Source organism: Phyllostomus discolor, chromosome 2 (genome assembly GCF_004126475.2).
Source record: "Phyllostomus discolor isolate MPI-MPIP mPhyDis1 chromosome 2, mPhyDis1.pri.v3, whole genome shotgun sequence".
Lineage (NCBI taxonomy): Eukaryota > Metazoa > Chordata > Mammalia > Chiroptera > Phyllostomidae > Phyllostomus > Phyllostomus discolor.
The window spans coordinates 209,349,999-209,401,603 of NC_040904.2; the positions used below are offsets into that span (position 1 = coordinate 209,349,999).

The following is a 51,605-nucleotide window of genomic DNA, read 5'->3' on the forward strand; positions in this document are numbered from 1 at the left end:
TCTTGGCCTTTCTCTGTACCCCTTCAGCGGCCACCTCAGCCACTCAAGGCTCCTGTCCCTGTCCCCAGGTCTGCCGGAGACGCCCCTCACCCCCCCCCAGGTGCCCACTGGCCCCTTGAGCTCAGCAGTCTTCCCCACCCCCATCCCAGTGCAACACAGCCATCCCTCTCCCCAAAACTGGGACCTAGACAGCAAACATTTCTCTAAGTTTCTTTGGTATATTTTAATATTTTCAGTTATTAACTTTGAATGAGTAATGTATTCACATGGCCCAGAATTCAAGTCATACAGAAAAGCCTGTCACAGTGAGTCGACCTTCCAGCCCAGCTGTCAGCTCGCCTGTCCCCTCCTGGGGGCCGCCTCTTTTGCCGGTGGCCCGAGTGTCCTAGTGTGTCCTTCCAGAGACGCTCCAGCAGGCACAAAGCTCTCCTTGTTCACTCTCTCTCTCCCCGAGAGGGAGCACAGACGCCCGGTGCGCGGACCCGCACACTGGGGACTGAGCCTGCCCCATTTCCCTTGGGGTTTGTTCTGTGCGCGCCCACAAAGAACTTCCTCATTCATAGTGCCGCGGAGCGGAGTTCCATTGTTTGGGCGTTCCAGGGTTCACTTGATTCATTCCTGGGGAAGAAAAGGTTAGGGTGCCCCGACCTTTGGCTCCTCCACCCGAGCATCTGTGTGAGACGGGGCACACCCTGGTCTGCCGAGGGGCGGGCATCTGAAGGCTGCCCCCCTCTGGTAGGGTCCTGGGGACAGAGTGTGTCATTTGGGCCAAACGCCCTCCCTGGGGTGGTGGGGGCCGCGCCCACTCACCCTCCCACCAGCAATGCAGGAAACCTCAGTTCCCCCACCTTCTCACCTACGCAGCCTTTGAGATAACTTTCTTATTTTTGATCCTCCAGTAGGCCAAAAAAAAAAAAAAAAAGAAAGAAAGAAAGAAAAGAAAAGAAAGGTACAGCCACGGAGACTTAATTTGCATTTCGTTTGGTACGAGTGAGCATTTTTTCAGAGGCTCAAAAGCCATCTGTATTTCCCTTTCCCGTGAACTGGGATTTCATACCCATGGCCCCTTTTCTTATGTGGTGCTTTTCACTGATTTCCATATCAGGCAAATTAGCGCGCTGCGTCCCGCACACGTTGTAACCATCTTCCCCAGGACATCGCTGGCTTCGCCGACAGCGGCTGGAGCCCCGCCCAGCCCTTCCTGGTCACGCCGCTTACCGCATCGGTCTCTCCTCCCGCGGCTTCTGGGTGTCTGTGGTCCTTAGGCCTCCGCCACGCTGCAAGGACATTCTTCAAGTGCCCTTCTCTGGTGTCTCCTTGCAATGTTATGGCTTTTTTTTTTTCTGTTTGGTTATTTGACACCTCTCATCTTACTCCCTTGCAGAAGCTCAGGTGTGGATCCTATTTCATTTGTTTCCAGGTGGCTGCCCAGTGACCAACCATGTTCATGCTAACAGTGTACTTGCTCCCCCGACCTCGAAGCCACCTCTGTCTCCTACTGAATTTGCACACGTCCCGGAGGTGACACCCAGGCCGGGCAGCACGCCCAGCCCCTTCTCTCCTCTGCTGGCCCAGGCCCCTTCAGGGCCCTGCGGTTCCTCTGTCCTGTTCGTTCTCAGGTTTGTCTCATCCTGTCACTCTCCACCTCTCAGCTTTGGCTCCGAGCTCAATGCTTCTCCCCGAGGGCGGCCAGACACGGAGGTGTCGGCGCTGGGGCAGGAGGGAGGGCTGTGAGCTCTCCCGAATGTCCGTGGGGTCCGGGTCTCCCTCCGCGGAGGCTCTCATTCAGGCAGAAGGCTCTCCCCACTTGTCCCCACCCACCCTCCCCACTGCTCCCTCTCTTGCTCCCCTCTGTCACTGCCAGGCCAGAGCCCCGGAAGGGCCTCAAACCCCACCTTCCACGTGACCTCGCACCTGTCATTGCCCCACACAGGAGTCTCCATCCTCCCCGTCCTTGCCCAACCACATCCTGTTTCTTCTCCAAGACTCCTTAGCCCGGCCCCTGTCCTTATCACGGAGGGGCGGGAGCAGAGACCCCAGCCCCAGCCTGCTCTCCCGCCTCAGGCGTGAACAGGGACTGCACAGAGCAAGCCGAACCGCACAGAACTGGCCAGACAGAGGCGAGGAGCCTCTGGGCATCATCTCCACTCGGTCCAGGGCACCCCCACCTCCTCCAACGGACGAGTCTTGGGCTTCGACCCTCAACCTCCATGGCCTCCTCCAGGGACTGCCCCCCTCGGCCATGTCACCCCTTCAGTCCTGCCCTTCTCCTTGGGCCCTGGGCATGGCTGTCAGTCCTCTGGCTCTGCCCACTCTGACGTGGGATGGGCGAGGGGCTTCTGATGCCAATGGCCCAGGGCGTGGGGGGGGGACAGACTCCTGCCTGCCCCATCAGGCTGACGGTTCGTCATTTAACTCCTGTTTAAGAAGCTCGTCCTGGGCGCCAGGGAAGCAACAGCCGACCAAGTCCCTGGCCCCAGAGCGCTCCCATCCATCCCAACAGGAACACAGACAATAAACAAAACAATGAACAGAAGGGTGATACAGGTGGAGAAAAGCGCCTTGAAGAAATAACAAAGGAGGCTGCAGAGAAGAGAAGGGAGAGGGGAAGTGGCAAACCAGACTGAGCTCTGCAAAGATCAGGGGAGGACACCATGGGGGAAGCACCTGCCAGGGCTACGGTGGAAAGGAGCCTGGAGTGTTTGCAGGAGCAGCAAGAAGGCCGTGGGGCTTGAATGAAGTGCCCAAGGCAGAGTGGCTAGGAGGGCCTGGAGATCCTAGTACAGACTTTGCACTCTTTCTGTGAACAGGAAACCGGGAGATCCAAATCTAGAAGGTGCCCTCTGGTGGCCATGTGGGGGATAGACCGTACTGGGACAGGGGCAGAAACCAGATTGCTGTGGCTGAGGTACCCAGGCTTGACCAAGGAGGTGACAGTAGAGGGCATGAGAAGTCACCAGACCCAAGATATGTATTGTAGAGTCTGCGGGAGCTGATGGAGTCAAAGATGGTGCCAGTTTCATTCTTAGCAACTTGGCGGATGGAAGTTCTATTTAACCAGGAAGGGAGTGACTATGGGAGGAGAGGGTTCGCAGGGTCGGGGATCGAAGTTTCCACCCTGGACATGATGGACATGGGGAGGTCAGGGGTGAGGCTGGGTGATAAGTGCAAGGGGAAGGACCCAGGCCGGAGACTCGCATGGAGTTGTCTGAATGTAGATAGTACATAAAGCAGCAGAGGGTCACCCAGGAAGGATGAGGTTGTTTGTTGTTGTTGTTGTTTAGATTTTACTTATTTATTTTTCGAGACGGGAAGGAAGGGAGAAAGACAGTGAGAGAAACATAAATGGGCAGTTGCCTCTCGAGCGCCCCCCTACTGGGGACCCGGCCCTCAGCCCAGGCTTTTGTCCAGACTGGGAATCAAACCAGCAACCCCTTGGTTCACAAGCCAGCACTCAGTCCACTGCACCACGCCAGCCAGGGATGGGCCAGGTCCTTAGAGGGCGCCTATAGAGGTGGAACTCCAGAACTGATGGCCACTCACGACAGGCAGGACGGAGCCCGGGGCCCTGCAGCCTCCAGCGGGCTGCCTCCGGCTCTGCCTTGAGCAAACGAGCAGCACCTCCACTGGCGGCCCCACTGTACCAGCCGGGAGGAACTGGGAGGGCACCGAGGGTGGGAAAACCCCTTCTTACTGTGTGTCTTGGGGCATATCTCTTCCCCCTCCAGGATTTCCCCGGCCTTGCCTCCAGCCCCACCCCAGCTTCCTTGCACTTGCTTTGGCCGCATGCTCAGCCCTGCCCCACCCCCCGCAGCTCAATCTTAGATCACTCTTCCTGCACAAGTGACCCGAAATTCCTTTAATCCCTTCCTTCATGGGGGCCGACACCTCCAGACCTGCCCCATCTGCCCTCCTGGCTCCACCTCCCCTTCGGCAAGGCAGTTGTTCTCCGCCATCCCCTTGCCGACGCCTAGAGGGCGCTGTTTCACACACACGCTTTCCCCCAGCCATTCCGTTCTGGAACCGCCAGCCCTGTCCTTCGGGAGATGACCTCGGCTTCCACTCCACCCGAACCTGTCCGGAGATGGCCCAGGTCCTCCGCCAGCTTCCTTCCTTCCCACTCAGGGCACAGGGGACAGTGTGGGCAGCAAGAGTGACGTGAGGGACGCACCCGGGCCGTGACTGGCGCGCTGCAAACGCTTCGGTAACGTCTGGGCTACGGTGGCCGCGGGGCCTGCCTTGCCCTCCCCACCTTCGGCCCCGCTCCGGTTCTCCAGTGCGCTGTCTTCTCAGGTGTCGGCTTTCTCACACCGCCTCCTGCCCGCGTCCAGTCTCTCCCATCTCAGAAAGAAACGGTGCCCGGCTTGGTCTCTACCCCCAGGGCCCCCCACCCATCCTGCCGACCCAGCCCCGCCTCCCCGGACACCCCTCGCCCGCCGCAGTCTGGTTTCCTTCGTGGCACAACCAGAGCCAGACTCGAACACACACAGATGCAGGTGCAGAGATCGGACCAAAAAGGGCCCGGGACCAGGGACCCCGGAGAGCCGGGGCCACTGAGAGCTAAATCCGCATGTCCCAGGCCTCGGCCTCTTCCGTGGACTAGGCCATGTTCTCGGAGGGCACCAATCGGGCTCCGTAACTCGTGGCCCTCGCCACTGCTCCACTGAAACCTCTTCCCCAAAGGTCACCTGTGACTTCTGGACTCCTGAGTCCCAGGGCCACATGTTGATCCCGTGTCAGGCTTGTTCCAGCGCGGGAACTGACAGCCGCTCTGGGAATCTCAAGCAGGAAGGCATTTAACGCAGGGACTCGGGTGCTGACAAAACCCTAGGACATGTGCTCTGAGTGACGGGGCCCCCAGGACACCGCAGAACTGACCGAGGGGGGCTGCCGCCAAGGCCACGTGCAGGACAGTGGAGAGCCAGAGGCCGCCCCCGGAGGCCTCACTGTGGCTGCTGCTGGGGCTCAGGAAGCTACTGCCCCTTCCACCCCCCCGCCCCGCTCCTGTCTCTCACCCCTCAGGACGCAGGTGACAGGACACCAGCACAGAGTCCAGCCACTGCCTCCTCAACCCCCACACCTGCCAGGAGCGGCAAGAAGACAGGCTCCAAAGCCCGAGGAGGCACAGGGGAGGGAGGGGAGGGTGGAAGGTGAGAGAGCCACCCCGGCTCCATCACAGGCCCATTCTCCCAGCCCCTGCGCATCGCTCGCCTCGGGGCCACACTCCCCACTTGTCGGGACTCTTTAAACCCTCCCTGGCACCTGGCTCTGGGCGTCGGTCGGTGGACTCCATCCCACTGCAGGCAAGAGAAACCCCGTCACTGGTCCCTGAACATGCAGGGGCCATCGCCCTGTCCGGCCAGGTGTCAGGGGGAGGCAGCCCAGGCCAGACCTCACTTCACCCGGAGGAGAGGCGGCAGCCCAGGAAGGTGGACATGGCTGGCCTTGGGCTCCGTCTCGTGGGGTGTCACACCCCTGTCATTCTCAGACCCCAGGACCCCAGACAAGACACTCAACTCTCTGGGCCTCTGTTTCCCGTATGTATATGACTAAATGTGTGGCGATTAGAGAGCAACAGATATGTATTAGAAAGCAATACATGTTTTTAAACACTATATTTAAATATTATGTAGATAAATGTAACTGTCACACTGTAGCAAATGGAAAGTGTGGGTATTGAATGGATGTCACAGGTTGCCCAGGAGGGAGAGCCAGGGTGCAAACTGCAGGCTCTTAACACTATGGGCAGATGGATGGATAGACAGGTGGCGGACCAAGGGACAGAAGCATGGATGGGGGAGCTGGAGGGAGGCTGGGTGGGCAGGCTCACTGGTCGGAGACAGGAGGACGCCAGGAGAGGCATTCCCTGACTCCCTACTGACTCCCCAAAACAGGCTGCACCTTGGGTGCAGAATCTAAGGGGAAGCTAAAATTCACCAATCGAGACAAGTTACACTTTATGTGATATCTTTGTGAATACATATTCATGCAAAAAATCATGCTGAACAAAATATCAAAATAAATATGTACACACATAAATAAAGTTATTTCTTCACATTTAAGTACAGATTAAATCTAATCCCGCACTTGCCCAACCTCATCCACCTCACCCTGGTCCAGGCCCTACCCACCACCCCAGCACCTCCTACCTCCGCCCACCCGGCACCCCAACCCTCTTCATCACCCCTCCACGCCCACCCCAAGGCCAGCAATGGAGAGTCAGGGAGGACTCCCTGAAGGACAAAGAGAAGTCAGGGAGACAGAGCCACCACGCTCTGCCCAGCACCCAGCCCTGCCCCCCTCCCTACAGTCCCCGGCGGCAGACTCCTGGGCACCTGGGGGAAGAACCCTGTGAGGTTCTTCCCACACATAGAGCCCAAGCTATGGCTTCTGAGTGGCATACCTGAGGCCACCACAGGGGGGAGCCCATGGGCTGGATTTTGGTCTCAGGAAAGAGAAACCCGGGTGAGGAAAGGGGCCAGAACCCCAGGGCTGCCATGTGTGTCCAGGACCCAGACTTCGAACTCCGCCCCCAGGGGTCCTGAGCCGTGGCCATGGCTGCAGTCTGTGACAGCTGACTTATGTGGCTTCTGTCAGGAAATCCCTCACACATCCCCTCTGGGAGGGGCCCTCATGATCCTGTTTTTGCAGAAAAAGCAACCGAGGTCCAGAGAGGGAGAGTCCCTTTGGGCAGCAGCTGGCGGTGAGGGGAAGGGCCTCTCTGACCGCCTGCACTTGCGCCCAGTGGGTGGCCGGTGCCCCTGCACCCCTGCGCCGCTCTCCACAGCCCCAGGGGCTGGCAGAGAGCATTCTGAACAGGCGCAGGAATAAATGAGCCAACTGTCCCCTTTTGCAGAGTTGGAGACCAAGACCCAGAATGGCTGAGCACTTCAGCTCCCGCCAGACAGCTGGGGAGGCAGAGGCACTGGGGGAAGCCTGGGTCTGCCCCAGCTCAAGCCCTGGGCGAGCTGTGCCTTCCGGCCGTCCTCCCACCCAGCACGGCCCAGGCCCGTGGCCTGGTCTGCAGATCAATGGGGCCCAGCTGGGGACTCTAGCAGGGAGGAGGCAGGAGTCCTCTGTCCCTCCGCCTTGGTGCTGACTTGGGGCACGTTGCACCCACCTGTGCTTGGGGTCAGGTGGAGGACTGGCACTGGAGGACCAGCTCACTGACAGCCTGGTCTGGGAAGAACGTGCTGAATGAGCCTTTCAGGACAGGAAGAGAGAGGGGAGTGTGCGGAGGAGACTGAGAGGCAGTCAGGAGGCCGGAGGGGATCAGAGAGTGTGAGGGAGTGTCCCAGGGCGCACAGCAGCCAAAAACTTTAAGTCTGGTCTCCCCTAACCACTGCACTCATATTTTGCCTGAGATCTTTTTCCTTCCTCCCTCTCTCCCTCCCTTCCTTACTTCCTTCTTTTTATTTTGAGAATTTGTATCTCCCAGCCCATCACATGCACACACTGAAAGCTAGACATGAAGGTGGGAAATCAAAACCAAGGAGAAAAGAAATTAACTATGCCAAATGATGGGTTGCAATAGCTGAGTTTCAAATTTGCCTGAGTTTCCTGGCAGCTGGAGTGAAAAGGGAAACGGGCAAGTTATTCAGTTCTCCTTACTAGAAAAAGGGAAATGTGTCAGCTCCCCGAGAGTCAGGCTCTCCTGCCGCCACCCTAGAAGAGGGCTCCCGTGCGCTCCTGATATAAGGGGGACTGAGTGACCTCATGCCTCCGACAGCGAGCACAGACGTAATTCCCTTACTGCTCGTAGTGACTTGTCTGCTAAAGGCTGATCCCTGAGCTCTTAGGCCCAGAGGGAATCCTGACATTGTCACAGAGAGAAGGAGGTCACCAGCGTCTGAGGACACGTTGAAACTAATGACTTTAAGCTCCTCCTCCGGAGAACGGTCTCAGGAGTCGGAGGCCTGGTGGCTGGGCTCGTACCCGTCACGCTGGGCCACGTGGGTGCACGGCCAGGGCTGGGGTCTCCTGCATATGATCGGCTTTCCTGAATTTCAGGGAAACAGCCAACAAGGCAAGTCCCTCCTGATCACCAGGCCCTGGGGCACTTGGACAACCTGACAGGCAGTGCAGGGTCTGGTGAGGGAGGGGTGGCCCTTTCTGGGCCAGACGCTGTGCTGCTACACTCTCTGACCATCCTGGGCCGGAGGGACACAGCAGAGTGTCTCCTGTTACAGGACCTGAGCCTGGAGGGCGCTGCCTCGGCTCGTGGGTGGAGGCCCTGGGGCTCGAAGCCAGGGCGGCCCAGCGGGGCCCAGGGAGTTCACAGGCTGACCCAGAGAAGAGGCCAGTGCTCCCAGCTGTGACACACATCAGCCCATCTCGAAACACAGCCTGTGCTACACAGGTGACAGAGTGGCACTCACTCCTTCAAGAAGCATGTATTGAGCACCAACTGTGTGCCGAGTCTCTTCCAGGTGCCTGGGATGCCACAGGGACCCACGCCAACCACCCACTATATGTAACTGTATACTAACTGGATTTCCTTGCTTTCTGTATTCTCCATGCTCAGGCATCTGGAGCCTTGCTGCCAGGGAGCAACGGCCCCTCCGAGGGGCGGCTTCTTTCTAGAGGAGGTCGGTGGCGATGGTGGGCCTGCCAACAAGCCGTTCATATGCAAATGACCCGATCCTGAGTCCATACACCCAACTTGCCTCCTCTGTCTGGCCTCCCACCCCAGGAGGCAATATCGCTCTGCCCTAATGACCCCAGGGCCACACGCCAGGCAACTGGAGACAGGGCAGCAGCCCAGAGCCCCCCCAATGGTTCCAAAGAGCCAATCCTGAGCCTGCTCAGCTGCACACCCTGCCGCGCCTCTCTCTTTCCTGGAAAACCACAGAAAAGACTCTTGTCCACACTCTCCCCTCACTCTCGTCCCTGCTGGCCGACCCTGGGCTTCCCGTGTGGCCTCCGTAGGCTGCCACACCCCCATTCTCTGGGGACTGTGAGTGACGGCTGTGAGTGACACTCTCTCTTTGACCGCAGTGCTCTGTTCTGCTGGCCCCTCAATGCCTGAATGAAATGTCCCAGGGGACATTTTCAAACACCCAGCCCTGTCCTCTTAGTCCACAGAAATGGTTCTGGCCAACTAACTTTCCAAACAGGGGGTCCCAGGGAGCCCCCCGGCATGACCCAGGTGGTCAGTGTGATCCTAGGTGACGTGGCAACACTAGCGCGCAGAGCTGGGCGGCCTCACCATCCCGAGTGCCGCCCGGCCCGTGGACTCGGACACAGGGGCTGAGGAGACGGGAGCGCAAGGACAGAAACCGGGAGGGGATCCAAGAGAGAACCTGGGAAAGGTCACTCTGTTCAGGCTCTGGAACTGCACTCTTGAGCAAAAAACTGAGAGTCCACAGACACCCAAAGCTAACACAAGTTTGAATACTGAAGTATCAGATGTCAGTCCTTTGAAGGGCTGCCAAAACTCTGGAGGAGTGGCCTCCAGAAGGACTGGGACCGATGTCGCATAAGGATGACTCAACCTAACCACGAGAATGCAAAAGTCAAGGCCAGGCTCCAGGCCAGAGTCCCTGCCTGCTGGCTGCACCTGGGAGCACCCCCCCTCCCCCGGGCAGCCCGCCCCCAGCCTCCGTTTCCTGCTCTCTGAAGTGAGGAGGGGAGATGCCCTTGGGCCTTTCCCCTGGCAGCCAGCCCCCGGCCCTCCTCCCCTCCTGCCAGGGACCCTCTCCACTCACCAGCGCCCTGGGTCTCCCATGCTGCAACTCCAGCGGCTCCCTTGTTAAAACACCCTCCTGGGACCTCCCCCTCCGCTCCAGCTTCTGGTTCTCAGCACCTCTTCCTCTTGTTGCCTCCACTCCCTCAGCTCCCCGCCTGCCTGCTGCCCAGCCTCCCCACTTCCCACCCTGGCCGCCCATTAGAGAACACACTGGATGCTCAGAGACCTTCACCTGCCCCCACACAGCGGACTCTGCTGATCGCTTTTTGGAGGGGCCTTGTCTTGGGGTCTCTGGCCACACCTGGGTTTCCTCCTGTATCTCTGGCTGCCCCCCACTGGTCCCTGTGGTGGCATCTCCCTTCAGGGCCCCACAGACTGCGCCTTGGTTCCCATCAGCAGCCCCTGCATCCCACCTTCCTGGCTGGGGGAGCCTGCTTCCCACCCAGACGGTGCAAACGTCAGGTGCGCTGTTTCCCAGGATCCTTTGCATCCCGGCGTGAGCAAAGACCTTGGACGAATGAGGTGCACTGGGCCCTCGTGGGCACGGTCGAGTACGAGACTCCCGGAACTGCGCAGATACCTGGTGACCACGAGGGAGGTGTGACACAGCGAGCCATTGCCTCTGGCTTGTCTCAGCCTCAACCCTGTAGTACCCCATGCCCCTGCCACGTGGTCCCTCCAGGCCCCTGCCCCAGTGAGCTCGGGAGGAGGGTAGAGCCCGGGGCCGCCTCCGTCCTGCACGTGATGCGCACACGTGCACTGGGTGGGTAAGAGTGTGTTTCTGTCGCAGCAGAAACTGCCGGGCTAGAAAAGGGAAGTGGGAGTCAGGGAGCAGCCGAGTGGAGGGGTGGGGCTCAGGAAGAGGAGGTGGGGGAGGGGAGGGGAAGACCCGAGACAGAACTAGACCCAGGCCTGCATTTACCCCAAGTCCCACCCTCGTTCTACCTTGTGGAGGGCAGGACTGAACTAAGATAGCGCCAGTCCTGTCAACAAAGAAGCCGTGTTTAGAGCACGCGCAGTAGAGTGACGACTCAGAGGGTGGAGCAGCCCCCCCCCCCGAGCATGCGCAGTACAGCGTGGTGGACACCGTGTGCTTATCTGACCGGAAGCGCCGCCCTCTCAGAGGATGCGCTGCTGAGCGACAATCGACAGGTGCCTATCGAGGGGGCACAAAACAGCATGTATTGATACTGATCGAAGGCTGATGCAATATTGCATCACACAAGGGCATGAAAGCCAGAGCCTTCCAGTGGACCGCCGAGACGGCAGAGGGGAGCTGAGACGACCGAGGGCCGCTCCGCAGCCCCGATCGCCCCGCTCCGGCTGACTGTGAAGACGCCGTGGACGCCGCCCTGCGAGACGCCGCCCCGCTGCCTCCTGGACCCAGACCTGCTCTGGACTCGTGGGACTCGGGTTCGTTTTCCCCCAGTTCTCTCGTGTGATGTTGGTGTTGAGGTCTCTGGGTGATTGTTACTGTATTGGGTTATGAGAGATTTGGATTGAACCCGCATTAATAAAAACTGAGTGAGTAGAATGGTCCCGTGTCGGCTGGCTGTTGTTCCTCGGCGCCGGTGTTGCCTGCAGGGCTCGTGGCCATCAGCTGGCCTGGTGCTTCCAGCCCATTATGAGGGCTGGGGGCTGGCTGATTGCAAAGACTGGAGTGCAGACACTGGTAGGTTAGAGTATTTATTGCTCGAAACACATCACCTCTGAGCCTTTTCTCGAACGTGGAGCGCCCTCCCCCTCCCCTTCTGCAAAGCACAAACTCCTGCTTGAACTTCCTTAGGATTCTTGCCTTCCCTGTACAAACATACAAGGCCCCAGACAGTCCGTGCACTCCATGAAGCCCTCGCTGAATGCGTTGAGAACCCTTCCCGCCCAGGCTTATCACTGAGTGCTGTTGGTGGCTGCTCAGCTTTCTGTCCCCAGCAGCCTGCTCCGGACGCAGTTTGCACTTGGGAGCTCCTGGCCACCTATGCAGACTGAAATGATGGCTATCACCCAACATCTGCCCTCCGCTTGACAGTCCACCACGCCAGGCCCGCACCCGGAGACCATGCGCGTTTCCAGCACAGGAGCGCCAGGCTCTCGGGTGTCTGGGCTGGGCGGCGCACCTGCGATCTGTATGCTGGGCTACGGTATTCGCTGGTTTGCTCGTGTTCCTCACCCACGGAGGAGAGAGGGAGGCATTCCTGTCTCCCTTTTGCAGGTACGGGGAGGCTCACAGCGTAAAGTCACGTGCCCCAGGCCGTACAGGTGGAGCTGGGATTTGAGCCCAACTCCAGGGCCCCTCAGGTGAGAGAGGAGCTTACCTGCATGAGCCACCTTTGTTGAGAGTGCAGCTTTGGCCCCACCATGCTCAGCCCCTGCTCAGGGTCAAGGCCGGGCTCCACTGGCAGGGGGACCCTGACTTCCGGCGCCGCCCCCATCACAGCCATCCGGCTGTCATCCTCTCTACCAGCTCCTTCACGTGCCACCCGCCCCCCCCCCCCACCGGTTTCTTGCCGCTCCTGCTGCCTCTGCTGTTGTGGAGGCTGAGTAAGACATTCAAAATACACAGAAAACACAAAGAAAGTTCAAGTCCCCTTCAATCCCGAGACGATGTCTGTTGGCATTTCGGTGACCATTCTTCCATCCTGCATTTACATCAGGGGCATCAGATGGGTGAGCCAGGAGGCGCATCCACTCATTGTGTTGGCTTTTACCTTGTTCTCCAGCTCAGTATTTTGCAATTTTTTTAAAAAAACTAAGTGATTATTAATATCACACAAAAATCGATAAACTTACCTATTCTTGGAACACAGAGCTCCCATGTCTTCGTGGAAACAGTCAGAACTGATGACCAGCCATCCACTTCATATGGGACAAGCCACTTCATTTTGCCACAGTCCCCACCATTCCCTATTGTGTCCCCAAGTACATCCATTTCCCTCATTTACTCACCTGCCTGACCCCCACGGGAATTCAGGTTAGCAACCCCTGCTCTAGGTAGGCATTTGTAATAGTTAACATTTATCAAAAACCTGCTCATGCCCACCACCATTCAAACATGCCTGGCGTGGGTCGACTGGTTTTGTTCTCACGTAATGATATGAGGTGGGCACTATGATTATGTTCATTTTACAGAGGAGGAAACTGAAGCTCAGGGCGGTTAGGTCAGTAGACCAAGAACAGGGTGAGAAAGTGGCAATGTTGGGATTTGAACCCGAGTACTCTGGCTCCAGAGTCATCCTCTAACCCCACTGTTATAGACACATACACTCGGCTACATGTTGAGAATAATTTTCTAGGATCACTTGTATAACAAAAACAAAAGATAAAAGTTTATCTCAGAATAGCATGTGTTGTTTTTATCTACCCGGTTTTCCCTTGTTTGAGGAACTGTCCATCTCCTGGGCATCCTGGCGGGGCTGTCCATCCCCTTACTGCCCTTCTGACTGGTCATGTGACCCAGGCCTGACCAATCATGGTCTTCCTCCCACACTGCTGCCATGATTGGCCCAGACACGGGTACATGAACCGGGCCTAGCCAATCAGTGTCTTTCCCTGAGATTTTTTTTTTGATAGGCTCTCTTTCTGAAGTCAAAGGTGTGAGCCTGGAGCTGTCTGTGGCCAGGCTGACTGCCCTATGGGGAAAACCCATCTAAAGCCAGAGAAAGAAACAACTAAAACAGATGAAGAGAATGGGAGAGGGAGGTGGGGGCGGAAGGGAGGGAGGGAAGGAGAGGGAGAGAGAGAACACAAGGATGTTTGAGCCTCTGGGATTCATATCCCAAGGCCAACGCCATGCCTGACTCGCCAGGAACTGAGCCGGTACATTCCAGTTTAATCCAGACTGAGTTATGTTTACTTAAAACCAAAAGATGCCTGAACTCCACACCATCGTTATTCTCTCTAATGACTCACTCTGGCCCGTGGTCTGCACGCGGCATAATGTATGAACCACTCAGCCCCCGAGGAGCCTTCGATGATCAGTGGCGCTGCGAGGAGCCGCCACGTACTCACGCCTTTCCACGTGTGTGCACTAATCTCATTAGGGGCGATTTCTGCCCGCGACCTTGAACACCGACGTGTGCTCCACCGCCCTTGAGCCCCAGCCCTGCTTTCGGCTTCCTGGATGATGGGCCCTCGCTGAGTCTAACTCCCTCTGTCCCCCTGTGCTGCGGGCTCCCAGTGCGTCTCGTGGCCAAACCCAGACGAGGAGTGACAGGTCTGGGGGCAGCCGGGCGCATCTGAGGAGCTCCTGGGCCTCCGAAGCCCCTGCCTGCTGCTCGGGACTCGCAGGCCAGATGCTCAGCAGTTCCGAGACGCAGGAACGCTCCATCTGGCAGACAGAGGCTGTCTCCAGTTCTGAGTCATTAGAAAAAATGAGAAATCAGAGAAAATTATGAAGGGGAAGGACTTCAGAGATTATTCATCCCAGACACATACCCTGCCCACCACCTGCCTTGTCCTAGCCAGCTCAGCTGACTCAACCACGTGCCCGATGCGGGCTGGGCTTTTTGTCTGTCTTGTGCCAATGCCAAGAATGCCACATGGCACATAGTAGGGCTTCAATAACTGTTGACTGAGTGGATAGAAGGATGGATGGATGGATGGATGGATGGAGTACTCTAACTTCGTGAACCCAAATGGGGTCAAGGACGGATTCTGCCCCTTACTCACTCTGAGTGCCCTCCCTCCCCAGGTCTGATTACCCCGTGTGTGAAACGAGGGCATTAAATTAGACCCCCTCTAAGCTCTTCCAGCTCTCTTACCCTAGAGCCAGCCGTGTCCAGGTGAGGACTTCTGAGCTTCAGGGCAAACAGAAAGCGTCATTCATGCGGTTTTGCTACGATTTGATTCAAGCACTGGACCTTTCCTGTCTGTCCCCCGGGTTGGGGGGCAAGCCACCCAGCTGCTTTCTGGACATTTCCAGGGGCACCTGCCTGCACGAGCGCAGCGTGGAGGTGAAGTCAGACAACGCAGAGCTTTAACCTGAGCTTCACCTCTTCCTGGCTGTGTGACCTTGGGCAAGCGACTTCACCTCTCTGAGCTTGGTTCCCGTGTCTCTAAACCAGGGACTGAAACACACTTTGTTGGGCGTGGAAAGGGCGAAGGGAGATAGTGCACACACACTCAGCACAGTGCTTGGCACGCGGTGAGAACTCTGGGAAAGCAATGGAGGTTGTCTGGAGGCCTCCCAGACCCCGAGTCTGAGGAATGCGTGTGTCGGCCCACCGCCTGCTGCGAGCCTCCACGCAGGGAGCCTGGACAGGGCAGAGCCCTGCTTCGGGAAGGGGGGCTGACCGCAGGCCGGGAAGAGCCTCACAGAGATCCCTTTAAAGGGAGCCTTTCCCGTCTTCATCCTTCTTCCTACCTGAAGTTCAGGCACGATGACTGGAGACCAGGCAGCCACGTTGGACCATGAGGAGACGTTGAGAAGAGAAGCAGAAAGTTAGAAGGAGCCTCGATCCCCGATTACCAGGCCTCTGTGACCTACCTCAGGCTTCTTCATCTCAAGAGATAAACATACCTCTAATTTCTTTGAATCGTCATTTGGATTTTCTGTTTCCTGTAAGCAAACCTATTTTATCTGTTCCCATTTTGTAGCTGACAAAAAACAAAACAAAACAAAAAAAAACAAAAAAACAAGGCTCAGAGGGGAGACATTCACACAACTCACAAGGGCACATTCAGGATTTGAATCCAGGTCTCTGTGGCTCCTGTACCATTGACTTTCCCAAACCCTTTGCCACCCAGGATGAGCGTGCCCTGCCCTCCCAGGCCACCTGAGTACAAGACGCTAGACTATGACAGGGTTGTAGGGGCTGGGGCAAGTGAGGTGTAATCACAGAAGGCTTTATGGAGGAGGCAGTATTTGGGTCGGGTGTTAGAGAATGAAACAGTAATAACAACTGAACCGTTCAGCCAGCCCCTCAGACAAAAAGGGAAGTCTACCCCGTGGCCCTGGTTGGGTACAGTGTCAGGGCATGTGTCAGGGGTCCCCAAGACCACCCCCAGGTTCCGTGACTCACCAGGAGCAGTCACATAACTGAGCACAGCCTTGCCTGGAGCCGTGATTGATCACAGCGGAACCACACAGAGCAAAACCAAAAAGCACACGAAAAACCACAACGACAAAGCCCGAGGCGAATGAAGGCCGAAGGAACGGGGCCTGAGCTGGGTCCCCTCCCAGCAGAGCCCCACACACGGCGCCTCATCCCCTCAGCAACAGGCTGTGGAACCACATCAGGGACAGGCCGGGGAGCTCGGCGGAGACTCGGGGCCCCCAGTTTTTCCCAGGGGGCCGGCCACACAGGCCTAGCACGTCCCCAAACCCCGACTCCCAGAAGGGAAGCAGGTGGTCAATATAAACCACACCGTTTGCACAGACAGCGTAGACACAGTGGGCCCTCCTCTAATCGGGGGGTGGCAGGTACACCCCCCCACGTCCCCCGCCCCCTGCCCCACGACGAGGTTCCCAGAGGCCAGCCCAGGGCTGAACGCGCAAGCAGCCCTTCAAAGGAGAGCAGGCTGGGACCCGCTCTGCGAACTAGCGCCTTCCCGCACAGAAACAGAAGTGACACCTTCCGCCCCATTTCTTTTTGAAGGGACTTGGGAAATGTGGTTTTTTTTTTTTGCACCTCAAGCCCAGATTTGTTGAGAAGGATTTAGTTTGCCATGGAGATCATTTCAGCGTTTCCTAGAAAATAATCTTGCGTTATGCAAGAGCCCGGGGAGCGGCCTGGGTGAGGAGCCCTCAGAGCTGTAGACGGGCTTCCAGGCCCGCGCTGGCCGCTCCCTCGCGTCCCAGCTCGGCCGAGCACGTCCCAGAAAGGAGTCCCGGCTTCCTCTCCGAGGAAATGAGAGCGCTGGATTTCGTCCGTCTCAGGGAGCCCTCGCTGCACAGCACACCACCCCAGAAGCTGGTGGCTTACAACACCCAGCGTTTATTGCTTCTCACCGTTCCCCGGGGCGGTGATCTCCGTGGGGCTGAGCAGTGTGGCTCTTCTCCTAGCACCGCCCAGGCTCCCTCCTGAGGCTGTAAGCAGGTGGCACGGAGGACAACCAGGCCTCTGCCCCCCCCCCGCCGTGCGGTCTCTCGTCCTCCAGCAGGCTAGCCCAGGCTGGTTCCCATGGCAACTGGGCAGGGGTCCAAGAGCAAGGGTGGGAGCCACAAAACTTCTGAAGACCTGGTCTCGAAAGCCCCGTAGCGTCACATTCTGGTGGTCCAAGGAAGACACGGCCCAGTCCAGATTCAAGGGGAGAGGAGCTAGCCTCTGCGTCCTTTTTTTTTTTTTAGAGGGAGGGAAGGGAGGGAGAGAGAGAGAGAGAAACATGAATGTGCGGTTGCTGGGGGCTGTGGCCTGCAACCCAGGCATGTGCCCTGACTGGGAATCAAACCTGCGACACTTTGGTTCACAGCCGGCGCTCAATCCACTGAGCTATGCCAGCCAGGGCTGGCCTCTGCATCTTGATGGGAGGAATGGCGGGGTCAGTGCGAAGGGGTGTGGGTACAGACAGGGGAGAAATTGTAGCTACCTTCTCATTAGCTACACCATTTTTTCTATGCTCGTTTCAGTCATTTATTGGTGGGTTTTTTTGGGTTTTTTTTTGTACACTTGAACACCCTTTACATGCCCGGCATTTGCCAGACACATACTCGTGGGGAAACAGATGAATAAACCAATATGTGCCACAAAGTTATAAGGAAAGAACATTTAGTTTATAGATATTTCTTTATAGCATATTTTTCCTGCAGCCTGCCAGAGAAGGAACAAGCAATAAAATTGTGAATTTTAACCAGAAAAGAAAAGCAAAATCAAAAGGGGGAAGAAGACAGTGTTTACTGAGCACCCCCCCGAGTTCCAGCACCTTATGCACGTTCTCTCCCTGAGCCTTTTCCAAGACCCTTCTAGAGATAAGCAGCCAGAGGTTCATTGCAGGTAAATGACCAGCCTGAGTCCACACAGGGCTGAGTGGCAGAGCTGGGAGTCACACGGCTGGTTTGACCTCAAAGTCCATATGCTACAATAGAACAGCTGTCAAGGAGCTTTAGGTTCCACTGTGAGTTTCCTAGCAGCCCAGGGGAAAAGGGAAACTGAACATATTGCTCAATTGGTCACAAGTGAGGAAAAAAACCAGGCATTTCACCGAGGGAAAGCAAAACCCTTCCTAACACTGAATTCGTTTTTCTTTTCGCAAGGTGGAATCTGGGGCTCAGCTTACATGCCAAGTGGAGTGACCCCTCATTTTACACGCGAGCAGGTTGCTGAGTAAACAAATGCCCGTTGTTTCCTGGAGAAGATTCTGTCTCTCAAAGTCTTCTGTGTGTGTGTGTGTGTGTGTGTGACTTTCTCTTTACATCTCCACTGCTCCTTCTCTCTCTCCGTCTCTTCAGCTTCCATCCCTCCCTTCTCACACCCAGAACGGACAGAGAGCCTGCTAGTCTAAACACCGTTGTTTTGTTGCTGTTGTTGTCGGAGGGTTTTGTTGTTTTTTTTTTTTTTTTAGGAAGTGCCGCGGCATCAAGAGCACACACACAGACCCCAGCAGCGCAGGACTTCCTCCTCACACGGGGCGGGGCGGGGCGAACGGGAAGGCGCCTGTGAGAGCAGAGGTGACACATCTCTGCCCGGCCAGCTTGAGTGGCAGCTGGGTCAGCAGTTCACGGGAGCTCGGACCACTCTTCCGTGGAGGCTTCGGGATGAACCTGTGCCACGCAGGTAAGCACCCGTGGCCAACCTCTCTGGCCTCAGTTTCCTCTTCTGTAGAACGGGGATAGCAGTGCCGGTCTCCCAGGACCCTGGGGCACTTGGCATGTGGACAGTTACAACGCAGGTGGGGATGCAGGAGCGTGCGGCAGGTGTCTGTGGGCTCGGGCCGGCTGCCAGGCTGTGCCCCGGGGGCTGGGAACGCGGTGTGTCCAGCGGGCACTGTCCCTGCCTTCAGGGGACAGACAGTAAACACATTAATGTCCCAGGTCAGATGGTGACAAGCAGAATGACAACAAGACAGTAAGAGGAGAACGGGAGAGGGTCGTGGAGAAGGCCTCAAGAGCAGAGACCTGCCCTGGCTGGGTGGCTCAGTTGGTTGGAGCGTTGTCTGGTGCACTGAGAGGTTGCAGGTTCGATCCCCGGTCGGGAGTGCAAGGGAGGCAACCCATCAATGCGTCTCTCTCACATCAGTGTTTCTGTCTGTCCCTCTGCCTCCGCCTCCCTATCTCTTTAAAATCAACAAACATGTCCTTGGGCGAGGATTAAAAAAGAGAGAGAGCAGAGACCTGAATGAGGGGAGGGAGGCATCCTCGAGGGTTTCTTGGAAAAGAATGTTCCGGGAGGCAGAGCAGACAGTGCAAAGGCGGCACTGAGAAGGTTGTTTGTGTTGAAGGTGACAATGTCGGTCATGATGACACCTGTCTGGGTGACACCAAGTCCCTGAAGCCCCGGTGTGGCTTCTGGGGGGTGGCCTATGAGGAGGCAGAGGAAAGCGCCCGGGGCCCGTGGGGGGACCAGGACCCAGCGGCCAGGGACCGAGGCTGAGGCCCCCCCAGGGAAGCAGCGTCTGGAGGGAAAGAGGAAGGGAGGCCATGCAGCTGGGACGGGAGAGAGCCTGCGGTGCTGTCTCTCCCAGACGGACAGAGGAGGGGCCGAGTCCCTGCGCCCTGCCTCTCAGAACATCCCGGCGTTGTCTGGAAGTCCCGGAGATAAGCGCTGCCGGAGCCCACTGGTTCCCCGGGTCCGGACAGCGCCAGTCTGTTAGCAACAGAATGCTTCCTTCGGATAAAACCTAACCCAGGCCCCGCCCCCTCAGCGAGAGCACCCAGATCCACTTCAGCACCCCAGTTGGGGGGCCCCGCCCCCACAGCGAGAGCACCCAGATCCACCTCAGCACCCCCAGTCTCAGATGGAAAGAAGGGGCCCAGAGCGGACACTGTCCTGTGGAGGCAGACCACTCCCACCTCCGGACTCCCTGCCCGGTGCTCTCTCCCTGAGCCCCTGGCTCCTCCTGTGGGCTTCAGGGCTGGGGGGGCGGGGGGGGGCGGCTCACAGATGGCACCGGCTCAGGAAACACATCTCAGGCGAGAAGAGACCCAGCGAGGGCCAGTGCCCGGCTCAGGGTCGCCCGGCTCAGGGTCATCCGGCAGAGGCAACGGGCAGATGAGATGGTCAAGTAACCCCCCCATATACCTGTCTCTCCATCTTTGGGGTCTCCCCCTATGAGGGTCCTGAGGAACAGGGATGGTGGTCCCCGTGATGCGAATGAGGAAACTGAGGCTCGATAAGCCGGAGGAGAGCACTGACTGGCCCAAAGTCAGGCGGCCGGGAAACAGCAGCACAGGACAGGGGATGAGCCAGAGGCAGGCGAGCCCGGGTTACCTGGGGCTGTGAGAGGGAGGGGCGCCCACAGAGGCCTGAGGGGGCTCTCTGCTTCGCTTTATGCTGACCCTGGAAGCAAGGATTCAATGCGGTCAACAAAGGCCGTCTGTTGGAAGGTGTGAGGTCTCCATTGATTGGTTCTCCTATTCACCCATTCAGTTCATTCTGTCAAGAACCGCCTGGGGCGCAGGCCCTGCCGCAGTGCAGTGCATCGCGATGCAGAGGACTGCAGGGGCCCAGGCATGGGCCCAGCCCCGGGGTGCCGCTGGCCTGCAATGTGGCGGAGAGGGGGTGTATCCACAGGGCCACAACCCAGGACAGATGTGCAAATGGACACAGTCCTGGTGCATGGGAAGAAGCCACTCTTTCCACATAAGCAGGGGGAATCTGGGAAGACTTCCTGAAGGAAGCAGAAGGAGAAAGGGAAGACCATTCCTCTGTTAACCCAGACTGGGTCTTAATCAAAGCACTTCCAGAGCCAGGGGACTACCCCTCTTGGAGACCAGATCTGTCACCTAGAAGTGGGTGCCATCATCCCGGCCTGACCTAAATGATGAACAAGCATTTGCAGTCAGCCAGACTTGGCTCCGTGCCCAGCCCTGCACCAGCCTGCCAGCAGTCATGACGGGCCTCGTTTTCCCCGCCCGTGCCATGGACGGGACAGTGGCAAAGGCCTCCCCAGGCCTGCCTCCCCTCCTCCAGCCGTGGGTGTGTGACCCCCAGGAACGGTCGGCCCCCTCCCCCGGGGCCTGCCAGGAAGGTGAGAGGACCAGGCAGCAGAGCCCTTGCAGGACCAATGACAGCAGCGGGTCGGTGCAGGAAGGATGAGCACCCTTAAAAATAGCACAGAGGCGGCTCAGCTGTGGGTAGGAAGCCGCACGATGCGCCCACAGAGCAGGCCGGGGCGGGGAGGAGCTCCCCCAGACACCCCCCCGCCCCCGCCCCGGGGCCCCATCCCACCAGACTCCGAAGAGCCTGTGGCCTGGGGGGCCCCGGGAGAGCACCCTCCTCCTGTCCTGGAAAAGGGGAAGCCAGGCCAGCTGCCCTGGAAGCAGAGCTGAGAGCCGAGTGATTTCTAAAAATACGAGGGGAAAGAGGAAGGACAAAGGGGAAGTGCAGGGTGGCGGGGGAGACGGTCGGTCGTGGGTCTGGGCTGGGGAGAGGGCCGCCAGGCCCGGGCTCAGGCTCAGGTGCGGTCAGGGCCTGAAGGTGACCGCTGGGAGGTGTGAAGAGCGCAGAGCCCAGTGGAGAGTAGTAAACAGGGCCTGTGGGGGTGACGGTTGTTTTGACCGTGTTGTTTCATTTTGTGTTTTGTTACCGTGACTATTATTATTATTATTAAACATCTGCCTCCTGTGAGTCACCCCAGTGCCTGAAGCAGGCTTGGGATCAGCAGCGAACACTCTCAGCTGGGTCCTGCTCACCCTCACTGAACCTCAGTGTCCGCGGCTCTGAAATGGGGAGAAAGGCCCACTTTTAAACAAGCATATAAAGTGTCAGAAGGGGCCCAGGGATGGGTGCGGCAGTCTGGGGACAGTCAGCCCCGTCCCACGGTTCCTGTGCACTTGGCCATTGGCGCCTGCTAGGGTCGGGGCCCCGACAGAGGGGACAGCGGCCTGAGAGCATCTGTGAACCCACCCGTCACACCACAACGGGAGCGGCACGAAGGGAAATGGAAACATCACGTCCCACTCTCCTGGGAGCGCTGTTTCCAACCACACCTGCGCCTCAGTCTCCCCAGCTCTGGGGCGCTGGCTCTGTTTCACTGCTGACCCCACACAGGGGTCGGGGCTCAGGTCACGGGCGGCGTTCCGCACCCCGTCTTCACTCCCAAACACGCGGCCTCGGTCAGCGTGCCCAGGTGTCAGAACGTCCAGGGTTCGTGTCTGATGGGGTGTCGATGGTTCCTATGCCGGCATCTGGCTTCACAGGAGTAAGGTCAGCGCTGAGGCCGCAGGACCCCAGAGGGGCCTGGGTGGGAGCCTCCGCTCCCCCACCCTCCCACTGTGTCGCCTCGGGCAGGTCACTCGACCGCTCTGCGCCTTGGGTGTCTCATCGACAGAATGATATTCGAAAGGCCTCCCTTCTTCCAGAGCCGTCGTCTAGGCCGAACGAGATGACGGGTGGGAAGAGCCTGGAGCACACAGGGTGCAGCACATAGTAGGTGTTCAACTAGCACGCCTCTCCGGAACCAACAGCTCAGCTTGTTTGTTGAGCCACACGGCCCCAGGCCTTCGGCCTTGAGAGGGAAGGAGGCGAGGGGGAGGGCGAGGCCCAGGGGGAGCACAGAGGCCCTGAGAGGAGCCAGAGGGGAGGAGCCGGCCTCCTGGGCTGAGAGGGGAAGGGCAGTTATCCCAGACAGGGGGGAACAGCATGTGCACAGCCTGCGGAAGGAAGGGCCCAGGGGAGCAAAGGAAGGGTGGCCAGTGAGGCCTCGAGTGGAGGGCGGGGTGGGGGGGCGGGGCACAGTATGTGATGCAGACGGGGGAGCCCCAGCAGTTCTGCCCGGCCCGGTGGAGTCTGGGACCCGTACCCCCAGGACAATGGGATTGGAAGGGCCAAGCGGGGGCAGGGAGACGCGGAGAGGCGCTGCATCCATCACCCGGAGACGGGAGCCGGGGGCCAGGGTGAGGGTGGGGCCGTGCAGACAGAAGAAGCCAGGCTGACAGCCGGGGTTGGTGCGGGAGCAGACTTGCCTCCTGGGGCCCTGGCAGGGCTATCTCAGGCGCCTTACCAGAGCCCGGGATCTCGGGAAGAGTCGAGGGGAAATTCTAGGACTTCCATTTGGGTCAAAAAGACAAACAAGATGATGACCCGTGCCCAGGGGCATGGCAGGGCCTGAAACTCAGGGAGCCGGTGGAGCAGAGGGAGCACAGGTGGTTCCTTGGCCCCAGAGAGGATGAGGGGAAACCAGGAGAGCGGTGGGGAGGGGAGAAGAGTCCGGGGCCGGGCCACGGGATGCAGGGCTCAGCCCTTGGCCCCCCGCACTGGGGACTATCGCACTGGGGACCATCCACAGAAATGCTGAAACCAGCCCGGCTCCTCCCCAACGAGCAGCCCCTCGGGAGTCCGCAGGGCCCCCGCCAGGAGGTGTGCCCCCGCCAGGAAGCCCCTCAGGACAGGAGCCTCAGCCAACAGGAAGACAGCAGGAAGCGAATGAACTGAACACAAAAGTCTGATCTTTCACCCCAAAGCCAACTGGAGGTGACTGGCTTTTTCCACGGCAGCACTCAGCCCCCCTCCAGCGCACGGCGCTGCCTCCCCTGCCAGGCCCCCCCTGCTCCCGTCTCCCAGTGGAGGGCCCCTCACATGCCCCCCCATCCCCGCAGGTCCACACGGCTGCAGAATCCTGGGGTGTGGTCTTTCTTGAGTTCCAGCAAACCAGGGTTCGGATCCCAGCATTGCCCTTTCTCGGCTGTGGGACTTAGGGCAAGTCACGTCGCCTCTCTGGGCCTCAGTTTCTTACGTGAAACAAGACCCACTTCACAGAGCGGTGAGGATTCAACGACCCAATTTACATGAAGCTGCTGGCTGGCGCGGAGTAGGTGTTTTTGCGCTTACAACTTAACGGAACTCTCGCTTTGTCTGCTGGGATGACAGCCACCTCCCCCACCCCCTGGAAACCAGGAACCCTGGACCCACAGACTCCGAGTTGCAGAACAGAAAGGAAAACTCTCACGTGAGCCATTAAGAGGACGGCAGTGCAGCCCCTCCCCCTCTGTGTCCCTGACCTGCCGGGGACAAAGCACCATCTAATAGTCACTGAGTTAGGGTGCGGAGGACGGTGTCCCCCAGGCAGCCGTCGTCCCCCAGCAAACACCTCAGCTGCACCTTCAGGAGGCTGCCCCGCCCCCCCAGCAGGCCGGCACCCGCCAGGCCGGCGTCCTCCGGTGGAGAAACGTGCAGGGGGCTGGCGGGACCCGTGGCCACACGCTGTCCCTCACCTCCGTTACTGTAAAGAGGGTCCCTCGGCCTAAGGTGGTGTCACGCAGCGTTCTGTGTCAGTGGACCACACCCTCCAGAAGCCCTTGGATACTGAGGCTGGCCCAGGCTCTGCGGGCAGGAAAGGCCACCACATGTCCGGGACACGGGTGGGTGCCAGTCACGGTGAATTGCTGGCCTCTGCAAATTAGAAGGGAGCCAGGGAGCCAGCGTCATCAATCTGCTGCCCAGCTGCTGGATGGTTTTCTTTTGTTTTTTTTTTAAAGATTTTATTTATTTATTTTTAGAGAGAGAAGGGAGGGAGATAGAGATAGAGAGAGAGAAACATCAATGTGTGGTTGCTGGGGGTTATGGCCTGCAATCCAGGAATGTACCCTGACTAGGAATCGAACCTGCAATACTTCGGTTCGCAGCCTGCGCTCAATCCACTGAGCTACGCCAGCCAGGGCTGCTGGATGGTTTTCTCATGAAGCAATGGGTCTCTGTCCCTGGCAAGTCGGGGATCCAGCGGTGGCAGTAGCTCCGGGAGCCCGGGAGAGTGGGTCTAGGCATGGCCTCCATCCAGGCCACACACACGGCTACTTGATTCATGAGCTGTTGCACCGCCCCGGGCTGGCCGACCAGAGACTGGCCGACGCCCCCGGCTGAGTCACTCTGCCTGCCGGGCTGTTTAGTGCCCCTGCTGAGATGGATGCCTGCTGGGGCACATAAGTGCACTTTACAAAATCCTCCCACCCCGTGTCCACTCCCACAGGGCCGTCCACTCGCCTCTCCCCCAGGCCTCTCTGTTCCTGGTCTTCTAATCTGTCTTCTTTCCAGCCTCTGAGCAAGCCGCCCACTGCTGCCCACGAATGCCTGTGTATTCCTGCTTCCCGACGCTTCTCTTCCCCATGGAACGGGTGGCCAGGCACCCTGCCCACAGCTCTGCCCTTTGGGAGGGCTCCTCACCACCCTCTCTCCGGACCACCTGCGAGCAGGACCACGGTTCAGCCGCCGCCCAATTTTTACTTGCACCCATCCCAGAGCCAAACCCAGGTGTTTTCCTCCTTTGTCAGAGGGTCACGAGGGACCCTCCCACGCAGACATGGTGTGAGCCGAGGGGCAGGCCTTGGGACACTCGCCGTGGGTGACGGGGGGCTGAACCACCCATCTGTGGGGCTCACCAGGGTCTTCTGGTTCCGCTCACGCTTGCTCCCAGGTGAGCCACTTACAAAGCGTCGCTGCTGGGCTCCCTTGACTTTGCGACCTGATGCGTCAGACAGACCCACCTTGGCTGCTGGGCCCGGGGAACCGCTACCATGTGTGCTTGCCACTGTGGCGCAGGACCCTTCCCTCTGGAGACACGGCCTCTTCTGCAGGCGATAGATCTGGGGTCTGAAAGCTGGTCCTGGTCCAGAGACGAGGCCGGGGGTCTTGACCTTTGGTGCCGTAGCTGCCCTTTGGGAGAGGCCTGTCCTTAGCGGGGGCAGCTCCGTTTGGCGGAGGTAATTGCCCGGGGAGAGACTCCGCTGTCAGCCATCAGCAGGCTGCCGCCCCCACCACCAGCCAAGGGAACGGGCACCTTGGCCCTGAGGAGGGGAGCTGCGTGGCACTACGGGCAGCCATTGTACATGTGTTAGACCGTTGTCACAGGCCGGACACCTGCTGGGCGTTTCACACAATTCAACCCTGTTAGTCCTGACCGCCGTGCCCTAGGGAAACACGCGGTCCGTGCTTCTTGGGGAAGGACGCTCTGCTGGCCCGGTCGCAGGTCTGCCGGCGTCACAAAGAGACTTAGAAGCACGGGGACTGAGACCCGCTCCTCTCTCCTGGAGCAGCCCAAGCAGGGAGCTGCGGGTCAAGGCACGTATGATGGCTTTCCTCCACACCGCTGTGCAGGACCCGGGCTCCTTCCGGCTCGCCGCCGTCTCCATACCTGGCTGCCGTCTCCATACCCGGCTTCCGTCTCAAAGTCCGAGGCAGCTGCTCAGCCGGCAGGTGGGAGGAGCAGGGACCTGGAGGACTTGGTGGCGTCCCCGCATTCGCTCAGGAGAGTCATCTCCGTCCTTGTAAAAGCTGCAAGACACACAACCGGGCACTTCCCAGAGACAGGACGGGAAAGTCAGGGAGGATCTGGGTGGGCGGACAGGAGAGGGCGTGCAGGCGGCGGAGCTGCAGGCAAAGGCGCGGGAGGAAGACGGAGAGCTCGGGGACTTGGGGGCAGTGGGGGGCTGGCAGCCGGACTGGCAGGCTCTCGTCGAGCACGGCGGGGAGAGGCTGGCTGGAGCGGCCAGGGAGGCTGTGCACGGGACCCGCAGGAGGACTTTTTCCTGGAAATAATGGCAAGTCCGTGGAGATTTTGCCCAGGACAGTGTCGTGGATGGAATGGGAAGCACAATGGGGGGTGGGGGGTAGGCGTAAGCCAGCTGACCTGGGTGTGGGCATCGTCACGGCGCCTCGTACAGAATTCTGACCAACACACACGTGGCTCCTTTCATTCATTTTCAGGTGAAGCAGAGAGAGCTCTATAGTCAGGCTGATCCAAGGTCAGCCTGGTTCAGCAGCTCGTCCCTGGGGGACCTCAGCCAGGTCCCCTCACCTCTCTGAGCCTCAGTGTCTGGGGCAGAAACTGTCTAATGTCCCCCAGAATCCAGTTCTCCCATCTCACATAGTAAGGATATCATTACCACCCTACTACGGGCTCCTTTCCCAGCCTCCCTTGCAGCTAGGTGTTGCAATGTGACTTCATTTGGCCAATGATGCATGAGACAAAACGATACACCATTTTCTGGTTATGCAAATAAATAAGTGAATAAATGATAAACACATGATCCAATGAAGGAACAAACTAAAGTCCCGGGGAAGAATGAATGCCTTTAGCAGGTATTCTACTGAGCACCCGCCGTGCGCCGGGCTCGTGCTCGCTGCTGAGGATGCAGCCGTGCACCACACAGCTGAAGTGCCTGCCTTCCTGCAGCTGAGAGGACAGTGAGTGCACTAGAAAAGATACAAGTGCACAAGAGTATTTCAGGGCATCTGCACAGGGGCAGAAGAAGCAGAGAGCTGGGTAGGAGGGGGGTGGGGAGGCTGACTCAGAGCGGTCAGGGAAGGACTCTTGGAGGTGGTGACACCTGAGTCCAGGCTTGAGTGGAGGAAAGGGCCGGCAGGGTATGAATTTCCAGAGGGAAGAGGGGCCTGAGAGCCGGCCGGCGTGGCCGGAGCCGAGCGACGGTGGAGGGGAGGCCGGCGGGTGAGCCGGTGGCCACACATGGGTCCTTCTCTCCGCAGACCCGGCGGAGCTGAGCAGCGGGGAGACGGAGGAGCTGCAGCGGATCAAATGGCACCGGCAGCAGCTTCTGGAGGACATCCAGGCGAGTGCACACGCTCACACTCACACTCACACTGACAAAGGCACGTCGCCACGCATGCTCCCGCGGGCACATCCCCGAACCACACACTCCCACAGACACTCCTCCATGCTCGCACCCCTCCCACTCACACCTGACCTGGCCCGAGCAGAGAGGAGGCGAGATTCCAGCCGCGCCCAGCCTCAAGCCCAGCCCTCAGGAGAGGGGAGCACAGAGTCCCTGGGGGACCACCCTCACTGCCGGACTGAGCTGCCGGGAGAGGGCCGGGGGAGCAGGGAGGGACAGGCAGCAGCAGGTCAATGCCTTCCTGTGTGCGGAGCCCGCCTGGGGCTCTACACCCCCTCGCAGGGTGGGTTCCACTCCCGCCTGCGCGGCTTCACTCCGCCCTCGTCCCTGTGCCCAGCCTCAGCTTCATCCCCCCGAAAAACGGGGATCATCAGGTCAACACAGCACCCATATGGGCCCAGCCCCTGTCAATTCACCCGTGTTTCAGATGTCCGCCCATTGGACGCTCAAGAGCCTTCTGAGACAGGCGCTGGCTCGGTTGCAGGGACACGCTGAGCTCAGTCCTGCCCCTGGGCCTTTGTACTCACGGTTCCCTCCGCCCATGACTCTCCCAAATTCGCATTGTGGCTCCCCCTCACTAGTTCACTCTCGGCTCACCTGCTGCCTCCTCTCGGAGGCTGCCCTGACCGCCTGTAGCCTTCGCTACAGTGGCCGGGACCCCGCCTCACCCCAACACAGGCTCGCCTCCAGCTCGGGGAATGGTGGAGGTACAGAAGCGTGCGCTCAGCAGGGACCTCCCGGAGCCCCTCCCACACGCCAGGCTTTCCCCGCACCATCACTGTGATCGTTCTCTGCACAGTCCTTTCGCCTCCCCCCCGCCGGGGCCACCCAATCCCAGCCCCACTGGACTGTGCGCCTGGGTCTGTCTTGCCCACCACTGTGTTTGCGGCCCAATAGTCAGAGCGTAGTAAGCACTCAGTTGATACTTGCGAGGGAGTCCCTGTTTTATTTTTGGGGAAGCCACTCCGTGAGCCAGCTGAGATCACGTGGACAGGAGCTGACTGGGCACAGACATAGCCTCCAGGCCCCATGCTGTCTGGCCCTGGGTCCCAGGACAAACTCCTGGGACCGCCTCCATCCTCAGATCTCCAGGGAGGAAGGGGAGGACTGGGTGCCCCCTGGGGGCTCGTGCTGCTGCCCTGCAGGGGGACGGGGATCACGACGCCACTTCACCCTGTCTGCTCAGCAGTGGCAGTTGGCAGAGATGGGGGTTGTGCCTTGCCATGTGCAGGGTCACGAGGTGCCCAGGCTTGAGGCTTGACTCTAGTCAGAGGCTGAAGTCAGACCTTAGTCGAGTCCCTTTGCCTCTCTACACCCCAGTGTCCTCTTCTGCAAACTCCACAGGGGCTGCAAAGTCCCCGAATTTCTGGCACACAGCGGGCCCCGAGCCCGGGACAAGTGTCAGAGTGAACAGACAGATGGAGGAAAGCCACAGAGGGGCTGGGGCCCCTCACAGGGTGGCCTCTGTGCCTCCTTCCTGGGGGAGGTGGGAGGGGGCGGGGCAGGGGGAGCAGTGGAAGGAGTCTGAGCAGGGGCAGAGCGGGCACCAGTGCACTGCAGCAGGAGGGCGGCTGGGTAGAGAGGGGCTGGTGGGTGGGCGCGGCTAGAGGGCAGGAGCTGCACACCTGCAGAGGGGAGAGATGGGAAGGGTGAAAACAGAGTCGGGCAAAGGCAGGGGTGACCGGGGGACTGCCTTCCCAAGTGAGGAGATGGTGGAAGACAGCATACAGACAAAAGCAATAGTTTGGTCTGGGACTTGGGGGATATGAGACATCTGGGGGGGGATCGCTCAGGAAAGAGAATTTGGGGTCATGTCCAGGGTGGGAGTGGGTATGGGGGAGGGTCGTACAACCCGGTCTACCCCAGCTCCGGCTCCCTGACTCTCCCTCCCCGTTCTTGCCCTCCCCCCCACCCCGTGCCCCGCCGCCCCACAGAAGCTGAAGGACGAGATCTCAGATGTGTTTGCCCAGATCGACTGCTTCGAGCTGGCCGAGGAGAGGTGAGGGGCTGGCTAGGGGGCCCCGGGAAGCTTCCCCGGGTGGCTTCCGAGGGATGCCACAGGTCCGGAATGAGCAGGAGCCACGCCTGGGCTGGGGCCCAGGTGAGGTCAGGGATCGGCCCCGGAGGAGGAGGCTGCGGCGGCGGGGCACTGGGATAGGAACAGGGCGGCCCGAGCCTCCATCGTGCTGGTCTGGGCCTTGTTCCCACACAGCCCCTCTCTTGAGAGACAGCCCCATCCTGCCAGCCTCTGCACCCAAAGGCGCTTCCAGCCCGCCCTGACCCAGCCCTTGACCAATGGCGGCTCAGGAGCATCCTGGGAGGGGCTTGGGAGAAGGAAAACTCGGCCTCAAGGTCAAGGACAGGGAAGCCAGGGGTCTCAGCGGGGCAGGAGCCTGGCCGGGGCAGGACCGAGGCTGGTTTCCTTCAGTCCGCCCACGGGCTGTCACTCACCCGGCCCCTTCTATGGGGAGGCTCCCGCGGGCTCTGTGACCCGGGCTAGTCTCCTCCCCTCTCTGGGCCTCAGTTTCCCCACTTGTAAGATGAGATTGTTGGTCCCTGCACAATCCCCTAGGGCCCCAGGACACCGACTCTTCTATCCAGGGTCCCAGGAAACCCCCACCCCGCCCCCGGCCCCCTTACTCCTCTGCCGCCTCTGGTGCCCACTGCCCCGCACCGCTCAGCCGCAGACAGACGCCCATGGGTGCTCACGGGCCTGTCTCCAGACTCGCCGGCCAGGCCGCAACAGTGACAACAGAGCACTTCCGGAGCGCCCGCCGCCACCCATTTCCAGCGCTTTAACCTCCCGACAGCCCTGGGGGGCAGGTGGCCACGTCACCCCCTGTCCCAGATGAGGGAACTGGGATGGAGCGACTCTCCCTGCGTGGCTGTGCCGGCAACGGGCGGGACAGGATGCGAGCTGGGAGGCTGGCTCCCAAGCCTGAGCCCTCAGCCCAGCCTCTACATCACGGTCACGGGCTGCACCCTCAGCACAGGGCCCCCGCTGCCCCTCCGGGAGCAGCTCGGAGCTCTCCAGGCCCTGGTGCTGGGCCAGTTGGAAGGATCCGGTGTGGGAGCTCCAGGAGGGCCCTAGGGAGTGCTGGGGAGGGCCCTGTAGCTAAGGGGAGTCCTCAAGGTGTCCGAGAGTCCTTGGGGGTTGGGGGGGTGCCTTTGGGTGCCGGGACAGCCCACACTGACACCCACATGTCCACAGCCGGATGGCCCAAAAGGAGAAGGAGCTGTGCATTGGGCGAAAGAAGTTCAACATGGACCCCGTGAAGGTAGGCCATTGTGGGGGGCTCAGGTCGTGGGGTCAGTGTTGCTGCATGCTGGGCGCCTTCATAAGGTTCTCTCGTTTCTCCCAGCCGACACAACAGCCGCCCCTCAGGTGAGGGAGCCGAGACGCAACAGGGCTCAGTGTCCTGCCCAGTCACAGGTGGGGGCTCTGTCACCCACGGCACAGCAGCCCCAGGCGTGAGTGGGAGCCAGGAAGTGGGGGTGGGGCCTGGAGTCTACGGTGTCTGTGGACTTGGAGACCCCGGCACCAGGCCTCTGCTTCCGCCCCGTCACCCCACGAGGGGGCTGCGGGCTCCTTTCCTGCAGGAACACGGGCAGGAGGAAGCCACGAGCTGACACACGGGGGGGGGGGGGGGGGGGGCAGCCAGGGGGCCCTGGAAGAGTACCACTCAGGCTGCAAAGGCCCCCCCTTCCTTGTCTCAGGCCCACGGCATCACACGCCCACCCGCCCCCCACAGCAGCAAAAATCGGCCCCCTGGGCCATCCACAGGGAAGACACACCACACATCCCCCAATGACACTCTCCCCACCCAAGCCCCTGGCAAGGGCCGCCGGGCGATCCCCAGGGTCCTGTGCCTGTCATCCAGGGCATCCCTCAAACTGCCTCCCATCTTCCGGAAGCTTCTCTTTCTCTGAAAGGAGCAGGGACATGAAATGAAGGAACCATCACAGAAAACCAGAGGCCAACCCCTCAAATTCCTAAAACGCCACTGACATGCTCCCAAGCGCTTGGGCAGTGGGGAGAGGAGTCCGTGAGGTTGTCAAACCAGCAGAGCAGGTGTCAAGGCGGAAGGCCTGGCACACTGTCCCTGCCGTGCAGAGCGGAACTGAGAGCCACCGCCATGGGAACTGTCCCCCTCCGAGCGGCAGGCCTTGGGCACGTTCTTTTTTTTGATTTGGCTGTTTTTTCTAATGTTTATACAATGGACAGAGACTACTTGCAAGAAAGAAAATGAAATGCTATTTTTAAGTAACGTGAACTTTAAGGGACAAAAGAAGTGGCTGAATCATTGAATCTTAAAACCGTAAATCAGTGGAATCGTTGACACGGATAATCAATGAGTGTCAGGCTGAAGGGAACCCTGGGGAGCCCCTGGCATGAGTGTGGGTCATTACGGAAACCGTGTCTCTCTTTGCACACCTCCCTGTGATGGGGAGCTCACCACCTTACAGAGGCAGCTTCTGCTAAGCACGGACACAACTCCCCAGAACGGTCACAGGACTCTGGCCATGGGGGCTCCCTCCCGCCCTCCCCCTGGGCCGGCTGCTCACGTGTCTGCATACCCCTCGCAGGGCATCCAGTATCTCATTGACCACAAGCTGCTGACCTCCAACACCCAGGACATCGCCCGGTTCCTATACAAGGGCGAGGGCCTCAACAAGACGGCCATCGGCACCTACCTGGGGGAGAGGTAAGGGGGCGGGGCCTGAGGGAGGCGGGGACTGAGGGCGTGCAGGTGTGCGCAGGTTAGTGTGAGGTGTGTGCAGGCGAGCGAGGAAGTGAATTACGTTAGGGAAGCCTGCACCCGGAGCTCGATGAGGCGACCTGTCACTTCCATCTGGATTCCGACCCCAAGCCCGCCTTCCTTCCCCCTTCTTTCACGTCTCCAACAAGGGATGTTTGTTAGTGCCTGCTGTGTGCCAGGCACTGTTCTAGGCCCTGAATCTACACCAGTGATCCTGACAGCCGGAACCCCTGCCCTCAGGGAGGTGCATACCAGTGGGGAAGGCAGATTCCCAAATACTTCAAGCATGCTAGAAAATGATAAACTCTTTGGAATACAAATAAAATGGCGAAGGGAGGTGAGAGGGGCTGAGGACCACCGACCAAGGGCTGCGATGTCAGTGTGGACAGGAGTGGTCTCATGGAGAGGGCAGGGTAGACTTCTGGGGGAAGAGCATCCCAGGCAGAGGGAACAGCATGTGCAAAGGCCTCAGGACAGCCCTGGCTGGTGTAGCTCAGTGGATTGAGCACAGGCTGCGAACCAAAGTGTCGCAGGTTTGATTCCCAGTCAGGGCACATGCCTGGGATGCAGGCCATGACCCCCAGCAACTGCACATTGATGTTTCTCTCTCTCTCTTTTTCTCCCTCCCTTCCCTCTCTAAAAATAAATAAATAAAATCTTTAAAAAAAAAAGGCCTCAGGACAAAAGCATGCTCAAGGAGCAGCAGGCTGGTGAGCCTGGGAGAGAGAGCAAGGGAAGGGGGCAGGAAGCGGCTGGTGACAAGGCAGGGACGCACGGAGGGATCCGGGCAGAGGCGTGGTCTGAGACCCTTCTGGCTGCAGGGCTGGGGGGCTGGGACTGTAAGGGACCAGGGTGGAGCTGAGCCAGCGAGCCAGCCACCCCTCTCCCAGGCTCCCCAGGGGACACGTTTCTTCTCCTGATTAAGCGGGGAACACAGGCGACAAGAAGGGCAGCACGTCCTCATCCAGGAGCCGGGAAGAGGGAGGAGCCGGCTCGTCAGGGTTGTCCCCATTTCACAGGGCACCACGCCTCTGCCCGAGCCCCCCTGCGGGTCCCTGCCTTGTCACCAGCTGCTTCCTGCCCCCTTCCCTTGCTCTCTCCCGGGCTCACCAGCCTGCTGCTCCTCGGGCACGCTTCAGTCCTGAGGCCTTTGCACATGCTGTTCCCTCTGCCTGGAATGCTCTTCCCCCAGAAGTCTACCCTGCCCTCTTCCTTCCAAGTCCAGTCAGCCATACCCTTTCTGTGAGACTGTTCTTGTCCACGCTGGTGTCACAGCCCTTGGTCTGTGGTCCCCAGGCCCTCTCACCTCCCTTCCCCACTTTATTTGTATCCCAAAGAGTGCATCATTTTCTAGCATGCTTGAAATATTGGGGGAGGTCAAGTGGCTTGAGAGGTGTCACCCAGGCAGGCAGGGACCGAGGAAGGCTTTGACTCAGGGAAAGTGCCACCCCCGGGCCAGGGGGGAGCAGCACTGGTGAGCTGGGGGGGCACTGGGCTCTGTTCACATTCGAGAGGCATGGCGTGCATGTCAGGGGGCAGGGGGCGGGCTGATGTGGGGTTAGACAGATGTGAGCAGGCCAGAGAGTGGCCGGATCCAGAAGGAGGACACCTGTCCCCTCTTGTCCCTGGCCCACCTCAATCCCCTCCAGGAGGCAGGGACCAGAGCATTCCCCAGTGCATCCCACCCTCCCTTCTGCCCCCCAGGGACCCCATCAACCTGCAGGTCCTGCAGGCCTTCGTGGACTGCCACGAGTTCGCCAACCTCAACCTCGTCCAGGCCCTCAGGTGAGCGGGCCCAGGCCCGGCCCTGGAGCGGGGCGTGGCCCGGGCGGGGGTGTGGGGGCCATCACCGGCCGCCTGGCGCACAGCACGAAGTGTCAGGAGTGGGAATGAATGAATGACAGTGCCCACCTGGTGCAGCTGAGGGCGGCGGGGTCACTGGCGTGGACGGCCTGAGCTCCTACCACGGCGCTATTCCGTTACCACGGTGCTATAACAATATTTAATCTTTGGAATCGTTATTACTATTAGTACTGCCGTGCCCACTACTTTCCAGGATGGCACTTGTTTTATTTCCTTAATATAGCTTAGTGTGTGTTGCCTTATTATTGCTTATTATTTTCTAATTATGTTATTATCGTTCCTACTGCTAGTATTACAACTACAGGAGGCGTTTGAGCGTAATGGTTAGGAGCATGAGTGCCCAGTTCACGTCCCAGCTCTGCCGTTCGCCCCCTGCATGGCCTTGGGCGAGTCGCAAAAGCCTCTCTCTACCCCAGTTTCTTCGTCTATAAAATGGGGGTAATAATAGTACTAACCTCACACAGCAGTGAGGATTGAAGGAGAAAGTGCTTAGCACTGGGCCCGCTGTAAGTGTTTAGGAAGTCTTGGGAAATTGGCCCCTCAGAGGGGGCATTTGAGCTGGGTTTTGTAGGATGATAGGAGTTTTCAAGGAAGAGAAGAAACTGCCACTATCCAGGCAATGTGGCCTTCCCTCCGACTGCCAGGCTCGCTGAGGGAGAGGGGTAGTTTCCAATACTCACTCACTCACGTAACAAGTCTTTATGGAGCAGTTCCTGGGCGCCTGGGCCTGTGGGAGGCCCGGCGAGAGAGGTGACAGGAACGGGCACAGCCCTCGCCCTCAAGGTGTGGGATTTAACGTTGTGGAACGCATGGACTTCCAGAGCTGGAAGCTTAGGTTCGGAGAAAGGGAGCCCTCCCACCCTCAGGGGGAGGCCAGGCGGGGGCGCTGCAGAGCCCAGAGCAGTCAGGGGCTCCCGCACTGGCTGGGCCACAAAAGGTCCCAGGACTCAGCGGGGCGGAGCGGAGCACGACCTCAGGTCTGCATTCTGGAGGAGGGAAAAAGGCGTCTGTGGGAAACTCCTGCGTGTCCGGCGCTCACCAGCGCAAATCCCTGTAGAGTGTAGGTGACAGGTCAGAGTCGCCCGCTTACAGGACAAAGAGACTGAGCCTGGGAGAGGCAGAGTGGCCTGTCCGGGTGCCCCCTGCCCACCGCCCTGTTCTCCCCCCCCCCCGCCCCCCACCCCCAGGCAGTTCCTGTGGAGCTTCCGGCTGCCGGGCGAGGCCCAGAAGATTGACCGGATGATGGAGACCTTTGCCACCCGATACTGCCTCTGCAACCCGGGCGTCTTCCAGTCCACAGGTACCGGTGTGGGGTGGGACCTGGGGCTGTGGGGCCCTTTCAGCATCCCCGGGCACAGGGGGGCTGCCTCCCAGAGCACCATGGCTTCCCCACGCCCTCTAGTCCCCCCCAGCACCCAGACCCTGGGATCGCAGGCCATTCCCAGCTCCCGCTGAGTGCCGCCAGCTCTGGGCTGGGCCCTCTGTGGTGGGGTGTTTGTTGGGCAGAGCTGCCGCGGGGCACACTCCTAGGTAGGAGAGGCAGGAAGGGGCGGCACACGGTGCTGGGGCAGCCGCACGCCTGTTTGTCTGAGGGCAGCGATGGGGGAGTCCGCACGTCCAGGATGGCTTCCCAGAGGCAGTGGGTCTGAACGGGGTTTTGAAGGATGAGTAAGAGTTCTCCAGGAGGCCAAGGGGAGAAAGGCCTTTCGGGCAGGAGTTCTAGTTCGAGCAAAGGCCCAGAAGCGTGAAGCAGCCTAGACAGGACTTAGGGGGTAAAGGGGCATAGAGAGATGTCACCAAGAGTCAGCCCTCCACACTCCCCCGCATGGGGTGGATGAGAAGACCGCACAGCAGGCTTGTCCTGGCCTCTTCGCAGAAGCTGAGGTTACCATAACGACAATAACCAGTTCCATGTGCTGAGTGCTCCGCCCCCGTGTGCTAAGTGCTGTACCCAAACGAGGCCATGCAGTCCTCGCAGTGAGTCCGTGAGGTCTGCGGTGCTCTCGCCCCTGCGCAGAGCACAGGCCCAGAGAGGCGCTGGCTGGCCTGCCGACAGGCCACGTCGGGTTAGCATGTCCGCACCCAGGCCCCACAGGCCATCCGCCCTGGCTCGTAGTTATACACGATTTTACTGTTGGCTGGTTTTATTATCTGTCCGAGCTGCAAGTCTGAACGCCCCACAAGAGTGGGACCATGTCAGAGTTACTCACTAGTGAATCCCCAGCCCACCGCACGTAGTAGGTACTCAATAAATATTTGCAGGAAGGGAGGGATTTTAAAGCACCAAACGTGAGTCACGGTCCAATTGCTTTTCAATTCTGTAGCCTTGGGCATGGAACGTAACCTCCCCATGCCTCGGTTTCCTCATCTGTAAAATGGGGCTGGAGACGAGACCTGCCCCATGGGGTTGTCATGGGGATGGGAAGGCTTACCGCAGGGCACGCACCACCAACGTCAGTGCCACTGGGATCAGAGGTAGAATCACTCACGTCCTAGAACATGAAACGACTTCAAAGTCAAACCTCTGACAGTGCAGATGAGGAAGCTGAGGCTCAGCGAGGTCAGGGATTTTCCCAAGGTCGACCAGAGAGGGTCGGGGGCACGCTGGACCCCCCTGGCTGCGGACACTCCCCACAGAGCAGCGGTCGCCCCCCTCCCAAGTGCTCCGCCCACCGCGCAGCCTCGCTGCCTTGCAGAGATTAGGAGCTCTGGCCCTGGACGCCCCTCCGTGCTGCCAGGTCACTGAGCAGCGGCACGTGACTAAGTCCCCAACAGTGGTGCCATCATCCAAGGCCCAAGCGGGCAGAGAACAGAGGGGGTGGGGGGCCGGAAGGGCTCGGCGGGGAGGAGGCTGGAGCTGAAGGAGAAGGAGGTTTGAGAGGGTAGGAAAGGGAAGGGGCAGGTGGGCTTGGCAGGGCACCCAGTGGGAGCAAAGGTGCAAGGGCGGGAAGGCACGGGGTGCCTCATGAACGCGACACTGGAGTTTCCTTGGAGCAGGGAGCCCAGTAAGGGCGTGGAAGGTGAGGCCGGGCCTCAAAGGCCAGGCCAGGAGGACAGAGTGGGCCTTCGGGCCTCGAGACGGCTCATCCTTGACCCCTGTTAGGGGTCGGGGCAGAGGAGGGGAGAGCGACCAGGGCCGTGACCATCTCGCTGTCCCACCTGCAGACACCTGCTACGTGCTGTCCTTCTCCATCATCATGCTCAACACCAGCCTCCACAACCCCAACGTCCGGGACAGGCCGCCCTTCGAGCGCTTCGTGTCCATGAACCGCGGCATCAACAACGGCAGCGACCTGCCCGAGGAGCAGCTGCGGGTAAGGGGGGCGCCGCCCCACCCAGCCCCGTGCCCGGGCATCTGGGTGCGGCCCATGCACAGTCCGGGGGCGGGGTGTCTGCTCCAAATGGACCACCACGAAGGAGGTTAGTCCTGAGCTGGCCCTTCCTAGGCAACCCCCACCTCAAGGAGGATGTCCAGAGAGAGGCCACCCAGCAGGTGCCGCCACACTCGGCACCCATTTCGCGTTTCCAGAAAGGGCACCTCGCACAGCCCAAGTCTGTTTCTCAGAATCCCAGGTTCTGAGATTTTGAGTGTGTCATGGCTGCAAACCCTCACGCCCGGCACCCAGACTCCTCCCTCCTTCAGAAAGGAGGAAGCGGGTCTTCCACCAGGTTGCACACCAGCTGGGGTGCAGAGCAGAACCCAGGCCTCCCGTCTCTCCACCAGGCAGCCCCCACCCCTGCCACAGTGCGCCAGGCCCTGTGTCCCGACGGGGCTCCCAGGGAGAAAGCAACCACAGGCCCTGCCGGACCAGCTCCGGGGCTGGTGGGAGGACACATGTGAATTACAGCCCTGGGTGACTCATGCTCTGCCAACTACAGGGACATAGCCCTGGAGACCCAGGGGATGCGACGTCTCTCTCCTGGGGGTGCAGGGGAAAGCTGTGTCATCCTAGAAGACTCCACACAGGAGGAGACTTTTGAACGGGGCCTTGCAGGTTCAATAGGAGACTGACTCCCCAGAGGAGAAGTAGGGGAAGGACCCTTCAGAAAGAGGAAGTGGCCAGAACCCAGGCCTGGCCTGATTGGAGAAGGGTGGGGAGTCCAGAGTGGCTGGCCGGGGTCTGGGTGCCTGTGGACAGTGACACGTGGTGAGGTGGGGCCCGCGGGCCCAGGGCCTCAGTGGCAGTTTCCTGTGGGCCACAGGGAGCCCGGAGCAGCTTGTAGACCCTGGAGTGAGACTCGGAGCCGGGCTCTGCAAAAACGGACAGCTCCTTCCCAGGACTAGCAGTGCCCCTCTGCAGATCAGAGCCCAGCAGGGGTGCGGGAGTGTGGGAGCCCCACCCCTCCCAGGTTCACACCAGGCTCATACCGCAGGGACCTGCTGCAGAAGTCGGGGTGGGGGTGCGCTGGGTCTGGAATGATGCTGGTGCCCCTCCCTGTGTGAGAAGGGCCCTCAGCCCACCACTCCTCCTTGTCCCAGCAGAGAAAATGTATCGTGGTGGGGAGTTCCGGTCAAATCTCACCTCCCCTGGTGGCCTACTGAGTGACCTTGGCCATGACTCACCCTCTGCAAGCCACCATCCCCCCAAGACAGGAGAATGGGGACAATGGTGCCTGCGTCACGGAGCTGCTGGGAGCAGTCATTTTTTTTAATGTAAAGGGCACAGTCCACGCCAGGGACGTAGCTCAGGCCCTAAATGGTGGCTTCTGCCACCACTCAGAATAATTAGTAATAACTTTAACTCCCCGGCACTTCTGAAAACGCCTGAAACATAAAAGGCCTTCCAGAATTGTTGACTCATCTCATTGTGGCGAAGCCCGGCGCACCTTGTCTGGCAGTGAATGAGTTAATGGGGGCCAGCTCAGCCCCGCCAGCTCTCCCAGGCGCCCCATTACAGCTGCAGCCCCCGGTGAGCCTTTATCAGCATCTCCCTCCTCGGATATTTTCCCCAACTTCAGCCTTTTGTTGATAACAATGCACTGCATTTGTATAGAGCTTGTAACTTTCAACTCCTAGGGCTTGCTGGTCTATTAGCTCAATTTAGCTTCAAACTCTGCCTGGGAGGTCTGGGGAAGGGTTCATTATCCTCCCTGGCGGCCCAGAGAGGCGGGGGCCCAGCAGGGAAAAGAACAGAGCATGGAGTCAGGGCCACATCCAAGGCCCGGCTCCCCCACCTTCTGGTTTTGTGACATTAGGCACGCGGCTTGACCTCTCTGAGCTGCCAGCTCATGGGATTAATAGAGAAAGGTGAAGGATTTAGCCATGTGCCTGGTATAATTGGGGGGACTGATTAATGCGGAAGCATCAGAGAGAACCGCACAGGCCTGGTCCTGGCTCTTCAGGGCTTCCGCGGGAGCTGCTGTGGACTGGGGTGGGGCCCTCTCTCCCCTCCCTGGGCCTCACCTTCCCCAGTGCAATAAAGCAAGGACTCAGCGTTGAGCACTTCAGATATTTGAAGTGTGCCCCTTTGCAGAAGGGGTCCTCGTGAAGCTATCCCAGCCTGGGCCCTCCAGCCTGAGGATGCATAGCCCTTTTAAATGGCCTGGTTTATGAAATCAAACTGATGCAGGTGCATCACCTAAAGAGAAGTCACCCCCAGGCTTGCAGACCAGGAGGGTGCGCAGCCGGGAAAGGCTTCGGGAAAGTGTACTTAGGGGTGAGGCGGGTAGAGCAGGCACTGCCCTGGCCTTCGTGATGGGCCAGAACAGATGGGACAGTCCCCTATGGGACTCAGGGCAAGGGAATGGGGTGCGGACTCAGAGGATGGGAGAGCAAATCCCAGTCCCACCTTTGTGGTTGTGTGACCTTGAGTCTGAGCCTCAGTTTCTTCATCCACAAAGTGGGCCGATGACACCGAGCTTACATTGTTCTCCTAGAAGCAGATATAATGCAATTCAAGTGCTTGCTACTTGGCAGGCGCAGGAGAAATGAGACAGGAATCACTTACCTCGAGAGAGCTGCCCAGAGAGGGAGGGAGGGAGGGAGAGTGGAGGAGGAGGAGGAGAAGGGGGCTTACAAGTGGAGAAACTGAGGCCCGGGCAGGGGACAGTCCCCTGGTTCAGGACATCATCTGCTGTGGAGTCCAAGTTGGCTCCATCAGAACGGAGTGTGTCTGAGCCCAGTTCTAGGGACTGCATGTCCTCGATAAGTTCTCGCGACAACCTTAGGCAGGAGGTACCACCTGCCGTTTACAGTGAAGGATACTGAGCTCCAAGAAGCGTAGTTGGTCAGGGAGGGGTTTCATAGTTTGTGGGCAGTTTATATTCGAACCCACATCTGTCTGACTCCAGAGCCCTTCCCTCTGCAGAGACCAAAGGCATGATTTAGGGATAGAGGACTTAACTGTGTGTCCCTGCTGCCAGTTGCTTGCTGGCTAGAGGAATCTCAACTCGTGTAACAGAAAAGATATGGGATTGATCTGTCTTCAGAGAAGTCTATGGGCTTCAGGCTTGGCTTGATCCAGGTGCTCAGTGAGGTCGGACTCAGTCTAGTCTGTCCAGCTGTCAGCAACTGCCTCCTCCATGTCAGCTTTCCTCTCCAACAGGCCTTCCCCTAGTGGGGGCAGAGAGGGCCAAGGCAGCGCCAGACATCCATGTAGCCTCGCTGTTTAAACTAAAGCCACAGAATGCAGGCTAGTTGGTGGTTTAGGTCACCTCCCTCCCAGAACCTGTCACTGTGACCAGCAGAATGAAATGCTTTGAGTAGCCCAAAGGGAATCATTCTCACCCTGTGGCCCAGAGCCTAAGGTGGGGGCAGTAGGTGCCAACCCCCCTGAGCAAAGTGGACAGAGAGTGTGTTTGGGGTGGGGGGTGAGTCCCCAGAGGAAAACTAAGGGGGTGCAAGACCAGCGGAGCCACCAGCAGACGGCCACCGTCTGTCTGGTCAAGCCCACCCAGCAGCAGAAGACAGCCTGGCCCTGCGGTTTGGTGGTGGCAGGTGTGGGGGAGTTTTCTTACTAGGGAAGGGGTTGGTATTTACAAGGCACAGGAAGTGTGGGTGAGCCGAGCCGGTTTCCTCGTGGGTGCAGCGTGCGCAGGCTGATAAGGTGCCCACTGAAGCTGTCAGGGCCCCCCAGTGGGTGTCGGGGAGTCTCCCGTGCCCGCCTCCCCCGGCCTCCCAGATATTTGTCTGTGCTGATAGCTTTGCTGACGAGGCCTTTCTGCCGCAGGCCCTTGTTTAACAGCCTGTGCCGCGTGGGAATTCCCATGGCCGGGCCGGGCCCGGGCGGGAGGAGCAGCGGGGCTTCCTGGCTGCGCCAGGGGGTGCAGGGGCCCCCAAAAGAGCACGGCCCCTGCTTTTCCCCCATGCCCACCCACCGCAGGCAGGCTGAGCCCAGGGACTCTGGAGTCTGTGGCAGGGAGACCCCTCCACCCAGGAAAACCTGCTCCCAGACTGCCCCCCACACCCCAGCTCTCGGGTCAGAAAAGGCCTTTAAAAGGCAAACACCACCACTGAATCTTGGGGGGAACCAAGCAGGACTTAAGAAATTTTTCATTTAAAATTTGGAGGAAACCCTCTCAGCAGCAGCGCACACGAACGCAACAGAAGGCGATGATTCCATCGTCTGGGAGCCGGGAAACCAGCGCCGTGCCGGCTTTCACGAGCAGGAGTGGACGGCCTGGAATGCTTTCCCAGACACCTGGAAGTCCGCGTAGGGTGTTCATGAAATGAAGTGCCCCGAGGGTTCAAAACACACGGGAATGAGCCATGGCCGACATCCTCAGCTCGCCTGGAGGAACGTTTTGGCTCTGGCTTGCATACCCCCAGGGACGAGGCACTCATTACCCTGCAAGGTTGCTCCTTCCGGATTTCAGCAGCTCTGCTAGAACATCCTCCATGGAGAACTGAATTCCACTTTCTGGGAACTCCCCCCACCCCCAATCAGAGCCCGCTCAGAGGAGGCCATTGCCTTTGAGAGCCAAGGTCAGCGTTTCACCGCAAGTCCCGCCTCGGCCGGCCAGGCCTCTCAACACAGGCAGCCGGTCCCAATCCCCCGGCAGGTGCTCTGTGTCCCCCCGCCCAGGGTGCACCTGGGAGTCTCTGCTACTGCCCAGAAGCAGAGCATGTTGCCCCAGGAGGCCTTGACCGTGGCTGCTGTGCCCCAGAGCGTGCACCTAGGTGTCTGTGCTTGTGTGTGTGTGTGGGGGGGCCCTGCATGCACATACAGGTGAACGGATGTGGGGGTGTACGGGTCCCAGCCGAGTGTCCTTGCCTCCAGCACCCTCAGACACAGGGGTGACAGTCTGCGACTGACCTGTAAGAGCAGCACCTGGGGGTCGGGGTGCAGGAGCGGGCGGGGGCTGTACTTCTGTCTCCTCATCACCTTCCCTTGACCTGGAGAAGGGGGCTCTGACCCCTGTGTAGTCTACTTGCCCCCCCCCAGAGCCCTGGCCAATACACTCGTCCTCTCCACGTATGGGGTAAGGACACGGCAACTCCGAGAGGTTGAGGGGCAGCCGCTCAGCAGCCGGGCTGGGACTGTAACCGACAGCCTGATGCCGAAGCCAGTGCCCATGTCCCCCCACCATGCGCTTCCACGCTACGGCCTGGAACTCAGGGGGCGAGGGGGCACAGCGTCCGTTCGGTCAGCAAACAGCGGCCAGCTTGCTTTAGGCCAGGCCCCGGGAGAGGCCGGGGGTCGTGACACCCAGGTCTTTCCTGGAGGAGTGCCCCCATTTGGGAAGGTCAACGCCAGCAAGCAAACTGAACTTGAAATTCTGACTGTGGCGTGGGGGCAGCGGGTGAGGCCGTCGGCAGTCTCTCCGGGGTGTAGGCCGGCACTCCCTCGGCATGGGGGGGGGGGGCGTGGCATGGGGATGGGCTGGGGCTCCCCAGTGGGCCTGCAGGAGCCAGGAAGAGTTTGGCCAAGAAGGCAAACGATACACTAACATAACACTAACAGGAGAGCAAAGGGTTCGCCTGAAGGCCCAGCAGGCCGGCACACGCCCCCGACTGCAGTGAACCTCACCACCCGGTCTTTCCCTCCGTCCTTTCTCGGCCAGAACCTCTTCGACAGCATCAAGAGCGAGCCCTTCTCCATCCCCGAGGACGACGGCAACGACCTCACGCACACCTTCTTCAACCCCGACCGCGAGGGCTGGCTGCTCAAGCTGGGTGAGAAGCGCGCACGCTCGGGCCCGCTGTGGCACACGGCGCACACGCACAGGCACATGCACTCACGCCACTCTCAGGCCCGTGCAGACACAGGCACACACACACACACACTCACACCACACTTGGGCCCAGGCAGACACACACATACTCACACCACACTCGGCCCACACAGACACACACACACTCACACTCACACACTCACACCACACTCGGGCCCATGCAGACACACACACACTCACACCACACTCGGGCCCATGCAGACACACACACAGACACACACACTCACACCACACTTGGGCCCAGGCAGACACACACACACACACTCACACCACACTCGGGCCCATGCAGACACACACACACACACACTCACACCACACTCGGGCCCAGACAGACACACACACACACACACACACACTCACACCACACTCTGCCCACGCAGACACACACACACATGCACGCACGCACACACGCACATTGACACGGAGCCTCAGGGTGGAGTCGAGGGGGCCCCAGGCTCCTGCCTCCCAGGGCAGCCGTCGGCCTACCCCATCTCTCCGTCTGTCTGTCCTGGGAGTGCAGGGGACAGTGGGGGAGGGGAGGACGAACAGGAGGGGGGCGAACAGTGACAAGTCCACAGACAAGCCCCTAACTACAGTTCTGCCTCTCCCCCCGCCCAGGGCTGCTGGGGAAGCTGAGGGTCGATAGGGTTGGGGCGCCTGCCCCAGGCCACACAACCAGCAAAGGGCAGATTTTGGCGGGCAGAAGCCTGGACACCCCTGAAGGACGGCGGGGGGAGGGGAGAAGGACAGGATGTGGCTCAGGGGAGCTTCCCCTCACCGTGACGAGGTCCCCAGGCCTGCCGAGAAGAGCTGTGGGTGGGTCCTGTGGGTGGGCGCTGCGGGCAGCGAGGGCGGCAGCTGCGAAGTCTGGTGGGGAGGCGCAGGGCCCAGCCGTCTGCCCCGCTCCCACTCCACTCCCGGTCACCTCCCAGCAGGGTCAGCCTGGCCAGGCGCAGAGGCCACCTCGAGTTGGAGCAGGGGCCTGGGCCCGGGGGGCTCATGCCAGCCCTGCCTCTCCCCACGTCCATGGCCCAGTCTTTCCTTCTGCAGCCCGCACAGCCTCTCTTCCCACCCAGCCCACTGTCCTCAGCCCCGGGAGGCCCTAGGCTGCACACCACAGCTCCTCCACCCGTGGGCCAGTGACCCGGTGGCTCGGCCTCAGCCTCCACAGCTGTGAAGTGGGGAGAATACCTGATCTGTGACGGGGTTGGATGCATGATCTTGTGACATGTGTCGCAAGATACCCAAGCACTGGCCCCTGGAGCTAGGACACCAGGGTTTAATCTCAGCTCTCCTGCAGGACCCTGAGCAGACGGGGTCTCCTCACCCATAAAACGGGGTTAATAATGATCTCCTCCTCAAAGGTGCTTCTAGGGATTCATAAGTGAATAGTTTTTAATTTTTTTTATTTGTGAATTTTTAAAGAGAGAGAGAAAGAGACATCGATTTGTTGTTTCATTAACTCATGTATTCATTGGTTGCTTCTTATATGTGCCCTGACTGGGGATCGAACCCGCAACCTTGGTATATTGGGACAACACCCCAACCCACTGCGCTACCTGGCCAGGGCTTAAGTGAATATGTTTTTGAAACCTTCTAGAATGTTGCCTGGCAAATGAAAGATGAAATGCTTAGCCCAGTGCCAGGCAGGACCAGGCCGAGGGATGGCCCAGGGGTTGGGGTGGGGCGGTGGCAGGAAAGCCCTGGGGGGGTGGGTGACCAGCCACTGTCTGGGGTTCCCTGGGGAGGAGCCCGGAACGCTGGGTCAAGCATCTCGGGGGGAGCCTGGGGTGACGGGAGCCACTAAGATTTCTGAGTAAGGAGAGGCGAGATCTGGGGGAAGTGCGCCGGGCTACGAGTGGGGGGATGGAGGTAGGGGGAACATCCAAGGATCCAAGGTCCTGCTCTTTGGTGGCTGGCGGAGTGTTGGTGGCCAGGGAGGAGGAGGACCAACGCCGCTGGGGCCTCTTGCAGGAGGCCGCGTGAAGACGTGGAAACGGCGCTGGTTCATCCTGACCGACAGCTGCCTGTACTACTTTGAGTTCACCACGGTGAGCCTGCCCCTGGCCCTGGCCCTGCCCCTGGCTCTGCCTCTGCCCCTGCCCCTGCCCCTGGCTTTGCTCCTTCCCCTGGCCCTGCCCCTGGCCATGGCCCCAGCCCTGGCCCTTCCCCTGGCCCTGGCTCTACCCCTGCCCCTGGCTCTGCCCCTGGCCCTGCCCCTGGCCCTGCCCCTGGCCCTGGCCCTTCTGGACTTCACTAAGCAGTCTCGTCCCAGAGCTGGGGCTCCTTTGACATCACACAATCCACCGCCACACCCATTTTACAGATGGGAAAACAGAGCCACAGAGAGGAGGAAGGGCTGGGCCGGGGCCAAGACAGAGCCAGGGGTTCAAGTTGGGTCTCCCAGCTCCCAGCCAAGGCTCATCCTGCATTGCTCCCCCACCCCCAGGAAGATAGGGACACTCCTCTTGGGTTTTGGGGAACCCCCCCAAGCTCGCTCCCTACCCACGGCCTCAAGGCTCCAGGTGCTGACCCTGACCTTCCCTCCTGCTTCCCTGCAGGACAAGGAGCCACGGGGAATCATACCCCTTGAGAACCTCTCCGTGCAGAAGGTGGATGACCCCAAGAAGCCAGTAGGTGTCAGAGTGGGGGCCTGAGGCCGGAATGGCTGGGGTCACTTCTGAAGCAGGGAGAGGGGACAGGACAGCTGCGCTGGACCCTCCAGGAGGCCAGGCCAGGCCGGGCCCAGCACACCTTCAGGGACACTCTCAGGGCTGTGGACCCTTCGCCTGCCCCTTCACCTGTCCCAGGAAACGGGTCTGGGGCGGGGTGTATGCTGTTGCTTATCCGAGCTCTGGTCTTGCCCGAGTGTCTAGTCCTCTGAGGCCCCTGGAGAGCCCAGCCCAGCTACCCTGCCCTCCCCTCCCAGCCCTGCCCTGCCCTCACTTGGCCGCCTCCCCACAGTTCTGCCTGGAGCTCTACAACCCCGGCTGCCGGGGCCAGAAGATCAAAGCCTGCAAGACAGACGGCGATGGCAAGGTGGTGGAGGGCAAGCACGAGTCTTACCGGATCTCGGCCTCCAGCGCCGAGGAGCGGGACCAGTGGATCGAGGCCATACGGTAAGGGACGGCCAGCTGCTAGGGATGGGCCTCCTGGCACTTCCCAGAAGCCCCTGTTTCTCTCGGGCCTTGTTTCCTTGTCTGCAAAGAAGGACAGCTCTGGAAGCTCTCTCCTGTTTCTGGCTGCAAATGCCTCCCACCCGTACCCTGGGAGCAACCCCTCTCTGCCTGCACAATGCCAGGCTCCAGCACACAGGGGAGGGAGGCACCAACTTCCCGAGGCTGGTGGGAGGAGCAGGTGAGAAGTCGCAGGTCAAGTGTCGCAGGTCAAGCTTTTTGCCCGGAGCCTGACCCTGAGCAGCGCTCAAGAATGGCGCTATAGTCAGCATCAGGCCCTGGAAAGCCCTGGGGTGAGGGGTGGGGGGTAGAGGGAAGGGTTTTCCAGGGGGCAGAACCAGTGCGGGCAAACATGAGAGAGCCAGTCAGTGTGTGGCCTGCCGGGACGGCACCCCGGGGTTCTGGGTGGCTGGTGCCGGGCGCTGCGGGGCCTGACTGTGCAGGGACGGGGTGCTGCGGGGGCTGAGTGGTGGGAGATGAGGCTGCAGAGGAGGGCAAGGCCTTGGTCACCATGGCAACGAGCTCCGTTTTCTCAGGGGCACTGGGGAGCCACAGACCGGTAAACAGAGAAGGGGGTGGCCAGGTGAGAAGGTGTACGATGTGCGGGCCATGGAGGCCCAGGCGACGGAGAGCCAGGTGCCGGGCAGGGTAACGACCCTGCCTCCTCCGAGCCCGGGGGAGGGGAGACGCGGGCCAGGGCGCGTGCTGTGGGCTGGAGGAAGAGGTCGGGTTAGTCTCCGGACCTGGGCCGGGTCCTGCAGACTTGCAGGGTGAGGAAGCTGAGGCCTGGCGGAGGGAGGGACTTTCCCAGGGTCCCACAGCCAGGGAGAGACAGAGTTGGGCCCAGCGAGCAAGTCTGCTCACTCCATTCGGGCTCCCTCCGCCCCCTTCTGAGAGCCTGAGCGCGGGCCCGGGCACATTTGGGGGCAGGATTCCCAAGGCTGTCGGCTCTCAGCCTCGCCTTTCCGGCCCTAACCGTCAGACTCTGGGTTAGGAGGTGAGGTGGGACTCCCCCTGGCCTGGTCCCCTGCAGAGGGGCAGGCCAACCCTCCTTGGGAAACCCATGCCCCTATGACGAGCCCCGGGAGACGAGACCCCCTCATGGCCAGCTCAGCCCTGAAACCTTTTCACCTACCCTCCCTCCAGGGCGAGCATCACCCGCGTCCCCTTCTACGACCTGGTCTCTGCTCGGAAGAAGAAGATTGCCAACAAGCAATGAACTTCGTGGGAGACGGTGCTGGGGGTGCGGGACCAGGTGTCCCAGGAACCCCATGACCTCCCAGTCCAGGGCACCCCTTCCTGGCCGGCGGGCATCCTCCCCCTCCCCCCATTACTTCAAGCTGACAGGAGGGGGCGGAACAGAGCTCAGGACGGTGGGCGGGAGCAGCTGAGGGCCCAGAGCCGGTAACGAGGCCCCTCACACCCAGCCGCTGCAGGAGGGGCCGGAGGAAATCAGTAGAAGAGAAATCAGCCCGAGATACTCGGCCCCCAGTCCTTCCTCTGGGCCTCAGTTTCCTCTTCTGGGACTGTCTCCCCGTGCTCTGAAACGCGGTCCGTCGCCGCAGTAGGAGGGGCTGTGGGTTCCGAAGCTCCGCCTCCAGCGAGCCGCGCACCCTGATTCTCCCCCTCTGATTCTTGGAAAACCTCGGTGTTTGGACAGAAACGGCTTGGCCCCTCTCCTCCTGGGGACTGCAGCCACAGCCCCGGTGCAGGTCCCAGCCGTCAGTGAGGTGGCTGCCTCCCCCCTCCTCGAACTGCTTCCTCCAGGAGAAGACGGGATTGCACCAGGTCTCCCTAAGGAGCTTCCAGCTGGAGATGTCCGCACTTGCTCGGTAGCTGGAGGGGACTCTGGACTGAGCGCCACCGGGAAGCTGAGAGCAGAGTGGGCTCCACCTCAGGATGTCCATTTCAGGGGCGATGCGGTGGGACCCCTCCAGAAAATGGACCAGAAAACGGACAGAGCATCCCAGACAGACAGACACACTCGAGCAGGACCAGCAAGCAGGTCTGCTGACTCCACTTGGGCTCCTTCCAAGAAGCCAAGAAGAGAGAGCTTGTGTGGGTGTGGTGACCAGGAGGGCTGCCTGGAGGCGGCAGCCAAGTCCACGAGTGACACTGAGCTCACGGCAGAGTCTCAGCCAAGACTTCCCCCCGGCGAGACTCCTGAGCGGGATTCCCACGGAGGAGACGGCAGCCCGGCCGGGCCCCCGCATCCTGAAAAACCCTCTGTGGTGGCGCGGTGCAGAGCTGAGCCGGCTCCCAGCACACAGCGTGGGCACACGGCTCTGTCTCCACGGAGGCCCCGGCATGGAGGAGGGTGTTCAGAAGCGCATCTCGCCCCCTCGCTGGGGCCCTGGGGGAGTCCCCCGGGGGGGGGAGTTCCCCGTGGAAAGCAGGATATGAGCTTGCCTCCGCCAGCCTGAGCGGGCGTGTGGGAGCTGACTGGGTTCCCCCGGGAAGGGAGGCAACCTCTCCTCCCTCCACCCTCACCCCTACGTGCACACCTTCCATGGGGTCAGGAGGGAGCAGCCGCCTTGTGGACTGGGACCCCCGTCTCTGGGAGTGGGCAAGGGCCTGGTGACAATGTCACTCTGAGGGGCTGGGTTGGGCAGCTGCAGGAGGGGGTCTCACAGAGTACTTCAGGACTTCCACAGACCCCGTGTCAGCCTGGCGCTGAGTGCCGCCTCAGCCACCTCGTTGGCCCATGAAGGGGCAGCCGGGGGCCATGGGGGTCATGGGGGATCATGGGAGTCATGACCCCCCAGACCAGTCTGGGGGTCATGGAGTCTGAGGCCCTCTCCTGCCCCTGGCATACACTGGCTGCAGGATCTAGTCCACTCCTGTCCCCTCTCTGGTCCTCAGTCCCCCCCTCCTCCGTCACGGAGGGTGGATCAGTTTCTGGGCGTGAGTGGCATGAATCACTCAGAAGACAGAATAAAAGTCGTGAATGGGGCCCTGTCCTCTCTCTCTCTGGGACCACAGCTGCCATCTCTGACCCCACCCTGGCCCTTCCCCCTCATCACCTCCCCAGCCGAGGGCAGGAGGGCCAGACAGGGAAGAGTGGGCCCCCAGAGGGCCCTGGACCCTCACCCTCAGGACACTTGAGGCTGCTGCACTGGACAGATGTCCCCATGGGTTGGATTTGCCACAGGGGCTCCCTCAGAGCAGGGACTGGGCGAGCTGGTTCTGCCATGGCCAGGGAAGAGGCAAAAGAACTCCCCAGCAGGCAGTGCTGCCTGAAGAAAAAGAGAGGCTGCCTTGAGACACAGGAAGTGAGCTCCCTGTCTACGGAGGGATGCAAGCACAGGCTGGCTCCAATGATCACTTGCGGTGTCTGAGAGGGGCTCGAATTCAGTAACCTTCACTTACTTGTGCTTCCCACGAGTTATTAAATGCCTCCAGTACTCCAGGCACCGTTTCAGGCGCTGGAGGAACAAGACAGACTCCCGGGCCACGTGGGGCTCCCATTCTAGTGGGTCTGAGTGCTAACAGTCCGGGCAGCCCCTCCAGATGCCGGGCTTCCTGGGGGCTCCCACACCGCAGCCCAGCCCCTCCTCTGACGTTCCACCAGCGAGTTGTTCTCGAAGACCTGAAGGCCCTGGACCCATCAGCTTGTCCGTGCATTCACTCACTCGGCCCTGCTTGCTGCGTGCCTGCCGTGCGCCAGCTCCGCGCACAGAGCCAGGGATGGGATCCAGAGCCCTCGTCCTCAGAAGGAGCTGGGACCAGGTTGGGGGGACAGGTGCGAACAGGCAGGGACAGTCCAGGCCAACCGGTGCTGTTACAGAGGGGGGCACAGGGGCCAGTGGAGGCTGGGCTGGGCTGGGCTGAGGGACAGGCTGGGGAGGCTTCTCGGAGGAGCTGCGACTGAGTGGTGGCAGCCGGGTGGGAGAAAGGACACGTACCTGAGAATGCAGTGGGCTCATGTTCTGTCCGTTCCCCAACACTCACCCCCACCCCCACACACACACACTGACTCCTTGCAGACCAAACTGTTCCTAGGACACAGTAAGAACAAAATAATTATTGGTTAGACTGAAGTCAACTGAAAAGCCAGCAGGAGCGGGTTCAAACGTCTGGAGGTTTAGGGAGCTGTGGGAAGGGGTGGCAGGAAACCGGGGTTGGGAGGCGGGGGGAGGCAGGGCCCATCACTATCTAGGAGCGGCGGGCCTCCGCCTGGCTGGCCCCGCCCCTTGCTCCTCCCCCAGGCAGCCTCTGCCGTCCCGCCGTTCCGCCACTCCTCCCTCCGGGCGGCAGGGGGCTCCCACCCCTCGCGGATGAGAGGTTCCTCCTCGAACCAGCCAGACTGGGGCCCAGACTGCCTGCCGCTGGCAGGGAAAAGCGCCTGCCAAGGTAGAGCCTTGGCCTGGGCAGGCTGGAGGGGAGGCACCTTGTCTGCTAGCACCAGCAGGCTCCAGCCGCCCCACAGACAGCCAGGGCCCAGAGACGCACAGGCCTCCCCGCCCGCCACACACCGTCCTGCTGGGCTCAGCCCGGGATGCGGATGCGCAGCTCTCTCACACCTGTGAGCCCTACCTTCGGGCTGTGGGCCCGAACCAGAGCGGTTATCCTCTCCAGGTGTGAGCTGCCCCCCTGAAGGGCGGGGCCAGGTGACTTCCATCACACAGACCTTGAACGGGGACCTCCGTGCACAAGGGTGTCTCAGAGGGGGGTATGACAGCCCCTGCCCGGGGACGGGCTGACTGACACAGGTATGGGACCAGTGAGGAGGAGCGGCAAGGTGCGAAAGGCCACAGGGAGGGTCCCGAGAGCCACCCGGAGCACCTGGATTCAAGGCCCAACTCCACCTGTGTCTTAAACAAATTCCCTAATCTCTGTGAGCATCAGACTTTCCATCCATAATGTGGGAATAATTAAATACATGCAAAAATACTTAGAGCCGTGTTGAGCACCCACTCAAGCTTATGTTAAATGGCATCATGTACCAGTGTTGTTATTGCAAGGCAGAATGTGTACCTGCCTTCATGGAGGTACAAAACCCACTGAGGCCCCGGGAGGAGAAAAGACTCATGGGGGGGGGGTGAAGATCTGGGAAGGCTTCTTGGAAGAGGTGCCCATTCAAGAGGAGCAAAGTGGAAGCTGGGCTCTTTCAGCCAGTGGGACCAGGACACACGAGACAAGGGTGCGTGAGAAGGCGAGGCACTTCCTGGACTCCAGAAACAAGCCTCCATGGGCCAAGAGGACGCAAATGTGAGGAGGGCTGGGCC

At 60.1% G+C, this 51,605-nt stretch overlaps 1 protein-coding gene across 1 annotated transcript; it reads left to right on the forward strand.

The window, feature by feature from the left end:
* The first annotated feature begins 18,261 nt into the window (after positions 1–18,261).
* On the forward strand, positions 18,262–49,741 carry CYTH4 (cytohesin 4). Its single transcript, XM_028532564.2, has 13 exons — positions 18,262–18,396; positions 27,259–27,341; positions 29,339–29,403; positions 30,616–30,682; positions 31,992–32,110; positions 33,869–33,949; positions 35,215–35,327; positions 37,193–37,341; positions 43,031–43,142; positions 45,176–45,252; positions 45,763–45,834; positions 46,166–46,320; positions 47,524–49,741. The coding sequence occupies exons 1-13, from the start codon at positions 18,378–18,380 to the stop codon at positions 47,594–47,596; spliced, it is 1,185 nt and encodes a 394-aa protein (XP_028388365.1). The 5' UTR covers positions 18,262–18,377; the 3' UTR covers positions 47,597–49,741.
* Positions 49,742–51,605: the final 1,864 nt, after the last annotated feature.

Excerpts from the sequence above, each read along its gene's own strand:
- CYTH4 (XM_028532564.2), top strand. Across the intron at positions 43,143-45,175 it reads GGGCTGGCTGCTCAAGCTGG|GAGGCCGCGTGAAGACGTGG; the intron begins GTGAGAAGCGCG and ends GGCCTCTTGCAG. Across the intron at positions 46,321-47,523 it reads CAGTGGATCGAGGCCATACG|GGCGAGCATCACCCGCGTCC; the intron begins GTAAGGGACGGC and ends CCCTCCCTCCAG.